Source organism: Callithrix jacchus, chromosome X (assembly GCF_049354715.1).
Source record: "Callithrix jacchus isolate 240 chromosome X, calJac240_pri, whole genome shotgun sequence".
Lineage (NCBI taxonomy): Eukaryota > Metazoa > Chordata > Mammalia > Primates > Cebidae > Callithrix > Callithrix jacchus.
This window is the reverse complement of record NC_133524.1, coordinates 27,634,949-27,707,037: the sequence shown is the minus strand read 5'-3', so window position 1 is coordinate 27,707,037 and position 72,089 is coordinate 27,634,949. Positions and strand designations below refer to the sequence as shown.

At 35.0% G+C, this 72,089-nt stretch overlaps 2 pseudogenes; one reads left to right on the top strand and one right to left on the bottom strand.

Moving 5' to 3' along the window:
• Window positions 1–34,344: 34,344 nt before the first annotated feature.
• On the top strand, window positions 34,345–36,355 carry LOC100393515 (translation factor GUF1, mitochondrial pseudogene; annotated as a pseudogene).
• Window positions 36,356–39,549: 3,194 nt separating this feature from the next.
• LOC100393155 (uncharacterized) lies at window positions 39,550–69,211 on the bottom strand (annotated as a pseudogene).
• Between the last annotated feature and the right edge of the window lie 2,878 nt (window positions 69,212–72,089).

Here is a 72,089-nt window from a genome sequence, read left to right as displayed (position 1 = left end):
TCGAGAACAAACATGACATATTTAGTAATGCCGTTTCCTAAGTCCAAAAGGATGGAGAATATGTGTAAGGAGCCGATGAATAATTATCAATGGTGATTATGATGATTAAGAATAAATAATAGGTCCTGGATATTTTGGGGTTCTCACCCCCTCCCATTTGTGTAACAGATGACAAATACAACATACAGCTGCACTGCAATTAAATGCCTTTTTCCTTTGTAGAATCGCAACCCTTTTTGGTACTGTTTAATATGCTAGGTCTATAAGGCAACTACTCAGACAACTGATTTGTCTGTGACGTTAATAATTTGACCAAAATTATAGAAAAGTATACCAAAATTATAGAAAAATATCCATGAAATGTAGGTATTCTAATAATAACCAAAATATGATCAAAATTCCTTTATGTATATTTTACAAAGGAGAAAAATATTTGCCGTTAGCATTGAACAGGAAGAAAATTCTCTTTTCATGTAAGGTATTTATAAAAAGGCAGAAATGCCAATTTTTAGCACCCATGCCCTCTTGGAATTAGTTCTGTCAACACCCCTGCAGGTGGCACAAGAGAAACAGATAGAAAAGTATATTGATAAAAGGGAATCATCTCAAAATCCCATTTTGGCTGTCCTTTTCAGCATCGTTTTAAGTCTCTGGATCATATTCATAATCATCTTTTTTTATTTGGAAAATAATTTTTCTGCATCCTGCCATATAAATTAAAGTGTTATTTTGCAACAATAGTATCTATCAAATGTCAAAATCTTGTAATGCATTTAGCAAAGTTGAAAGGCTCCTGTTAGTTCAACATGTCAACTGTAGATTAGCTGATTCACAAGGGAGGTAATGATAACTGTACATTTATTGTTTTTATTTTCACCCTAGACTGACTATTGGCATGTATACCAACAAACAGTTCAATACTACTCCTGCTTGCTTCCTGGAGACTTTTGAAACAATTTTTTCCACCAAATTCATTTATTTCTTATCTATTGTTTTCCTGACATACCTGTCTCTTAATCTTACTACAGATTGAGTTGATGAATTTATGAATTTTGTCTTGCTTATCTTTAAATTCTCAGTACTTATCACATGGCAAATGGTGGACTCTATATATTTCTGTTGAGTAATGATAATAAATGAGTGAATCATTCTCTTAACACTGCTAACTCATTTATATCATTATGAATAATAATAACAATAGCAACACTTTTAGTACATTTTCCAATATTGTTATTAGCAATTAATAAAAGCATCATGCTTAGTATCTGCCAGGTTTAAATATTGGAATATAAATAGCACAATAAAGTCAATTAGTTTGAAAATCCTCACCACCCACCAAATTTAATTTTTCTCTGACTCAATATTATTTGTGAAACAAAACTTACATAAGACATGACAGACAATTCAGGCACCATAATTAAAACTGACCTTCTCTGTCTGCTGTCTATTATGTGATTCTTTTTTATATAAAAAGTCACCAAAGCTTTTGTTTATTATATTGACTGAAATGTCAAGGTCTCTGATGATTATGACTTGCAGAGAATAGCTTTATGAGAGAAATGCGTACTTACATATTTATACTGGAAAGACTTTGGCTACAAGTAACACCACTAAACACAAATCTTTTAAATAAATAGGGACTATTTTGGTAATGGGAAGTCCAGGGGCAGGGAAGACTTTGTGGTTGATTTAGTTTAGGAACTCCTTCTCCTTTTTCTGTAGTTTATTTTACAAATAAAAATAATTACTATATAAAATATGTCTTTATTGTGAACTATGCAGTAATCTAACTTTATTGCAATTTATTTTGCTCTCTGCCTTTCATAGATTAAATACACATAGCTGTAACAGTAAGTCAGGATTTTCAATGGGAAACAAAACAGTAACAAAAGTAGCAACACAATTGTAGTAATAGGACAAATGACAATGGCATTTAGATTAATGATTTAGTGCTTATCAATGCAGATTCTATGATCAACCAGTTGTTTGTAAGACTATCTGGTGTGGGTGAAGATGGATAGGGAAGAGGGATAATTAATACTGTAAAATATAAGGTGTATTTAGGAGATGAGAGCAGAAAAGAGAATGTAGAGGGACCAAGACTTTGAGAGTCCCTGAAAGATTAATTTGAAGGTCTACCCTGATAGGGAACCATTTTAGTTTCCCAAGTTATTATGCACATTAAATTACTGTACATAAAAAGTGTAATATGTCATAATTGTATCTGTGCAGGAATAGGAAAGACAAAACCTTTTAATACAATATATTAGGCTTTTCATGTCTTGATCCCTGTCTGTATATCCAGTTTCATTTCTCAGCAACCATCTGACCATATGTCTCTGTTTTAAGGAACCCTTTCAGGTGATTGAACTCCCTTGCTGTCTTAGTTTGGGGCCTCTACAGACTGTGCTCTTTATGTCAGAAATACTATTCCTCTCTCCTATCTTCACCTCCTAGGTTGATTCCTACCCACCCTCCATTACCAAACTTATAAATCAAGTTAGAAAGGCTTGGCTGACTCAACTAAACCTGTCACATGGCCTTTCCATGGTCTCATATATCAACCCAAAGTTCATATTAGGTTGTAATTGAAGATGTACTGTCTACCATAAGCCTCTTAAGTTCTGAGGAGGCAGGAGATATATCCAGTAATAGTATATCTCCTGTTCATCATTACTTGTCTAATTCCTGGCAGAGTGCTTCTTTCATACAGTAAATACTTCTACTGATTTAAACCGAAATTGAATGTTGATGAAAAATGGTTATTCATTAATCATTCACAAACTACTTTTTATAGAGTGCAAGTAACTTAGAGGAATCAAAAGCTAAAAGTAGGCAAGTTGATGGAAACCATGACAAGAAGTGCAGCTGTGATGAGTTCTGGAATTCAGACCAGCAATTTAGGCAGGTGGATAGTTATATCATGTAACGGCCTGGGCAGCAGGATTGGAGAAATGAGTCATTTTATGGAAAAGGGGGATTTGGGAACATAGTAATGGAGAAAATTGAGGCAAACCTCAGCTTCAGACAGAAATTATTTTATTATCTTATTTTCAGGACAAAAACTGATCTCTGATCAAAGATGAAGACAGAAAACAGTGACATTTAACATTTGCCTTATGCTTAAAAATGTATTCTTTTATTTGATCATGTTTATTAAGATACATTTATGTTTAGAAAAGTTTATTCTTTTCAGAGAACAGTTCTTTTAGTTTTGACAAAAGTATACAGTTGTGTAGCCACTACCACAGTCATGATATAGATCAGTTTCCAGCACCCATCACTCCATGCCCCTTTAGTTAATCCCTTACCTTTACCTCTGGTCTTTGGTAATCACTGATCTGTTTTTTGTCCAGATTGTCAGATAAATGGAATCATACATTCTATGGCCCTTTGAGTCTAGCTTCCTATACTTAACATAATGTGTTGTGATTAATTCATGTTGTTATGTTCATTGGTTTATTTTTGTTGTTGCTGTTTTTATCTTACCCACTAGCAAAAATTATGCCTTTGAGTTTCTTGGTAAGAATCTCAGGTTCAGCACATCACCAGTGTAATAGACAAGCCTCGCCCTAGCAAAACCCCTTTTGTGATCATAGTATCTCTTCTACCAGGTAAGAATGTATTAGTTTACTTTTATTGCTAAGTATCACAGGTGCTAAGTATTACAGGTTATGTAAATATCTGTGATACTTCTATCACATATTGTTTACCCATTTTCCCACTGAAGGCCATTTGGTTTGCTTCCAGTTTTAAGCAATTATGAATAAATCTACCATAAACGCTCCTGTACAGATTCTTGTGTGAAGATAAGGTTTTTACCTTTGGGTAAATTATATATTTGACATTGAAAGAAAGGTCCAGTTTGCGTGGTAAGAAGCAATGTATAAAAATTCCAGATGCTCAACATCCTTCCTAGTCTGTGAAATTGTCAGGTTATTTGTTCATTTGGATGTTCTATTGAATTTTTGCTCTTATTTTTGTTTTAGCATTCTAATCAGTGTGTAGTGGTATCTCATGGTAGTGTGATGATGTTGGGCATTTCCTTTTCTTGTCCTTAATGTCAGACCTATCTCTTCCTCACTGAAGTATTCGTTTAATCTTTTGCCCATCTTGGTTAGAAATTGTTTTCATATAATTATTTTATTATTGAGTTTTGAGATTTCTGTATGTATCCTAGATGCAATTCATTTTTTTACCAGATATATGCTTTAAAAATATTTACTCCAATCTCTGGTTTTCTCTTTATTCCGTTAATAATGTTATTAGAAGAGCAGAAGATTTACACATATGTATGTATAGATATACACACACGCGCAATATATCCTGTGTGTATATATATGTAAATCTATCGTATGTATGATATATGTATGGATATATATCTATATATGTGTATATATGTAATATATATGTGTGTATATATGTATCATACACCTTTTTTTGATGAATGAGCTCTTTTAGTGTTGTATTTAAAAAGTTTTTGCTGACCTTAAGTTCAAAAAGATGTGTTCGTATGATTGTTCTAGGAGTTTTATGGTCTCAGGTTTACATTTAGGCCTCTGATTCAAGTTGACTTAGTTTTTGTGTAGTTTATGAGTTGTGAGTGAGATTCATAGTTTCTTTATGGATATCTAATTGTTACAGGAACGTTTATTGAAAATACCATTCCTTGTCCATTGATTTACTTTTCATTTTCTTAAAAATCAATTGATGGAGATAAAAAGTATTGACAAGGATGTGGAGAAAAGGGAGTTCTTGTGCTTGTTAGGAATGTGAATTGGTACAGTCATTATGGAAAACAGTATGGAAGTTCCTCAAAAACCTAAAAGTAGAATTACCATATCATCCAGCAATCTCTCTTCTGGGTATATACCCAAAGAAGATGAAATCACTACTGCAAAGAGACAGCTGCACTTCCAAGTTTATGGCAGCATTATTCACAGTAGCCAAGATATGGAAACAATGTGTCAGTCAGTGGTTTAATAGATCAATAAATTGTGGTATATATACAATGAAATACAACTCAGCTTTAAAAACAAAGGAAATCCTGCCATTTGTGACAACATGAATGAACCTGGAGAAAGTTATGTAAAGTGAAATAGACCAGACACAGAAACAAAAATACCACATAATATTATTCATATGTGGAATCTAAAAAATGTTGGATACATAAAAACAGTTGAATGTGGTTACCAAGGCAGGGAAGATAAGGAAGTGGGGAGCTGTTAGTCAAAGAATACAAGATTGCAGGTATGTAGGATGAATAAATCTACAGATTGAATGTACAATATGATGACTACACTTCATAATATTATATCCCATACTAGAAATTTTCCAAGAGAGTAGAATTCAGGTGCTCTTACCACAAAAAAAGTAAGTATACGAAGGGATGGATGTTTATTTGCTTGACTGTGGTAATCATTTTTCTATGTTATGTATATCAAAACAATGTTGATTACCTTAAACATATACAATAAAAAACCACAATTGACCAAATACGTGTGGGTCTACATTACCAATGTCTCTTCTGTTCCTGCCTGCCCTTTCACTAATACCACATTGCCTTGATTATTGTTACTTCATAATAATTATTGGAATCTGGTAAAATGTATCCTTCAACTTTGTTCCTTTAAATAAAAATGCCCTTTTGCTCTTCTAACTCCTTTGCATTTTGACCTAAGTTTAGAGTCGATTCCTTCATTTCTAGGACAATTCTTGCTGGGATTTTGATTGAACTTGAGCTGAATGTATACATCAGTTTTGTTAAAATTGCTGTTTTAACAAGAGTCTTCCAATCCCTAAACATAATATATCCCTCCATCAACAAGTTATTTGATTACTATCTGTTTCATGTTTTTGGTGCAAATTTAAATGTTATATTTCATAAGCTTTACAGAAAAATTTCAAATAAAATACAGTTACTGTATATCATTCACCATTTCCCCAATTGTTAAAAACTAAGGAACCAACATTGTTGTGCTAATATAGATAAAATGTCACATTGTATTAGTATTTTGTTAATGTCATCTTTTTTGTTCCAGGATCCTATCCAGAGTACCATATTACATTTATATGTCATGTCTCCTTAGGCTAATCTGGTCTGTGACAGTTCCTCAGACTTTTCTTGTTTTTGTGACCTTGGCAGTTTTGAAGAGTGCTGGTCAGGCAATTTATACATTTTTTCCTCAATTGGAATTTTGTCTAATTTTTTTCATGATTAGAATGGAGTTAAAGTTTGGAAGGAAGACCACAAAGATAAAATGCATTTTCATCACATTATATGAAAAATATACTTTATCAATATGATTTATAATATTAAGGTTAACCTTGATCATTTGGCAGTAGTAATATTTGCCAGGTTTCTCCACTATAGAGCAACTTTTTAAATAATATTTTTTTAATTAAATTTCCAGTTATTCATCATGAGTATGTAGAAATACAGTTGATTTTTTAAATTGACCTATCAATTGTATTTCTACATACTCATGATGAACAATTTAGATTCCATTGGGTTTCCAATGTAGAAAATCATGGCATTTGCAAGTAGATATAATTTTATTTCTTCATATCCACTTTGTATGCCATTTATGTATGCATGTGCATATGAATATAAGTATATATTCATGCATCTATGTAGGTATTTGTCTTATTGCATTGTCTGGGACCTGAAATACAATGTTCAATAGGACTGATAAGAATGTTTTGCTTTTTTCCTGAAATTGTGAAGAAAGTATTCAGGTTTGCGTCATTACATATTTTACTATTTGTAGGGTTTTTAAAAGATATCCTTTATCAAATACAGGAAGTTCCTTTCTCTACTTTTCTGAGAGTTTTTAATGTAAATGGATGTTGAAATCTGTCAAATCTTTTTCTGCATTTATTGAGATAATCACATTGTTTTGCTTCTTTACTCTGTTGATGTGATGAATGACATTATTTTAAACTGAGGGATATTTTCTCTGATAATCAGCCTACCTCACAATCTTTCTCTTCAGCACCAGTAAAGTCCCTGGAGAAGAACCTTCACGTGTATGCAGTCTTCTTTTGTTGTTTGCACTCTTGGAAAATCTGTAGTCTCATGCTAGCCCACATTGACATTTAGCAAATTGTTAAATATTTTAGATGAAATCTTTTTAGCCATTTATATAACAACCTGTCTTCCTCCTGTGCTCTGCCACAGGTGAGACAATGGCTGTGCTACATTTTACCTTAGAAGTGCCTATCTTTCCAAGATCTTAGCCTCAGTTATTCTGTAACCTCAGATCTCTGATGGGTTCAATAAAATTAATGATTTTATATTCGGTGCTGCTTTTTTCTTCTTGTTAGTGTGGAAATGACAGCTTTCTCAGCTTTCTAAATTCTAAGCAGAAGGAGGTAGTCCTTGTGATTAGAAGAAATTGACTTACCTCTAACAATGAAATGATTCAGGAATGTTCTTTCCTCAGAAAATTTTACATGTAACTTCTTTGTGAAGAGTAAAATGTGGCATTGAGGTTGGTTTCAGCTCATATGCACATATGCAAGGCTAATTTAAAAATTGTCTTCTGTATAGCATCTAGTCCTTTGCTGGAAGTCAAGACTTGGATAATAACTGTATTTGCATTTAAGGAAACTCTCCTCTGGGCTTTAACATGAAGAAGATAAGAGATAATTATATCACTTTTGGCACCGTAAATTAAAAGCAGAATAAGATATGAAGCTATCTAAAATTGCATAAATCAAACCTGCTGGCTGTTTTCCCTAAGGAAAAAAACAAGTGAGTGCCATCCAGAAGTGAATTCCATGTTGTTTTTTTAGGAAACATGTGAATGGTATCAATCAATAAAATTTAACTTTGTTCAAATTATGAAATTTTATGTGAGAGTACATGACATTAATATATTCTTTAATTCCATAAATATTCATTGACCATCTAAAATGTAACAGAGCTACTCTCTCAACTATAGAAGAAACATTCAGACAGGCAATTTGGAGACCTGAGTTTTCGCCCTGATGTTATTACTAACCCTCTGCATGATCTTAGATAATTCGCTTCTCTGAAAAAAATTAGTAAGAGCGAATTATGTCAAGGATTACAGACATGCAGCCATCTCAGTACCTCTTACCCAATCTATTTCACCCACTAATTAGGGAAGACCAGATTATTTATATGTAATTATTCCACCTAAGGTAAATGGGAAAAGAGTGAGAAATAATGAAGAATTACAAGACTAAGATTTGGGAGAGGAAGACCTTGAAAGGTGCAACCAGCATTAAGGATTCTTGTTGAGCCAGGATAATATGCCAATCCACAAAGAATGACTAAAGGCCTGAAATATTATATTTGGTAGCCTTGCAAGGCTAAACAGATAAAACGGGGTGTCCATAGTCCACTAGGAATAGGAATCCTGCTAATTCCCCACCATACCATCCACTTTGGGCTGAGATCCTGAAGAGTCAACTCCTAGCTTAAGAATGAATTGGAAGTAAACCAACCTTCAGAGGAATTTTCAGTTCAGATTTAGTCATGTGAAAGTTCCAAAAATCCACAGTCCTTGAACTTGGGTTAAGATGGTCCCTGACCACAAGCATTTCTGGAATGCCTCATAGGGAAAAAAAAAATCATATGTGCAGAAAGATAGTGATATGGGAGTTAAAAGGAAATTATTTAGGCAGATAGGGTAAGAAAGTCCTTGATAAGGTTTCCCTTTTAATAAAAAGCAGCCCCCAAATATTTCTTTTCTAACAAAAAGCAGTCTGTAAAATAGAGCTGCAGACATAGATAAGCAACCTAGAGTGAATGCTAGCAGCTGTGACAGTAGGAGAAGGCTACCTGCCGGCTAGGTATGTTCAACATGGCGGCTTCATTTTCCCTTTTCTTTGTCAACCCTGCGTGCAGCTAGGAGCAGACAACATGGCACTGGCCAGGAAGAAAACCCGTTTGCATAATAAGAGATTAGGGTGGGTGGCCAGCTTCTTTGTTTGGTATGTAAACATCATACCAGGTACAACCAATCTTTGGGCCCTGACTAAATAAGACACCACCTCCTCAAGCCATTCTATAAAAGCTCGTGCACTTCACCATGGGACTGGAAGACCCACTAGGGAGGCCCTCTCTCTCTGCAGGACAGAGAGCTATTCTCTTTTCTATTCCTTGTACCTATTCAACGTCTGCTCTTAACATCACTCCACATCTGTTCATATCCTTGATTTCCTTGGCATGAGGCAATGAACCTTGGGTATTACCCCAGATGAATAATGCAACTTCATTGTGGGGGGCTAGAATGCCAGGTATATTTATTGAAACCGTGAGTATATATATATTACTGAAACAGGTGTGGACCTCAACTCTGTCTTTTCACTTAGAGGTTCTCGGCCTTCATTTTAAAATCAAATCAAACCAAAATACTGGGCCCACAGTAGCCATTTAAAAAATGATTAGCATGGCTGCCAGCCTTACAAGACTTGGAGTATAGGCTTGCTGGGGAGAACACAGAGAATCCCCCACTATCCATGTATTGCTGGGCATGTTGGCCATGTTTTGAACCAGTTTTCTTTCACAGAGGACCTCGCCATCATGTGGGGCTGGAAGAGGTCCTGAAATAACAGGATTTCTGGCCTACAACTGCCCAATTAGGCATTGGCAACAGGATTTCCAGCTTTTCCAATGGTAATTTCCTTCTTTCTGGTCCACAATTGCCATGTCTTCTATCCTGTCTCTGTATACAACGCTGTTGGAATTTTTACAGTTCAGGTCAGGGAAATAATTACGTTAGGCAAGATCAGGAAATGTCATAGTAACTGGGGATATAACTCAAGGAAATGCCGTTTTTGTCATTTTCGAGGAACAGAGGGTCTCCCCCTGCACACCCACAGTGAGTGTCTCTGCTCTTGGTCTGTAGAACATATGGCATTTCAAGGTCACTCTCTGCCCTTGGCTGGAGAGCACAAGGCATTTCAAGGTCAACATCGCCACCTACTGGAGTAGAAATCCTCTCCATGGGGCACATTTTTGTCCCTTTACGGACTCTACCTTCCCAATTCTCCTCCCTTTTTGTGCCCCTTTACTAGAGACCAGGATTTATGCTGCTTCTGTAAACGGATAAATTCTGCCTTCAACAATGAGGAGGAAAACGTCCTCCGAAAACCAAATTTTAGTCTCAATACTGTCCCATCAGCAGGAAAACTGCCATTCAGTCCCTACATTGTTTTGACATATCTATTCTACCTCCAATTAAAATGGTACCTAAAATAGCAAGGGGATTTTAAGTCCAGAAGTTAACTGGAGATAATCTCTAAGGGTAAACACTTTAGCAGGGCTATAATAGTTTCTTCGTGTGTCCCCAGGCAAGAGGGAATTTTATTTTCCCCTTCCCAAGGGGCTGCTATGTTCTTTATTTTGGGCTAGAAACTGTAAACCAAGCTATTCCCAGAGTTAGTTCAGCCTATGCTCAGGGATAGGTAAAGACAGCTTGGGGGCTGGAAGCAAGTGGAGTTGGTTGGGTCAGATCTCTTTCACGGTCTCAATCGCAATTTTGTGACTTACCACCCCTTTGAAAATACCTCATACACTTGCAGCTAAGTCATAACCTAATTGAGGCTTGTTGGTTACTATGAGGTTACTTTTGGTAAAGTTAAAACACTGAAAATCCTAACTGCTTGGCATGGCTAAAGTCGAGTAACAAGGGTTTTAAAAGGATTTTCTTTTCCTTTTTGAAATGGAGTCTAGCTCTGTCACCCAAGGTAGAGTTCAGTGATGTGATCGTGGCTCACTGAAACCTCCACCTCCCAGGTTCAGACAACTCTTCTGCCTCAGTAGTAGGATTAGTAGCTAGGCTTACAGGTGCACACCACCACACCCAGCTAATTTTTGTATTTTTAGTAGAGATGGGGTTTTACCATGTTGGCCAAGCTGGCCTCAAACTCCTGACCTCAGGTGATCCACCTGCCTCAGCCTCCCAAAGTGCTGGGATTACAGGTGTGGGCCACCACACCAAGCCAAAAGGATTTTCTTAAAGAATGCTCAGCTTAATTAAAAGTTGCTATCCAAGCTATAGGTATATTTAAAGGCCTTTATGTTTTTTTCGCTTCTTGGGTCTTGTTTTTCTGGGGAAAAAAAAAGTTGTTTTTTTTTCTTCTCAGTAAATGGAATTAGATTTATCCATTTCTTATCTTGCCCCTCTTAATGCACACACGAGAGGTCCTAAGATAACTTCTGGTAGCCTGGGACTACTTGGGAAAAGCAGAGGAGGCACCACACACCCCGTTTTGGAGAAAACCTCTGTTTTCCTCATGAAACCCCAGAAATTAAAAATGGATAGATCCGTCTCAAAACCAAAGGCTCTGTTCTGTCTTGCATTGTATTATCTGACAGTTTTGAGTTTTGGGGGTATCAGCAATTACTTCTCATTATGAGAGAGTTTTGTTGTGTAATAACTAGGTAGGAAATAGACTTTAAGGGATGGCTAATAGTAATTATGGAGGGATACTTGACTCTGCACAGCTGAGTAAAAGAAGCATGCTCTAGGCCACCCGGAAGATATGGAAACAGATCTATCCCCTGCCCACCGAGAGATGAGACTCCTATGGGGGATGGGTTAATTACAAAATGGGCTAGTTGCCGTTGGGTTGCCTTGCAATGAAACGCACAGATGAAGCACTTTGCCATCTTCTCCCATAGTATTTCCTTCCTGTGAGGGATCCAGGATACACTATAAAATGACACCCTTAATTTTTGGAATCTGTCTTTGCCTTCAGCTGTGACTAGGCTCTAGAAATGCATGCTTCTAGAGCCTTTCCTGGCCCTGTTCCTCCAAGGGCTCCACCCTGAAGCCAGTAGTTCAATTAAGAAAACTGGCAAATGAAAAATCGTACAAGTGCTGAATCTTCTGTCTGTCTGCGTAGCTACATATGTGTGGTGTGTAATGTCTATTTAAAAAGCTCTAGTTGATTGGCCTAAAGAAAAATAAGCACTTAAATAAAATATTTTTAAAGAAAAGATAAAAGTTATAATGCCTTATAGTTCATGTGTCTTTAATTGTTAAGAAATAAAAACAGTCTTAAGAATTATTGGTAAAACACAAGTGTCATAAAAATACAAATTGGTGGTATAAATCATGCAAGTCAGATACTAGGTTTGCTAAACGTTTCAATGTTGTAAACTGCCTGCTTTATAACTTGGTAAGGTCTGGGGATATATGAAATTAACCATGCCTGTAAGTATGCTGGCAAAAGTCAGACTTTATTTGTATCTAGTGCATAATCAAAACAACTTACTAGGTTTCACATTAAAGTTAAAAATTGCTAAAAGTTACCATTATAACATGTAATTTAAACTACTAAAAATGGATTTATGTGCAAGGTATGTAGGAACAGTAAAATGTGTTTTTAGTAAAAGAGTATAAGAAGGCATGGAAGTGTAAGTTTTGCTTAGGGATAAAGGATTGTCTTAAATTAGATAAGATAAATCTGAAGGTTTAAGCAAGTTGTGGAACAATTGTAAAAATTATTCTTGTAAAAATCCCATGTGTAAATATTAAATAAATTTGAAAGCATATTATATGGTCTTTTCATAAATTGAGCACTGAAATAAAAGCACAGCAAAGTTGTCATAAGATACTAGTCTGCCCCTGAGCAAAAGTTATAAAAGCACAGTAAAAAATTCACCTCATGGTCAAACTGGTTAAAATTAGATGGAATTGTCAATGAGGTTTCACTAAATAATTTGGGTTAACATTAATAAAATAATGCAAGGGTAAAATTTGGCTTTGAATAAGATTTTCATATATAATAGTAAAGGCTAAAGAAAGGTTTTTGCCTTTTTAAAATTTTGAGTCATTATTTTGGCAAAATAAGTAATTTATGGTAATCTGGAAATCAAACCTCAGTTTTAAAATGGTCTTTCCAGACAATTGGCTTTTCAGAGGCTCCAGAAGGGACCCTGGAATATCCAGAAAAGAGAGGTAAACAGGATTATTTAACATGTTTAGTTACATGAAATTGCCAAAATGATGTTTAATATTCTTCAGGTTTTATTTTAGTGAAAAATATTAATATATGTTCCAAAATTGTGTGGGATGTCTCCAATTCTAATGTCTAAGTATATGCTATTAATTGTAACTAAGCTTGAAGTTATTATAAACCACAGAAATAATGAAATCTCTTTGTAACGTTTTTAACTCTAACTACCATGGAAATTTTGTCATTTGCAGACAATTGTTGTCTTGCTTTGTTGCTTCTCAAAAGATAGTTTAGAGTCATGCTATAAGACTTTAACAGTTGTTCTCAAATATAGGTCTCTAATAGCTTTGAAGATTGTAACATTGGAATAGTGAAAAAGCATACAGTACTCATGAAGAGCTGCAATGTTCATGAATGTCAAATAGGAGTTAACTGCATGAACTACACTAATAGAAATCTGAAGTAATCTTTTTATTTTAACTTCTTTCTTGAAATGTTGCTAATCCTTGCTTTGTTCTTCAAAGTCAAGGGAATCTTCCTTTTAAGCTATCTATAGCTTTTAACAATTAAGTATACATCTGTAAACAAAATTTGAAACATATTTGTTTCTTACTGCCTGGTTCACTAAACTTTGGAAACTATTTGTGAATATTCTTTACTTATGGCAATATAGTTATTTGCATCAGTGCAATAAGAATCCATTTTCTCTTGCAACAGGACACAATTGGAAGAACTGGTGTTTTACCAAGGCTTTGGCTGGAAGGGTGTGTTTCCCTTTAAGGAATCAAGCTTGACTTGCTGGGCCCATAAAAGCCCCTTGGAGAGACTGGTCTTATACCCTTGCCTATTCAGTCCCTGTACAGGGTTCCTGACCTGTGGTCAGTAAAGAATGTCACCTTCTAACAGGTCCCGGAACTCCAAATTTATTTTGGAACCTTAAAGAGGTATTTTATTCTTTAGGGTGTTTGAGGATACAAAATCATGGCTAGGCTCGGCTTTAAACACTCTTATTTGAAATTCTTTGTAGAGCAGAGTTCCATCAAAACCAATTCAAAAGGCCTATGTAGAAATAATTGTTCTTGTTGCCCTTTATGCAAATAATCAGGCCAAGTATAAGACTAAAGTTTATTCTACAAACAACACGGTCCTATCATAATTTGTTTTTACTGCAAATGAGGTCTGGAGAGAGAAAAATTATGCTCCCAAACTTATCATAAATTTGTCATTATGTTCTAGTCTCACTGGTTGTTTTTAAATTGTTTTTGGCTATATTTTAGACTAACCCTGCTATTCCTGTCTATCAAGTAGTGATCTCCTGTAGCTCTGAAGAAACAAAAAGGCTGGAGTAATGTAAAAATCTGGATCAATATCCTGGTTGTGGGCAATTATCCTGCAAATCCTGCCAGGTAATGAAAGTAAAGAGGGTGCCAATAACCTGGAGATTCCTTTGATTGGAAAAATAAAACCAAGGAACTTCAAAGACCCCAAAAGGAAATTCTATATCTTGGCAAGTAAAATTTTAGCTGGAAATAGTCTACACCAGTCTTGTGGGAATTGCTATACTCTACTATTTGCAGTAGGGTTATACATGATAACACCTTCTAACTGGAATATTGGACAGTTTCCATTGCTGTAGTATTTTGCTTAATTATTATCCTTATAGCAAGAATAATAGTTATGACAAGAAGTAACCATGAAGGTTTTCCTATCAGTAAGTCTGCTAGGACTTTTTATTGGGTTTGGTAATATGTCACACCCTAGCTATGCAAAAAAGTTATAAAGAGAAGAGATTTTATTTAATAAAGGATCTTGTATGGTAAATTATTGTCCTAAAGAGAATAACTGGTTGTTTAAAAAGAGGGATGTTTAGGAGAAGCCAGAAAGTTTAAGAATTTCATAGGTGGTCTGTGGAAGTCATGAAATGATTGATAATTGCAGGAATAATTTAGCCAAGGTTAACACTAAAGTTACTCTAGCCATCCAATAATGTATTTCTTGCAATTACATAGCAAGTTATAAAAGATGGCCTACATCTAAGATTATTCCCTAATAACAAATCAAGTGAGAAATGTAGGTTTTTCTCAAAGAAAAATGTTGCTTTTATATCAATGCTTAAGGTAAAGTACAGGAACCTCTGGTGTAGGCAAACCAGTATTACAATCTATCAGAATAACCAAGAGGTATCAAATTCTACTGTCACACTTGTGGCCTACAGTACTCCCACTAATTGTTGTAATCTTAATGCTCATATTCAAACTAAAATTTGTCTCTTCTTGCCTAGAATCAATCAATTTCAAATAGTGCTGCAGACAGAACCACACATGGCTACACCTTTCTTCCAAGGAACCTTAGCTCAACCTCAGGAGGAGTCCCAGATGCTACACAATGTTCAATGTCAGCAGGAAGTAGCCAGAAAGAGTATTAATCCAACATACTCTAACAGCAGTTAAGGTTACCACTCCTGAGAGGGAAGTTAGAAGTTAAAAAGAAATTATTTAGGCAGACAGTGAGAGTAGGAAGTTCTTGCTAAGGTTTCCCTTTTTAACAAAAAACAGCTCAAAATCATTTCTTTTTTAACAAAAAGCAGCCTGTAAAATCAAGCTGCAGACATAGATAAACAAGATGGAAGTTTGCATGGGTGAATGCTGGTAGCTGTGACAATTGGAAACGGCTACCTAGGGGTTAGGGATGTTCAACATGGTGGCTCTATCTTCCCTTTTCTTTATCAACCATTTGTACAATTAGGAGCAGACAACATGGCACGGGCCAGTTAGAAAACCCATTTGCATAATAAAAGATTAGGGTGGAGTGGCCAGCTTCTTTGCATGCTATGTGAATGTCACACCTCGTCCAATTAATCTTTGGACTGTATGTAAATCAGACATGACTTCCTTAAGCCAGTCTATAAAGCCCCGTGCACTTCACCAGGGGACTGGAAGACCCACTTGGGAGCCCCTCTCTCTCTGCAGGAGAGAGAGCTATTCTCTTTTCTCTTTCTTTTACCTATTAAACCTCCACTCTTTTACTCCACATGTGTCCATTTCCTTGATTTCCTTGGCATGAGTCAACAAACCTTGGTTATTACCCCAGGTGAATGATACTGCTTCAATATTATATTGAGTCAAAGTTATTTCTACAAATAATTTTTCAAACACAATAAGCTAGCTAAATGTAACTATTTAACAAGGGAACAAGACTATGTGAAAAAGAATAAGCAGAAAATTAGACAAACATATGCATGGACTTTATTGTTTAGAAATATTAGTACATGTATGTTATTAGAAATTAACAGTGGAAAAATCCACTGTTATTATTATGTTCAAGGCTAGAAAATAATACATTAAAATTATCTGTAATATATATATGAAATTTTCAGTAGCAGATATATGAAAACTGAAAAACAACATTCTAAGAAGAATGAGATCAATACCAGACTATACACTGTGAAAGACAGAAGTAGTCAACAGTGGGTTAGGTAAGTATAAATTTTTTAAATGCAATAATGAGAGTAAAAAACAATCAAAACTATAGAAAAAAATAATAGATTTTGAGGACAAAATGAGAAATTGCCTATCATAATTTTAATTGGAATGCCAAGAGGAGAAGATAGAAGAGAATCGTTTAGAGCAAAATTTGAAAGAATAAAGTTTTTCAGAACTGATGGAAACTTCTATCCTTGAATTCAAGAATATGAAGGAATCCCACATTAGAGAAATAAAAATATATTTATACCTAGTCATACCATGTTGAAAATGAAAAATAAAAGGAATAAAAAAAATCTTAAAAGCAACCAGAGGTAAAAAAAAAATTATTTTAAAGAAGTTATAGACTACAGAGGCATAGCTGACTTCACAACTATCCTTTCCTATATAACTTTCTTTTTGCCTCCTTATTTTATTTACTATTTTAAATAAAAATTTTAATTGAGAATTTTAGAGAAATAAAAATATATTTATACCTAGTCATACCATGTTGAAAATGAAAAATAAAAGGAATAAAAAAATCTTAAAAGCAACCAGAGGTAAAAAAAAATTATTTTAAAGAAGTTATAGACTACAGAGGCATAGCTGACTTCACAACTCTCCTTTCCTATATAACTTTCTTTTTGCCTCCTTATTTTATTTATTATTTTAAATAAAAATTTTAATTGAGAATTTGAAATACAGCAATGTGACTAAAAGTTATCTTTAAAGTACTGAAAGAAAATAATGGTCAGCTTAGTATTATAATAAACAAAAAATTATTATATAAAATGACAATAATTCTTGAATTAAAGCAAAATTGACACAATATCCAGACAATTTAACATTGAACACTTGCCAGTCAGGAGGTTCTCCATAAAAGTTCTGCCCATGCAACAGACTTCTGCCTCAATGTTCAGGCATTTCCATACATCCCCTGAAATCTAGGTAGAAGTTTCCAAACCTTAGTTCTTTACATCTTTGCACCCACAGGCCCAATACCATGTGTAAGCTGCCAAGGCTTGGGACTTGCACCCTCTGAAGCAAAGGCCCAAGCTATAACTCAGCACCTCTTAGCCACCGCTGGCATGCAAGGCACCAAGTCTGGAGGCTGCACAGAGCAGTGGAGCCCTGGACCACACCCTTGAAACCATTTTTCTCTTCTAGGCCTCCAGGCCTGCGATGATGGGAAAGGCTGCCAAGTTGTCTGAAATGCCCTAGAAACATTTTCACAATTGTTTTGGAGATTAACATTTGGTTCCCTGTTGTCTATGCAATTTTCTGTAGGTGGCTTGAATTTCTTCCCAGAAAATGGGTTTTTATTTCCTATCACATTATCCGGTTGCAAATTTTCCAAACTCTTATGCTCTTCTTCCCTTTTAAATATTCCAATTTCAGATCATCTCTCTCAAGTTCAAAGTTCCACAGATCTCTGTGGCAGGGGCAAAATGCTGCCAGTCTCTTTGCTAAAGCAGAGCAAGAGCGACATTTGTTCCAGTTCTCAGTAAGTTCTTCATCTCATTTGAGACTACCTCAGCCTGGACTTTGTTGTCCATATCACTATCAGCATTTTGGTAAAAACCATCCAGTAAGTCTCTTTAAAGTTCCAAACTTTCCTACATCTTTCTGTTTTCTTCTCAGCCCTCCAAATCATTCCAACCACTGCCTGTTACCCATTTCCAAAGTTGCTTCCACATTTTCAAGTATCTTTATAGCAGTGTCCCACTATCTCTGGTACCAATTTACTATATCAGTTGGTTTTCACACTGCTATAACGAAATACCTGAGACTAGGTAATTTATAAAGGAAAGAAGTTTCATTGACTCACAGTCCTGCATGGCTGGGGAGGTGTCAGGAAACTTATAGTCATGGCAGAAGGGGAAGAGGAAGCAAGGACTTTCTTCACATGGCTTCAGGAGAGAGAAGAGTGAAGAGAAGAGGCAAGAGCCCCTTATAAAACCATCAAATCTTTGAGAACTCACTATCATGAGAACAGCATGGGGGTAACCACCCCATAATCCAATCATCTCCCTCCCTAAACATGTAGGGATTACAGGTCCCTCCTTTGACACGTGGGGATTATAATTTGATATGAGATTTGGGTGGGGATGCAGAGCCAAACCATACCAGTAGGTCTGGGGTAAGACTTTGTATTTGACCTGCTTTATTTTATTTTATTTTTGTTTTTTTTTAATAAGCTTTTATTGACTAGCTTGTATAAGATTTAGGTTTGTTTTCCGAGTGATTGAGTTTTATCAATATTACTTTATTTTACTTTTTATTTATTTAAATTTCAATAGTTTGGTGGTACAAGTGGTTTTTAGTTACATAGATTCATAGTCAAGTGGTGAAGTCTGAGATTTTAGTGAACGTGTCACCTGAATGGTGTACCAAATGTGTAGTTTCTTACTGCTTGTTCCTCCCACCCTGCTTTTCTAAGTCTCCATAATCTATTATATCCCTCTGTATGCCATTGTGTACTCATAGCTTAACTTCAACATATAAATGAAAACATATGGTATTTGGTTTTTCATTCCTGGGTGACCTCACTTAGAATAATGGCCTCCAGTTCCATCCACATTTCTGCAAGTCACATTATTTCATTTTTTATGGCTGAGTAGTATTCCATGGTTTATATATAAACCAAATTTTCTTTATACCCTCATTAGTCAATGGGCAGTTAGGTTGGTTCCATATCTATGCAATTGTGAATTGTGCTGCAATAAACACACATATACAGGTGTCTTTTTAACATAAGGGCTTGTTTTCCTTTAGGTAGATACCCAGTAGTGGGACTGCTGCATCAAATCATAGATCTCCTTTTAGTTATTCAAGGAATCTCCCTACTGTTTTCCATATAGGTTTTATTAATTTACACTCCCAGCAGCAGTGTATAAGCGTTCCCCTTTCACCACATTTATGCCAACCTCTATTGTTTTGGACTTTTTATTAATGGCCATTCTTGTACCACAGTCAAGCTAATTTACATATCCATCCCCAGACATAGTTATCATTTTTATGTATGCAGTGAAAACACTTGAGATCTACTCTCTCAGCAGATTTCAAGTAAACAATACATTGTTAGTGACTGTAATCACCATGCTGTACATGTCTTCAGTGTGTTTCAACTTATAACTGAATGTTTACACCCTTTGACCAAAATTCTTTTATTTCTCCTAGTCTCCTTTCCTTTGGCAACCATCATTCTACTCTCTGCTTTTTGGTTCAAAGTTTTAAAATTCCATGTATAAATGAGATAATGCTCTATTTATCTTTCTGTGACTGGCTTATTTCATTTAGCAAAATGTCTTCTAGCTTCATCAGTGTTGTCACAAATAATAAAATTTTCTTCTTTTGCAAAGCTGAAAGATATTGTTTTATATTTATTTTAAAAATATGTTTTAATTTTCGAGTCAAAAGTACATTTTTGGCTAGGTGCAATGGCTCATGCCTGTAATCCCAGCACTTTGGGAGGCCGAGGTGGGTGGATCACCTGAAGTCAGAAGTTTGAGACCAGCCTGGTGAACACAGTGAAACCCTGTCTCTACTAAAAACACAAAAATGAGACAGGCTTAGCAGTGCATGCAGGTAGTCCCAACTACTCAGGAGGCTGAGGCAGGAGAAATGCTTGAACCCAGGAGGCGGAGGTTACAGTGAGCCGTGATCATGCCACTGAACTCCAGCCTGTGTGACTCTGTCACACACACAGAAAAAATTACATTTTCTTATTTGTCATGTGGGTATTACATGTGTAACAGTGAGAGTTGGGCCTCCAGTGTGCCCATTACCAGAATATTGGTGATTGTAGCCAGTAGGCAATTTTTCAACCAAATCCCAGAGTCTATTCTCTCAATCTTTATGTCCATGTGTACTCTTTGATTACCTCCCACTTATAAATGAGAACATGCTATATTGATTTTCTGCTTCTGTGTTAGTTCACTTAAGACAATGGCCTCTAGCTTCATCCCTTTTGCTGCAAAGGGGACATGATTTTGTTCTTTCTTGTGGCTGTGGAATATTTCATGTATTTACAGCATTTTTTCTTTATCCATTCAACTTCTGGTGGACACTTAGGTTGGTTCCACGACTTTCTTATTGTATGTAGCACTGCAATAAACATACAATTGCAGGTGTCTTTTTGATATAATGATGTTTTTTCTTTGGGTAAATACCAAGTAGTGGGATTGATGGGTGAAATGGTAGATCTAGTTTTAGTTCTTTGAGGTATCTCCAAACTGTTTCTCATAGAGGTTGAGCTAATTTACATTCACACCAACAGTGTATGAGTGTTCCTTTTCTCCAAATCCCCACCAACATCTGTTAATCTTTGACTTTTTAAGAATAGCCATTCTAAATGGTGTGAGATGGTATCTCAGTGTTTGTTTACAAATTGAAGCACAGGTTTTAACTAGCATTTCTCTGATGATTAGTGATACTGAGCATTTTTTGATGTGTTTATTGGCTGCCTGCATTTCTTCTTTCAAGAAACGTTTGTTCATGTCCTTTGCCCAGTTATTAATGTAGTTGTTTGTTTCTCTTGTTCATTGTTTGAGTTCCTTATAAATTCTAGCAAGTTACTGGTGCTAATTCTGCTAATCTTGCAAGCCCACTTAGAGAAACTGTTCGACATTAGTCTGAGAAGAAAACCATGTTGCCAGATATTGAGGTCCAAAAGAGTGATTTCACACAAGTTAATTGTGACCGCTTGAATTCATTTCTTCTAAGAAAAAATAAGTGAGCATGTTAAATATAGACTTTAGTCTAACAAATAGTCTTTCATCTTTTTGTCAAATACTATTTTCTTCCAAGATGTGATATAAGATGATCCATGTCCAAATTGAAGCACAGTCTGCTGATTGATCAATACCTGTAGTTCATTTTGAAACAGTCAAGTTAGTCATTTGGGTACTGAAAGCAAGTTCCACCTTTAGAATGAAAATCTATTTTGTTTATAAATTGCATATCACTATTTCACTCATTAGTAATAATCTCTTCCATACCCCAGAAGAAAAAAGTTGTATGAGAGCTCAGAGAAGAATTTTCCACCGAATTTTAATGTACATTTTATTGATAAATGCTTTATTATTGCATTGTTATTCTTTAGTGATGTCCAGGAATATGTTCAATCAAATTCCTTTGGTATTCAATGATTAGAAGTTTAATAAGCCAAATAGAGTTTTGTCACTTGCTTTTTCCTGGCTCTCCCCCATACTAATCTTAGAAACCTCCCAAAGTCTAGCTGTTGGTGAGATGTCCATTGCCTCAGGTCATTCAAATTTTTTACAGACCTATCTTTAAAATAGTTCATAATTAACTTAATCTAATTTATTGGAAGGCAGGAGTTGGGGTGGGGAGGAGGGTGGCTAAAACACTCCTGAGTTACACATGAGCAACTCTCATTACTACATTACGTGCTTCTTATGGGATCAAGATCACTTGGGAGCTTTGAAGATTTTCATGACTCCTAATGGGCCACTTGAGCCAGTTCAACAATATTTACTCAGGTAACTCTACGGTGATATTTTGATTTGCTAACATGAATATGTGTACAATAAATGGACATATAAATGTGTCATGTTTATGCCACATTTATAATAGTGTATGGGGTAGGGAAATATAGTTACCCTTATAGTTTCTCATTGTAATACTGAGCATAGAGTCATCTAATGATATTTTTTTAATACACAAGACTTAGGAAATTATTTTGAGCAGTGATGTGAAGAGTCTTTTTGAACTTCCTTTGGTTATTATGGAAATGGCAATTGATAAAGTTGGGTGCAATATTTTTATATTTTAATATAGAGACTATTCAAATAGCTAGATATAACTACATTTTAAACTCTTCAAAGTAAATGCCTATATTCACACATAAGATATGATGGACATAATTATGAGTTAAAATGTAAATGTATGCAAATGAAATATCCTTTTGACACCAAACAAACTGAAGAAAGTGAATATGTGTTTCAATATAAAAATATTCAACAGTTAAATTATAAATTGTTGTAAAAGACTGAATTACTTTTAAATGATTTTTATATTCTTATGACTTACATACATATATAAATTTGCACGTCAATGCCCATAAAGAAATACTGTTTACATGTTGAAAATCAAGTAATTATATTATGAATAATTATGTCCAAGTGAGTACAAATAGATTTTAACTTCGTTTAATGAATGTATTATTTCACCATTCATTCTTCATCTCGATGGCATTTGTTAATATTATATGTCAATAAGATAGCTACATCATAACTGGTGTTTTGCTACACAAGTTATAGATATAACTAAGATTCTTAGTTCTTAATACAACTCTAGCATTAATAGCCCAGAAGTCAATTGTTTTACAACTTCCCTTTGCCAGCTCCTCCCAACCTCACCTACTGACAGTATCATGAGTTACAGAAGTTTCTCTGCTTCTAATATTCACAACCTTATGTATTTAGGTATGCTTCATATATTTAAGTGCCTTAGTAGTGTGTATCCACTAAGATTTGGTGATGGAAGAGCCTTTGAGCTTAAAGAAAATAACACCTTGACAAGTTACATCTAAAATATGAATCTGGGTAGAGTGACTTGCTTCCTTGAGTGGCCACTGATGAGGCCAGGTTGCCATGGTCTGCATATGGTAATATTCAAGATTGAGAACCAAAAGGGGATCCAGGCACACTGGCCAAAAAATTTTGATTCAGGCTAGTGTTGACCATTAACTCTGGAAAGACAGGGCTGAGTATTCCCACAGTGCAAGTCATGAGGCCATCAGGGATAGGCCTATAGAAAAATCTCTCTAGTTGAAGATTTGTATCAAAGAGCTGTAAGATGCTGCTTGTTCTAACTTAGTCGTAGCAGATTGTTGGCTCCTGAACAAATTAGCAGAGACTGAGTCCCAAATTCAGTGGCAAAAAATATTTCTTGATAGGAGCCATTTTCTGTTCTTTTTTTAGTATTTCTTCAGAGAAAGTGTCATACTTCATCATGAAGCTTTCTTAAGTGTTCCAACTCCAGGCTCATTTGCTTTGAATATAAATCTATCTTCCAGCCAGTATAAGAAGCACTGGTTCAGAACTGCCTACAACATCCTTCTTGTCATAAATCCAGACAGACACCTTCAATTTTTGATTCCCATTTGTACTGGGCACAACTCATCCATTTCCCTAAACTCACCTGGCATTGGTTTTCTGCTTGGTGCTCTGGTGACCCTCCAGGAAGATTCACTGTCACCAATCATGCTTGTAAGCCACAGAGAAGAGGTTTCAATCTACCCTGAAGGAAGACTTATTGAGCTATGTCACCACCTTGCACTGGGGCTTGCCACCGCTGTCTTAGGATCTGGCTTCCCTAACCAAAAGAAATTTGATGATGAAAACAAGTAGTACAAGGAAGTTGATGCTCTATGGGTAAATATTTAATCACAGGAGGCAAAAATGGCATACATATAATTCTTCCTTTCCACTACTAGTAGTTGTAAACCAGGGAGAACCATCCTTTCCAGTAAACCAAGCTACCAGCAGCACATGTTGGGATGCTGTGACCATCTCAGTAATATATCCCCTTACGTTTGTTTCTCCTTCTTCATTTGCCTTATTATCCCCCTCAAAAAAAATCTCACAGCACGCTATTACCTCCTCAATGAAGTATTAGATTTTCCTTCAGTCTCAGATTTTCTAGGAAGCCCCAGCTGAAACAGTGGTCATTATCCTACCAGGTGGAGCTCCTCCACATCTCAGAAGAATCAAGTTTCTTATTCACACATTAGCTTTCCAAAAAAGGTCTTCATCTGGCTAGGCACAGTGGCTCATGCCTGTAATCCCAGCACTTTGGGAGGCTGAGGCAGACAGATTACCTGAGGTCGGAAGTTCAAGACCAGCATGATCAACATGGGAAAACCCTGTCTCTATTAAAAATACAAAATTAGCTGGGCATGGAAGCACATGCCTGTAATCCCAGCTACTCGGGAGGCTGAGGCAAGAGAATCGCTTGCACCCGGGAGGCAGAGTTTCTGGTGAACCGAGATCACACCATTGCACTCCAGCCTGGGCAACAAGAGGAAAACTCTGTCTCAAAAAAAAAAAAAAAAGGTCTTCAACCTAGAGTCTAAAATGATTTTCCATATGTGATCTAACTGGTAATTTCTCTCACTACTTAAAAGAACTCACAGTTCGAACACAGCCTTTTATTTCTCAATCCCTTTAGTCATTCTTTGCAAGTTAGGAATCATTTATGGGAGGAAATGTGTAGTGAAGCGCTTTTAATTAATGGAATTAGGACATTTTCAAATGTCAGCAAAGCCATCAAAGGGCTGTTCAAGAGGCAGCTTCCCAGAACACTAACTTCATCACATAGGACAATATTTTACCTTACACATAAGTGTTTCCTCAGGCATTTGGTAATCTTGAATATGGGAGAGATTTCATGACCCCACTTGGGAATCATCAGTCCCTTCATGCCCTAGAAATTGTTTTTCCCCCAGATTATCAGTCTTTCTTAGTTAATCACCAGATTCAAAGAGTGATACTGCGTTTAAGAGTGGGATGCAGGCTGGCTAACCCTCAGCCCTATTTTCTGTTGTCCCAACTTCTTATTGTTCCACTGCTAAATTCCTTATTATTTCGTTTACCTACACAACATTAGAAAAACAATCTAAAGGATTTTTCCCCCTAGTGAAATTGTTTCTGGTTTTTCCTAGTTTTTACAAACCAATTTTTGAGGTGGCTAGGCAAGAATTTCCCACCATTTTTTCGGTAGATGGTAAAATATTTAGAAACATCACTCTGATATACCTAGTTCTAGTATGTTTAATTTTTATATAAGATAGAATAATATTAAAATTACTATTGGCTTTAATATTCTTGCTATTATTCTACTAGTATCAGTAGCGCTAGTAGTAATGACAATGATAGCACCAGAAATTTTTATCCCTTAATATAAACTCAGTGAATATGATCAGAAGACTGACCTTGCCTTTTACATGACCTAAATCATCAAGCATAAAATAAAATGAATATATATATATAACTTCCTTTTACATTCTTTTTTCTTTTTTTTTTGAGACAGAGGCTTGTCCTGTTGCTCAGGCTGGACTGCAATGGCATCTCAGCTCACTGCAACCTCTGCCTCCGGGTTCAAGTAATTCTCCTGCCTCAGCCTCCTGCGTAGCTGGGATTATAGGCATGTGCCACCATTCCTGGATAATTTTTGTATCTTTAGTAGAGACAGGGTTTCACCATGTTGGCCAGGCTGGTCTCGAACTTCTGACCTTGTGATCCACCCGCCCAAATCCCAGCCTCCCAAAATGCTGGGATTACAGGTGTGAGCCACTGCACCTGGCCTCCCCCTTTTACATTCTTTAAGTTCTCAGGTTCATTTGACAGATATTTCCTTGGGCAAGCTGGGAAAGATGAGAAATAATTAGAGGGCAATCCTGCTCCTAGTCAGTCTTTCCCACATTCTATTTACCAAAATGATGCTGCTGCATGCAATTATTGGTATTTATAGGCTTTTCTTTAAGTTCAATTATTTTTTTGTTTGTTTAGCCACTAAACTACCAGGAGAGACCATCTTGGTCAATGGTGTGTGTCAATACTACTATTTTCCTTCCTAGATTCCTTCTACGAGGTATGTTAGTATTTCTTGTTAGAAGAAATATTTTTAGCAGCTCTCTCAAACAAGATAAAATTTACCCAGAGTCATATAATAAAACATATTAAAATATGAGATATAAATGTTTTGTTTGTTTGTTTCTTCCTTGGAAAAGAAACTTCTTGGCATAGGCCAATTTTTTCAAATCGATTATTTTAAATTAAAGTTCTAAATTATTAAATCTATGAAGTAAGAGAGTTAGGGAATAAGATAATAACTAGTATACTGACTAATTATTACTTATTGGGTATTTTGGGTATCCAGCAGTTAATATTTTACAGACTAAACAAAATATGAGTACTTGTAGACGATAGCCAGGTTATAATAAATGAGCATGATTTCAGCATAGAGAATTTTTTTTACTTTGAGAATCTTTTGTCAGCTGGAGATGGTGGGAATGTAAAATAGCAAGTTTTGAGTTGCATTCTACACAGTTCCTTCCTCAGCTCATCTCTCTCTTGCAGTGCCTATCATATGAACTATAAGCTCCCAATTGATACTTTGGTTTCTTTGTAATTTGTATAAATTTAAGAGATACAAACTCAATTTTGTTATTTGAATATATTGTGTATTGGTGAAATGTGAGTTTGCAGTATATCTATAACCATAACAATGTACATTGTTGCCCGTTAAGTAATTTCTACTCATCCAACTCTCCATGCCCCAATGTTTCTGTATCCCCAGTATCTGTCATTCCATACCCCCATGTATATACACTATTTAGCTGCCAGTTATAAGTGAGAACATGCAGTATTTGGCTTTCTGTTTCTGAGTTGTTTCATTTAAGATAATGGCCTCCAGTTCCATCCATGCTGCTGCAGAGTACATATGCCACTCTTTTTTGTGGCTGAATAGTATTCCATGGTGTACATATATACCACATTGTCTTCATCCAATCATCCATTGATAGACAGTTATGTTGGTTACATACATTTGCTGTTGTGAATAGTGCTTTGATAAACATACAAGTGCGGGTATCTTTTTTATATAATGATTTCTTTTCCTTTGGGTAGATCCCCCATAGTGGAATTGCTGAATTGAATGGTAATTTTGTTTTTAGTTCTTAAGAAATTTTAATACTGTTTCCACAGTGATTGTATTAATTTACATTCCCGCCAACAGTGTCAAAACAGTCCCTTTTTTCCACAGCCTCACTAAAACCTGTTATTTTTTGTCTTTTTAGTAAGAGCCATTCTGAGTGGTTTAACATGGTATCTTGTTGTCGTTTTGATTTGCATTTTTCTGATTATTAGTGATAAGCATGTTTTTCATATGCTTGTAGGCTAGCTGTATGTCTTCTTTTTAAACAATCTAGAAAAAAACCTGGGCAAAATTCTTCTGGATATTGGTCTAAGCAAAGAATTCAAGACCTCAAAAGCACAAACAACAAAACCAAAATAGACAAATGGGACTTAATTAAACTAAAAAGCTTCTACACAGCAAAATAAATAATTAACAGAGTGAACAGACAACCTACAGAATGGGGAAAAATATTTGCAAACTATGCATCCTACAAGGGACTAGTATCTAGAATTTACAAGGAATCCAACTGATAGTTTTAACATTCTACCTCAGGATTTCATGAAACAAAGTGCTCTTCCAGCTTCCCCGTACCACTTAGTCTCGAAAACAGTGTTACCTTTCACGTTTCATTAGGGCAATACTCCATTTCTAGGAACCAATTTCTGTATTAATGGCCTATTGCTGCAAAGCAAATTATCTCAAAATTTGGTGGCTCATAATACCAACCATTTTTTTCCCCACTATTCTTGACAATAAGGACTGGCTTCACTTGCATAATTCTGCTAGTCTTTTCCACTGTCATTGAAATAGCTATAGTCATTTGGTGGTTCAATCGGACCTTAATGGTCTAAACTCACATTTCTTTTTTATTTTGTTTATTTATTTATTTTTAACTCACATTTCTAACAGTTTGGTGGTGGCTGTCAGCTGAGTCACATATCTCTATAAGAAAAAACTTCAACAAATGAAATTCCAAGAAATTCTCAAGACCTTTTGAGAACTAGACTTAGAAGTCCAATATCAATTCTGTAGGTAAAAGCAAATCACAAAGCATTTGTGGCCAAATAAGAATAAATTACAGTATTAGATGGTAGTATGATTTAAGTTTTAATTTCAACTGAATGAAAGAAAGTATCTAAACTCTTCTTTCTCTCATACATAATCTATTTAACCACTACTCTTTGGTGGAAGATCAAGTTATCTCCTAGGAATCATTACTCAAGATAAAGACATAATATAATTGCAATATTAAAAATAATCTGAATCTGAAACCTCAATTTTTAAATTAATTTAAAAATTTTTTTAATGGACCCAAATTAGTTTTTTTAAAAACCTACTTGCAAATCCAGTCAAAGTAAAATTGTGCTAAATATTCTACTTTTAGTATATTTTGTGTCTCATGTAAGACTAAATACAAAATAATAAAGATATATGATTTTAAAATAAAGACAAATTAAAAATCACACATTTATGATAATTATAAAATCTAGTACAAAGAACCAAAAAAATAAAAAGGGCAGAATCTCAACTCCATAAAGAAGCTAATACACACACTTGTTCTCTCTTTCTCTCACACACAAATTTAAACCACATTTTAAATAAATAGTTGTATTTGGCTACCCCAAATTTGGAATGTCTTTAATTAATAGAACAAAAAAAGTTAAAAATCAATGAGCATATCTATTTGTCTGCATTTTTACAACACTGAGTTAATATAAATATAATTTTAATTAATTAGAAAAATATGAGCATGCAAAAAAATAGAAAGTTAAAGACATAAACTGGCACTTTACAAAGGAAGAGATTATACATATGTATGCATATTACTTTATATGTTAGATACAATATAGAGAGGAGATAGGACTAGAACAGACATGCACAAAAAGAAACTGTTTACAAAGTACTAGGAAGCAGAAACAAAATGGTGACAGAACCTAGAGATATTTGTGAGGTTATGAAACATTTGTTCATATATATGATCTAAGATTAATGAGTGAAAAAATATATCAAAGATGACTGCCAGATTTCTAGCTTGAGTAACTGAATGGATTACAGCTATATTTAACAATACTGTATGATTAAATCTGGAAGAAAAATACGCTGGGAATTCTTTCTGAACATGGTGAATTAAGCTATTTTCTCCTTTCCAGCCTCATTGTTTTCTCCTTCTAAACTCCCTTTTAAATAGAGTTGGAAATTTTAAATCAATCTTTCTCTGTCAAGTTCTCTTTCTATTTTTTCTTTTGCTTTATGTCTCCATTTACGGGAAACGCATTACTTGAGTATAATTTCTACTTCTCCACTCTGCTTTTCCACTTTGCCCAATCTGCCACTTTTCTTATGTATTATTGCTAATTGTTTTTTTACATAATAATGCAATGATTTATGATAACTGTTTTTCTTCTGTGCATGTAATATTGTTATTAACTAAACTTGTAAGTTTCTACACTTGTAGTTGCACTGACTATTTTTACTGAGTAATTTCTTCTCTATTTCAAGTCACTATTCTCTCATTCATAGTACTGGCTTTAATTAAATGTTTAATCATCTTTGAACATGGCAGTTTTATGTAGCGTGTATTACCAAAAGGAAGTTTGGGATGGATTAACGTTTGAATGAGAGGTAAGGGAATGGAGACAAAATGATTACCCAATGTTTATAGAAGATTGTCTTCAACAGCTAGAAAAAATGGGGGCACAGTGTAGTTGGAGAGGATAAGGAGTCAAGAGTGAAGTTTGAATATTTTTGTATTTTAATTTTTGTATTGGATTTCATTGTTTAGAAGGTAAGATATCAAATCACATTTATAAAACTTTCATAGCTATATTCAAATAAGACCATTTGACCCAGCAATCCCATTACTGGGTATATATCCAAAAGACTATAAATCGTTCTACTATAAGGACACATGTACACGAATGTTCATTGCAGCACTGTTTACAATAGCAAAGACCTGGAATCAACCCAAATGCCCATTGATAATAGACTGGATTGGAAAAATGTGGCACATATACACCATGGAATATTATGCAGCAATCAGAAATGATGAGTTTGTGTCGTTTGTAGGGACATGGATGAATCTGGAGAACGTCATCCTCAGCAAACTGACACAAGAACAGAAAATGAAACACCACATATTCTCACTCATAGGCGGGTGATGAAAAATGAGAACACATGGACACAGAAAGGGGAGTACTAAACACTGGGGTCTATTGGGGGGAAAAGGGGAGGGCCAGTGGGAGGGGGAGGTGGGGAGGGATAGCCTGGGGAGAAATGCCAAATGTGGGTGAAGGGGAGAAGGAAAGCAAAGCACACTGCCATGTGTGTTCCTACGCAACTGTCTTGCATGCTCTGCTCATGTACCCCAAAACCTAAAATCCAATAAAAAATTAAAAAAAAATGTTTAATAACCAATGTTAACCTACTGTTAATTTTATTATGAGGTAAGATTTTACTTTCTACATTAGATAATTTGTCTTTTAAACATTGTATGTATGATCATTGTAGACAAACTGATGACTGCTGAGAAGTAAAATGTTGAAAGAAATCACCAATAATCCAACATCCCAGAACAACAACTTTTAATATTGATATGATAGATTGGGTTTCTAATGTTAGCTGCAACAACAGCTCCAATTTCACATTCTTTTTGCAATGTGGAACTTGCCCTGCCCCCATCCAGAGGTGGAGTCTATTTCCTTTCCTCTTGAATGTACACTTTCCAATAAAATGTGGCAGAAGACACTCTGTGTAACATGAAATTGGATATTAAGAAACTTCTAGCTTTAAACTGTGGTGCTTCCTCCTGAAAATATTAATGTATAAAGCATATGACTACCCTAACACAACCATGCTGTAAGGAAGCTCAAATATGGCATATGAGAAGAAAAGTCATATAGAGGGGCACAAAGGTGCCAGGTGCAACTAAAATGATTGTTTAAATGTCTAAGTTTTGGGGTAGTTTGATATGCAGCGATGGATAACCGAAGCATTTAGAGCGTGTTTATTAACAGCCACCCTTTTCTTCCTAAACGCAAATATTTTTAGTAGGTTAGCATTCTATGAAGAGATTTTTTTTTAACATTTATTAACTTTCAAACATACAGAATATTTATAAATATTAAAATAGCGAACACACATATACCACCCAGTTTAAGAAATAAGACATTACAAAATACACTGAAAGCTCCCTGTACACTCTTCTACAAAAATATTTTCCTGCCTCCCCTTATTAGGAAAATATTTTCCTGCCTCCCCTGTAATGCTCTTTATTAATCTTAAAATGTCTTATATGGTTACTATATAAATATTTTTTCTTAAGCACTATAGACTATTCTTATGCAAATGTAGTTTGTCATAAAACTGGCATTGACTACAATGATCCATTGATAGGTTGTCATTTTCGTGCAACATTGGTTTTTAGAGATTCATCTATATTTGATACAAGTTACTCTACCTAAATTATATCACTGATTCTAACTGCATTGCTTTCTGTTGTTTGTATTACAATGTTGCTATAAATATTTTTTTTTTTTTTTTTTTAAGACGGAGTTTTGCTCTTGTTACCCAGGCTGGAGTGCAATGGCGTGATCTCGGCTCACTGCAACCTCCGCCTCCTGGGTTCAGGCAATTATCCTGCCTCAGCCTCCCGAGTAGTTGGGATTACAGGCACGCACCACCATGCCCAGCTAATTTTTTGTATTTTTAGTAGAGACGGGGTTTCACCATGTTGACCAGGATTGTCTTGATCTCTTGACCTTGTGATCCACCCACCTAGGCCTCCCAAAGTACTGGGATTACAGGCTTGAGCCACCGCACCCGGCCCTAAATATTCTTATACATTATGCATCTAGGAGTGAAAAATGCTGGATTGTAGGGTGTTCACACTGTCATTTTTCTTAGATATTTTCAAATTGATTTGCAAGTCACCAGGATGATTTTTTACACAATACTCCCTAGTTTACCTAGATTCATTCACTCTAAAGGTAATAATGAAGATATTTTGTCTTACATGGTTTCACTTTGGCAAGTTCAGCATGTAGGTTATCCCATGTTAGTATTTGATGTAAAATAATACATCATTTATTTAATCATTTGTATAATTAGGAAAGTAATGTTTCATAGTGTGGGAACAAAATCAGGAGTGGTTATAATTCATTCTCTTATGGATTTATAATTTGGCTTTCTGAGAGCCAAGTATCATTCCTCCTCTCTCTCTTCATTCTACTTTTTTGAAACTCATAATCAATAGGAAAAATAAAAATTCCAAACCTACTTTTTTTATTTTTCCTGCCAGCATATTTACCTCTGGGTTGTTGTTTATATCAAGACTATTTTTTCTCTGCTTGCTTCTTTGTCCTTAGATGCAATTCTGATATTTTGTATAACACTGACTTCTACTGTTGTTCTGTAATTCAGTTTCTTTCAACAGGACATAACTCTAAAGAACACAATTAAACAGAACAGAAGAAGGCTTTAAAGCAGAGAATTAAATGTTACATTTAATTCAGCTAAGATTTTTTTTAACAGATGGTGTCAGATGTGGGATAGAAGGTAGAGCTTCTAGCAACCCCCAAGTTTACTGAGTGACCAAGAAAGGTACCCACTGGGCCCATTGTGTCCACTGCTCTTTCACAGCAACTGGGGATCATAGTTAAATTCTCCCTTGGATTCCAAAACTCCATGGATTTGTGTTTCGAGCTCTCCAAATTTCTTTGAGCAAATTTCAGATTTCAACTGGGTTTGGAAGTTGCAATAGAAACTGGACTGGGTCTAGGATCAGATTGGAACTGATAATTAAGTATCTTGATTCCAGTGACAGGCCTCTTATGTCTGACTGAGTCAGAAAGAATCTTGTAGTCAGTGGCAATATTACAGGGGGTGTAAACTTTAGCTTTTGGAAATTCACGGGGATTTTTGTGTTCTACCCACTTTGTTTCTTCTTTCTTGCAGGTTCATACTTAGGCAGGGAAAAAAATAACTGGCTAAGTTGATCAAGGGGACCTGAGAGTCAAAGCCAATGTTTGAGATAAAAATAAAATCCTTAGTTTCTGAAGAACTGAGTACTTTCTGGCTTATACATGGATAAGTTTTAGGCCCTGGAAGCTGCAAAGGAAGACAAGGCTGTTATACCTGGCAGATCCAATCCCTCCCAAAATAACCTATAGACAAGCAGGAAAAGTGGGGAAGAAGGAGACCATATCGGGCTGGATTCTGGCTTCTAGCTGCTGATGCAGGAACTAAGAACATGTTTCTAGACCTAATCATGATCACCTACCCAAACTCCTAAATCCAGAGGCTCTAACCAAAAACAGCTCACGGTCAAATAAAGTAAGTATCTAATTATATCTGTTAATTTTGAAGCCATTCCTGTTTTACTTACAATTAAAACTAGCTTTATTTGCCAAATATTATCACAGACACATAACACATGTAGACATACAAACACACAGAAGCAGATCTTACAGTTTTCATAACGGATTTTCATTTGCCAGCTTTTAAAAAGTTTTTTTCTCCATTTACCTATTTCATTGCTCTAAGCAATTGTTAACTAGGCAACAAATTGCATTTCTAAAGGGACAACTCTTAGTTGTGACAAATATATATATATATATATATATATATATATATATATATATGTATATTTCATAAACACAAAGCTAAGATTTTAGGCCTAAATATTGTATCATCATTTGCTCAAACCAAGAAAAGTAAAAATGTGCTCAAGTAAAAGATAACTCAAGACAAGATGATCAGAAAAGCATCTTGAACAGAGGTATGATTATGTAAATTTAAAAGAATAGTAAGAATTTCTAATGTACAGAGGTAGATATCCTTAAAAATGGAGATTTCCTTTAAAGACATAAATTTCTTTTTAAAAAGAATTTTTAGAGTATCAATTAAATTCCAGAAAGGTGTATCACTTTCCTTTTTCTGTCCATAAATCTTTTCCTACCATGTGGCTACACTGGAATCTCAGAGCCTACTCTGGCTCAGGAGGCTGCCCAATTCGTGAATGGTTCTTTGCTCAATTAAACCCTGTTAAATTTAATTTGGTTAAGGTTTTCCTTTTAACAATTTTATTTGTCCATAAGTAAGAATTGCTCTTAAACCGGAGCCGGCAGTTGGGCGGAACTGCCAAGGGTTCATTGTCTCCTCCACTTCAGAGGATCTGTTTGAGTCCTGTCCACCCGACCCTACCGGGGTACCTTCGAATAAAAGCGGGCTATGGTGCCGTTGCGTGTCGGTACCCTGTCCTGATGCCTCCTCCGCCCAGGTCATGTTGACCCTTGTGGGTCGGGGCTGGGGGTGCGCACGCGCGCTTGTGTGGCGGGCCACTGGGGCCTCGCTTCTGGTGGTCTCGGGGCCCTGGCCCGCGTTAACCTTCGGGGCTGCTGTGGAGTCCTGGGCAACTGACAGGCTCTACAGCTCCGCTGACCTCAAGGAAAAACTTGACATGTCTAGATTTCCTGTTGAAAATATTAGAAACTTCAGTATCATTGCACATGTGGATCATGGCAAAAGTACTTTAGCTGACAGGCTCCTAGAACTTACAGGGACAATTGATAAAGAATAATAAGCAAGTTCTCGATAAATTGTAAGTGGAACGAGAAAGAGGAATCACTGCTAAAGCACAGACAGCATCTCTTTTTCACAATTGTGAAGGAAAGCAGTACCTTTTAAATCTCACTGATACACCGGGCCATGTTGATTTTAGTTATGAAGTATCCAGGTCACTTACTGCTTGCCAGGGTGTTTTACTTGTGGTTGATGCAAATGAGGGTATTCAAGCCCAAACTGTAGCAAACTTCTTTCTTGCCTTTGAAGCACACCTATCGGTAATTCCAGTTATAAATAAGATAGAGCTGAAGAATGCTGATCCTGAAAGGGTTGAAAACCAAATTGAGAAAGTGTTTGATATTCCAAGTGATGAATGTATTAAGATTTCTGCTAAACTTGGAACAAACGTTGAGAGTGTTCTTCAGGCAATTATTGAAAGAATCCCCCCTTCTAAAGTGCATCGCAAAAATCCCCTGAGAGCTTTGGTATTTGACTCCACCTTTGATCACTATAGAGGTGTGAAAGCCAATGTAGCATTACTTGATGGAGTGGTTTCCAAAGGAGATAAAATTGTATCTGCACATACTCAAAAGATATACGAAGTTAATGAAGTAGGAGTTTTGAATCCTAATGAGCAGCCAACTCATAAATTATATGCAGAACAGGTGGGCTATCTGATTGCTGGGATGAAAGATGTCACTGAAGCACAAATAGGAGATACATTACATTTACATAAGCAACCAGTGGAGCCCTTGACCGGGTTTAAATCAGCAAAACCAATGGTATTTGCAGGAATATATCCTGTAGACCGATCTGAATATAACAATCTAAAGAGTGCCATAGAGAAACTGACTTTAAATGATTCCAGTGTGACAGTTCATCAAGATAGTAGCCTTGCTCTGGGTGCTGGCTGGAGGCTAGGTTTTCTTGGACTTTTGCACATGGAAGTATTCAACCAGCGAATAGAGCAAGAATATAATGCTTCTGTTATTTTGACAACCCCTACTGTTCCATATAAAGCTGTACTTCCATCATCAAAACTGATAAAGGAATATAGAGAAAAAGAAATTACAATTATAAATCCTGCACAATTCCCTGATAAATCAAAAGTAACAGAATATTTGGAGCCAGTTGTTTTGGGTACTATTATCACACCAGATGAATACACTGGAAAAATAATGATGCTATGCCAGGCTCGAAGGGCAGTTCAGAAGAATATGATGTTTATTGATCAAAATAGAGTTATACTTAATTATCTCTTTCCTTTGAATGAAATTGTGGTAGATTTTTATGACGCTTTGAAATCTCTATCTTCTGGATATGCCAGTTTTGATTACGAAGATGCAGGCTACCAGACTGCAGAACTTGTGAAAATGGATATTCTACTGAATGGAAATACCGTAGAGGAGCTGGTAACTGTTGTACACAAAGACAAAGCACACTCGATTGGCAAAGCCATGTGTGAATGGCTCAAGGATTGTCTTCCTAGGCAACTGTTTGAGATAGCAATTCAAGCTTCTATTGGAAGTAAAATCATTGCAAGAGAAACTGTGAAAGCCTATAGGAAAAATGTTTTGGCAAAATGTTATGGTGGTGATATTACCTGAAAAATGAAACTTTTGAAGAGACAAGCAGAAGGGGGAAAAAAGCTGAGGAAAATTGGCAACATTGAAGTTCCAAAAGATACTTTTATAAAAGTTCTGAAAACACAATCTTCTAAATAATTGGTGGAGAAATATAAAGAATTTTAATAAATTAAAAACTATCTTTTTCTCATTGCAAAAAAAAGAATTACCCTTATAGAGGAGAAAGACAATAATAAACTATAAAATGTATGTATATGAGCTCTCTACTATTAAGACAGTAAGGACCTCAGGTAAAAGGATCATGTCTTATTTTTGTTTCTTATTCAAGATAGAATACATGCTGTAACAAACAACCCCTAGATCACTATGGCTTAATAAAAGGGAGGTGTATTTCTTCTTATGTCACAGTTAAATTGGTATTTGGTGGTAAGCTTTTTAAAGACAAATTCAGAATAAGAGGCTCCTTTTTTAGTGGGTCAACCACTTCCAGGGTCTTGGAGATGAGACTTCTACTGCAAGCTTGAAGACAAAAAAAGAATAACAGACATTGAATTATCCCTATCTATTCTAAAATGTTTTCTTCTTCCCAAAGAGATGAAACTGTTCCTTTCTCTCTTCTCATTCTGGTATTTTCATTACATGTAAGTTACATCTTTTGTAATTGTCCAACAGTTCTTAGTTTTCATATTTTACACATCAATTTTTCATTAATTTTCTCCTTACATTTCCGTTATGAAAGTTTCCATTGATATACCCTCAGATTCACTGTTTCTTTTTTGGGTGCTCTGATAATAAGCCCATTAAAGACATTCTTCATTTGTGCTTCAGTGGTTTTGATTACCAGCATTTCTTTTGGTTGTTTCTTAAGAGTTTTCATCTATCTGCTTATATTACATATCTGTTCTTGCATGTTGTCCACTTTTTGTTAGTTACCTGAGTTACTGGCAGTGAATCTGCACGCATCTGCAGCAACTTCAATTCTTTTCCCCTCAGAATAAACAATTTGACTTAGGGTAGTAAAGCAGAAAAAGAGATCAAGGCAAGTTTCAGAGCAGGAGTTGAAGTTTATTTAAAAAGCTTTAGAATAGGAAAGAAAGGAAAGAACCCCTGGAAGAGACTCAAGTAGGCATCTGAAGATCAAAGAGGAAAAAAAGGTGGGGGACCTTTAACCTTGATCTTGGGACTTTATAGGCTTGCCTCTTTCCCATGTTTCTTTCCTTAGGGTGGGCTTTCCACATGCATGGTGCCCTGCTTACCTTTTGGAATTGAGCATGTACAGTGTGTTTAGGGAATTATACACATGCCCATCTGAAGCTTTCTTCCTTTTTCCGGTGGGATGTACCTGATAGAGCATACTTTGCCATTTTTGTCTCTTAATGTGCATAGTTGCTTCTACCTGGGGCCTGCTTTTAATTAATACTTTAATGTTAACAGGTGTGGACCATGAGGAAGTGGTCTCGCCTTGGCGCTGGTTGCCAGTTTATCACTTTAAGAGAGGCAATACGATAATTGTCAAATCATTACCAGACATTTCTATCGGGTGGTGAGGGGAGACCCCTCTCCTGCCCCACTCATGCCTAACTACATGTAACAAAAGGAACTGAGGTAAATAGGTCTTTTGTGTGAGGTGTTAGATTTATCTATGTGTTAGGTTGTGTTAACTGTTTGCTTCAGCTGTAGATGCCAGAGGCTAAAATTTTCTCTGGTGTCTTTGTTTTCTTCTCCTCTGTGGCATTTGGGTTTTCATAGAGATTTCTTAAATAGAATATAAGCCTTAGAAGCAAGAACCCTGTTGATGTGGTAGTATGAAGGCACAGGAGAAGCATGCTATTAATATATTCTTACTATTAGGTCTCAATGTTTTAGTGGGTCTGTGGGTCCCTAGGCTATGACCTTAAGTGTTTCTGAACTTCTTTATATGATACAGGAACTTTAGAGCGCACTGGATTTGTGTATTTTCCTTCCCTTACACAGCTGGCTAGAAGGAGTTAGAGTTGAGTATCTCTCTTCCCCCACATCAATTAGACTGTTAAAACCCATATTGGATAGGCTCTAGTAAAAATAGTTTTTCTTTAGGGCAGTCCTTTGTTAATGAGAACAGACACTCCGGGTGTATTGCAAAACGGTTACTTTTCCCTTCCCCTGGAGGTATGCATAAAAATATTTTTCTCTGATCTTCACCCATAAAATCTTGTCATAAAATTCAGTATGGAGGACCCCAAAGGCTGACTTCCTAGGAGTTTTTAATCTCTCAAATGTCCCCACTGAATCTACAGCAATTAGTCAATTACTCTACCAGTCTTCAGCTGTGTCTTTTGCCCCTGGTAAACTAGAATTAATGTGTATCTTTCACTCTAATTTTAAGAACTACAGTTTGCCCTGTGACCTCAATTTGCTAATAGATCTAAGGTGAGTTGATTTTCAGTCTGTTTAGCTTTAAAAATTTGTTTCCTTTAAAAATTTCCTGCTGAATAGCAAGTAATTTAAATATTTAATTAAAAACTGGGTTTGGGGAATTTTTTTAAGTTTATTCAAAATTAGTAAATTTTATAAAAAGTAAACAAATTATATGGTAGTTTCTTGAGACAAAGTAGTTCAAAATTCTTGTTTCAATTCGTGTAACCTAGTATTCTTCAAAGATAGGGTTAGTGCAGTTTTTGTCTGCACAATTCATTGTGAACAAGAGACTAGATGTTCCATAATTATTCATCTGTTATTTATTAGTGCACTTTTTTCCCAGAAAAGGGTTTTTTTATTTAAGTAACTGCAAATAGAAAACTAGAAGGGGGTAGGCCCAGGCTGGAACAAATTGTGGCTACGCCTCTCCAACAGAACAGGTGAAGGAAGTGGCCCTTAATGATGGATTCAGGCCCCCTTGCTCCTCTGCTGCAGCATCCTAAGGGCAGGGCCCCCCCTTCCCTGGGACTGGGGTAGTCAGTCACCCAGCCTGCCATGCCCAGCCCCTCTTCCCCACAAAGAGTATCTTGGGGGAGGGGATCGTGGGCAGAACTGGAGGCAATGAGGATGAACATTTGGCGCTGGTAGCAGCAGCAACGATGGATGTCAAAGAATGGAACACTGAACAAAAACAACACAACTATCCAGAGGTAGTTTGTGATCAGAGGAAAAATGAAAGTAGAACCTTGGTGGGGCAGGGAGGAGCAGAAGGGTTTGGAGTGGGCAGCGTGAGCTCCTTGTTATTGGTGCCCCATCTGAGGAGGGGGAAATTACCCAGTGGCAGAAGCAAAGTAGGGTTGGAGGGAGCAGCCCCAGCCTGCCTCAGGTGGAGGCCATAGGGCTCATGGGCCTCACCTGGACAATAGGTTACTGCATCTCCATCACCGCAATATAAACTCAGATCCCAGGTGGAGGGTAAGGGGGTTGGGGCCACATTGAAGAGGGTGTAGGGAACTCACACCCCTCCTGCCTTCCTGTAGCCAAAGGGGGCTGTCCAACTTAGTGCAGGGACTAAGGAAGGCAGGGAAGGATGAAAGGTGTGAGCCCCACATGCTGACAAAGACAGTTTGGCTGGCGGAATCCTAGGGACCAGCACCTGCCTCTATTGGCCACACCTGCTGCTGCTAGGGCAATGGAGTTGGGCATGCCAGGATGAGATGGGGCTGGGCCCCTTTTGTGGCCAGGGGAACCCTCCCAGGTCCCACTGTGGGAAGCCAGAGTGAACAGTGGAGGAGCAGAGAGGGTGCCCACAAACCAAAAGCTCAGAGAGCGATGTCCCCACCCACCACCAAGCGAGTGGGAATGCAGCAAGTGCAGGGTACGGCTAAGTGAGACGTTAGCCTTGTACGGGAGGGCACGTATATATGCGTGGGTGGGTGGGAGGAGCTGGGAACTGAGGGCATGGGAAAACTTCCCCACTCAGCTCATGGGGGCCCTGCAGCAGCTGTTGTGCTGTGTAGTGTGGTGGCGAGGGCGCAGGTGGAAGATGGGGGTGGCGACTGGAGGCGGCAGTGATGGTGAGCTTGGGGAAAGGGCAGGGGTGGTGGGAGCGGAGCAAATCTGTCCAGTTCCAGAAGGAAGCTGCTCCTTCAGTGAGGAGCGGGTAGCACGCACCGTCACTGCTCCTCCACCAAAGACTGCTGTGATATGTCCTCCTCTTCCTCCTTCTCCAGTTTTTTGGGTGTGCCCCTTGCTTTCCTTCCAGGAACTGTGGTGGTTTACCGAGTCTTGGCAGTGCCCTTGTTTTTGCTTCCCTTTGGTCGGCCCCAAGGTCTCTTAGGTGTTGGCACTTCGCTGGGCTCCTTCTCATTGCTTACCAGCGTTGTCCGGGTCTCACCGAAGGCAGCTTGCTTAGCTACACCCCTCCCCGACCCCGCTCCTCAGTGCCATCCTTTTTCTACTTGGAGGCCAAGGACGGGCTGAACTTCGAGCTCCAGTGCTCATCTTCCCGTCTCTAAGGAGCAGGTGGAAGAGTGATGGCTGGGATGGCCTTGGAGCCGCGCCAGCGCCAGAAATAGCCCCAGGTTGGAATCCCAATTAGAGGAGACTAGTGCACTATTTTTTTTTTAATCCACTTGACTACATGATTGTAGTACCCTAATCATATTAATCTGGCAATTTTTCAGGTAAGGCAACATCAACTAAAGATTTTGCTCAAGTCATTCCTAGAAATGTTCTGCCTTGTTGGGTGCAGACAACTACTATGAAATTTAAAAATACCTGTACAATTATTGACAGGTTTTCACCTGTAATGTGATGACTTAAAAAAAATTATTTTGCTTGTTTAACAATCATGGAAGCAGATTCTGAGACAAAGTTTAGTTTGCAGGACCAAAACCCGTGGAAGGGAAGAAAACAAAGCAGGCCTGGGGAGAGAAAAATGTCGGGTTCTGAGGCAGGTCTATCAAAAGTCTCAACTCACCTCATGGGGGAAATTCTGGAATTAGACTGGTTCTTCAGAATTGTCCCTTATGGGCCTGAAGGTTGGATCTTAATGCCTGCATTTTGAGCAGCCATTGGATCTGGGATGCCAGAAATGGGCATGACATTGAGGTGGGCAGCTGGAACAGGACCTAAAAAGTTGGAGAGCAACTAGGGCAACAAGTTCTTCCTTGAAAGGGAACTATCACCCTGTTCATTACAACATGCTAGTTGGATAAAAATCACATTGCAATATCTACATAATTAAAGTAAGTTTTGAGATTAAACAATAGAGAAATGAGAGAACTTTATTTTATATTGTAAAAGAAATGTTCAGTATAGGTGAGCTTAACTGACTTATGAAAAGCAGATATTCCTCTTACAGAAAATTTTTGCAAAGGAATGCATTAAAGACAAAAAATGTTCTAAATCAAAACCAAAATATGAGCTCAGTAGTGTAGTAGACCTGGAAAAGTTGCTTTTGTATAGTGGTGCTCTTTAACATTTTAGTGTATTTTAAAACAAAGACTTTTTATTCATTTGATGGCATCTTGCTAAAAATGTGTTGTATGTGCTATTTTATAGTCAAAGTGAGATGGATAGTATTCATATTTTTTAATGACCTTTGGACAACATTTTGACCACATTTTATATTTTACTAAATTATCACTATGTATACAAGACCTCCTTAAGAGAATGGATCAAACTGATTTGGGAAGTAAATGTAGAAACATATATGCTAAAAGGTTAATTTGGAGAGATTCTACACTTAGCTAAAGAGAAACAAAAGTACAGTTGAGAAAGACCAAGATGTCTATTGAGATGAGGGTTGAGCCAAGGATATGGAAACGAAAGGAGAGTGAACAGTGTTAAGAATATTAGAAAGGCAGATGAGAAACCTTCTTAAGGATAGTCATCCAGCATAAAAATATATGATGATGCACTGAGTTTATAGTATACTCAATTGAATATGCTATATGCATTTAGTTATACAATTAAAATTCTTTAAATCTAGTTTCTTTATGTTCATTACATCATGTAACGTTTGTTTGTTGTCTACTAGATTGTAATCTCTTAAACCAGGGAGGCAGAAGTTGCAGTGAGCCGAGATCGAGCCATTGCACTCCAGCCCTGGCCACAGTGTGAGATTCTGTCTCAAAAAAAAAGGGGGGGGGAGGGGAATTTTAAATCTTAATTTTTTATTCTGCAATTAAATGGTGGATATAGAAGTCAGTAGAAAAGCCCAGTATATTAATAATTTCCCATTTCTCGAGTGTAACCTTAAACTTAATTGAGCTCAAGTTTACTGTATTTTTTCCTCCTCTAGTTGCTTTCACACTTTGAAAGATAGTAACAAAATTGTTCTTCTCAGACATTTCTGGTAAGATGTATATCTTTAATATTGGATTGTTTTACAAACAGTTAAGCCTAGTAGTTATTTGAGGAAATGAAGATATAAGAATAATACAATGGATTCTGGGGAGTGGGAGGAATGGTGGAAGGGAGATGAGGGATAAAAACTACACATTGAGTACATTGTACACTGCTTGGGTGATGTGTCCACCAAAATCTCACAATTCACTTCTAAAGAGCTTATCCAGGTAATGAAATACCACCTGTTCCCCAAAAACTATTGAAATTAAAAAAATTTCTGAAAGGCAACTTCTGTCCTGATTTGTATAGTAAACATATCCTGTCACACAGTAGTGACATAACATTTTCTTAAAAATATTTTGATCAAAGACTACTTTTAACTGCTTTGAGATGCTGCTAAAGACTGCTTAACAGAAGGCTTCTTCTACTAAAAAGAATGGCAAATAACTGAAATAATCTGATTTCCCTCATTTTACAGAGGAAAAAAAAATGAAGTCCAAGAAGGGACAGAACTTTCTTGTTTTAAAATTGACAAGTAAAAATTGTATATATTTGTAAACCAAAAATAAAATTCTAAGGCTCCCCAACCATCTGAATGGACTTCCTACTCAACCAGGGCTCTTAATATTTAACCTGTGAGATTGGTTCAGGCCATGAAGCGAAGTGGGGGTTGAACGTGGCTCATTATACCTCTCTGGCATTAACATCAACACAGACTTAAAATCTGATAAGAAACATTTTGCAACGTATTCCCTCTGAAGCCTGCTAGCTAAAAGCTTCATGTGCGTGATACAATTTTGGTCTGTATACCTATTTTCTTAACCGAGACATTCATTTCTGTTTGATCCCAGGTATTTAGACAAACTCAATCAATTGTCAACCAGAAAATGTTTAAATTTACCTATACCCTGGAACCCCCTATCACTTGGAACTGTCCTGCCTTTCTGGACCAAACCAATGTATTTCTTAAATAAATTTGATTGATGTCTCATGCCTCCCTAAAATATACAAAACCAAGCTGTACCCCGACAGCCTTGGGCACATGTTCTCAGGACCTCCTGAGGGATGTGTCACAGGCCATGGTCACTTATATTTGGCTCAGAATAAATCTCTAAAAATATTTTACAGAATTTGACTCTTTTCATTGACATATTTATGGTGTAAAAAAACAGCAAACAAAAAAGAGTAGAAGTTACTTAGAATTCCCAGATAGCCTTTCTTTTTTAGAGAAATTGTGATTTTATTTTTATTTTTTAAAACCAATATACTTTCCTAATTTTATTTTGTCAGGAGTATAGATTTATAAAGATCTGAATACCAAACACTAAAAGTTTAGTGAGGGAACAGATAAACTGTATTTTTTCTTTTCTCATTCTTAATATTTTATAGTGCTCTTGAAGTAATATAAGTTCACCTGTGGTAATTAAATCAAGTTTTTCATAGCTGGCAATAAGACAAATGAATATTGTTTTCAAATGTTTTGTGGCAGTAAAGATAAAGATATGTAGGCATTTAATAGATAAAAGCCTACATAATCACCTCATTCCCTGAATTGTAAGTGAAGATTAATTATAAGTATGATATTAGATGACAGGAAAAGAATTTGACTTTTATTTGGGAAAATGTTTATGAAGCTCGAAACTGTTACTTCTGAAATATTGCTGTTTCTTGCTTTTTTCTAAGTGAACTGGGTATACAAGCTAATAGCTACTTTTAGGATTCAGATAAATGAAATAATGTATTTTTTTCTACACGTTTTGAACTGCCAGCCCCCCAGCAAAAATTGATTGAGGTACTTTGATTAATTATAAACATTAACATTTTAGAGGATATCTTTTTAAATTAGCATGCAATAATTTAAAAGATTTTCTTAAGGAGTCATAAGTTGCATTTTAAAATAAGATATGTCATGTTTAATTCCTATACTTGGTTGTATAAAGTAGCACAGTAATACCATTAAAGAAAATAAGCTTAATATATATATTTTTGCTGATTGAATGGGCTTGGATACATGCATAATGTATGTTTTCACCGGAAAGTGAAACTGTCTTTTATTGAAATGTTTATAAGAGATAAAATAGTATGTAGAATGTTACATGGTACATTAATATGCTAGATATTTTTAGTTTAGTATAGTTCTCAAAATATTTATTACAAAATTGATACAACTGACTCCCCTGACCATTTAGTTGAATTGTGTTAATATAAAGAAGAACCCTTGCAATAAATTAAGCATCTTATAATTTTGGTGAAAATCCAACTACTTTCTTGTTAAAAACAAATGGAAATGTCCATTTAGACAAAGATGTACAGTTCAGTTAAACAGTGACAGTGATTTCACTTGGATATAATCTCCCTGAGGAATTGTAGAAAATTCTATAATTGCTTTAGGATTCAGATATCTTAACCTGTGAAACATGAATATAATATATACCTTTCCTATATATGCTTTCCAACCATTTTGAAAACATGGAACTTAAAGTATTGCTTTTTGCTGTAAACCTGCCTGCTTTGAAATCTTAGTTCATATTTTGAATTTCAGTCAATCCCAATATACTGGCATGGTGGCTTTATTTTACTTGTTAATCCTGAAGAGAACAGAGAAGAAATTTAATGCACATTTTGGAACCGTACACATTATTTTAAAATTATTAAAGTTAAGAATATGCCAATTCCCCTAAATAAACTGCTGCATACAGCTTGTTTTTCTGCCTCTCTTTAAGCTTGATTACATCTCTGCACAATTAAAGGAATGAGCTTTTAATTGGACTTCCTTAATTGTTAATTTGTTGGTTGGAGAACACAACTGCTCATTTGTTCCTTAAGAGTCAGTTAGATCTGATCTATGTTAATACAGTATGAAAGAATGAAGAAGATTTGAGTGGTCTCTACAAAAATAATGTAATCCCTATTGCAAGTTTCTAAATTACAAATGATTTGTTGATTAGTCATGTCTAAACCTGTTATTTTATAGGTATATTCTCGGTGTCTGGTGGTATTAGGAAAACATCTATGAATATAATTAATTTGAACTACCTTTATAAAGATAATGGTAATATGGTTTATTAAAATTAGACATATACTCATTTATAAAAATTCAAATATTCAAAAAATAAAGTAAAAGTGTCATTAATTTTCAAAATAAATTCATAGTACCTGTGCTCTTGAAACTACAAAGTAATACAATTACATTTATGTTTATGTAACCAATAAAATAAATTGAAAGGGAACATGGAATAGCAGAGCTTAAGGTAAATGTTTAGTTTTAAAATCATAATGAAATAACTAATTAAAAAATAGATTTTCAAAATTATTAATAATTTGGAGCCATTTTGTTTCAATACATGTTTATGTTTCAAATCTAGATTATACATTTTGTCAGGTTTCTGTGAAATTGAGAAAATTAGCATTCAACCCCTAACTTATTCCAACTTTCCCTTTACTATCTCTAGCTTTTATTCACTTAGAATATTTTTTGCTATGGTCGACTTCTATATCATTTACTTACTCTTCTCTAACTTTACTCTTAAAATAGCATCAATTGTCTATTAATTTATTTCTCATCACCATGTTTGCAGGAGTTTGGTCAGGGTGGTGGGAAAAATTATAGAGAAAGATGGAGACCTTTTTGAAAGGCCGGAAGGTTTTGCCAAAGCTTTGGTAAAGGGGTTACAGCTGAAGGCAGCCTAATACTCTTACCCTGAGCTAATAGCAAAGAGAAGGTAAAAAAAAACGAATGTATGGGAGTTTATCTAAATAGCTTGTTGTCCTAAGACTTACCTTTGATCATCTGAGGGCAGAACTGCTCTCTACTTGGGGGGTCGGCAATGTTAATTACACACTAATGGTGTTTACTCGAGACCTTTGTCATTAAATGTGTACTAAATAAATGCAGAGCCTCTCTGGCTGATCAGGGTGGCACAGTGGGACCCCCTCTTTGCTCAAGCCCCCTGGCTGCACTCTCTCAGGCCAAAAAGCTGTGTCAGTTTATTTTTTCATCCATCGCTTGGCCAGAGTCTGCTGGTCAGACATGACACATGTTTGTTCTGTTTACATCATTCCTAATTATTTTAAATTATACAGCCAATTAGTTGAATCTCGTGATTAAGTATCTTTTGTATTTATGAGTTTTACATATAATAGGAAAGCTGTATTATCTGGTAATTATATGCCTTAAAATATTTGATATTGTTTTATCACTTGAAGAAAAACTGCTGGATGTAACATTTTTGAAACATAATCTTTTTCTCAGACTGGAGTAACTAGCTCCATACTGAGTTCAATGCTGGTCTGTAGAAGGCTGAGGTCAACATACTTCTTACCACCATTGCATGAATTGTATTTCCACAACTGATGTCTATTTGAATAGTTTTAACATGCTAGATGTTCAGTAGTTTGCCACTATATGATTTGGCATTTAACATTTCATTTTTTTCTGGAGATGGTGTTTCCTTTTGGCATACACATTAAAACCTTTACTGAAGATTTATTACCTTTTACATTTAAATAATTTTTATGTTTGATTTGTCTGTCATATTTATTATTCCTAGATTCCCTGATTATTCTTCAGGTTTGATCTTTTCTAGTTATTTTGGTAATAACCTTCATATTGTTTGGCTGTGTTGCCACCCAAATCACATCTTGAATTGTAGTTCCCATAATCTTCGTGTGTCATGGGAGGAACCCAGTGGTAGGTAATTGAATAATGGGGATGGTTTCCCCCATTCTATTCTCATGATAGTAAGTTCTCATGAGATCTGATGGTTTTATAAGGAGCTTCTCCCTTTGCTGACTTCTTTTTCTTCTCTTTTTTGCTGACATGTGAAGAAAGACATGTTTGCTTCCTTTCCACCATGAGTGTAAGTTTTCTGAGACCTCCCCAGCCCTGCTGAACTGTGAGTTAATTAAATTTCTATCCTTTTAAATTACCCAGTATTCAGTATGTCTTTATTAGCAGCACAAGGATGGAATGATATAAACCTCAATTCTGCTAATTATTTTCTTTATGTTTTCAGTCATGCCTGTTCCATTTGTATTGCTTCTAACATGTCTTATTTCTAAAGAATGTCTTTTTATCTCCTTGGTTTCTTAGAGCTCTAATAGCTCAAAATTTATTTTCTTCACCCTACTGATGTCTTTATTTTATACTTTAAAGCATTTAAACATAACATTAAATACTTTTGTGTGTTTTTTTTAGGAATTAAAAATCTTGTCATGAATTTATTTAAGATAATGAAAAGTTATTTGTTGAGCTGTCTTATTTGTTATGTCATATTTCCTCTTTTGGTGTACATTCTTTGTGTGTGTGTGTGTGTGTGTGCATGTTTTATGTATAATTCCTGCAGCATTCATTCTTCCAATTTGAAGAGCCATGGCTACTAACTACATTTTTTTTGTGCATGTTGTCCTTGAATAATTTTTTATATAGTTTGGCCTTTGGAAAGTATTATGGGCCTTACACAAATGTCACAGGGAGTGTTAATAACAGAAAAACATTTGTGTATGGAGAAGAGTATTGAGTACCACATTTCCAATACTCGATAAAGTTACAAATCCATGAATTGATTTTTAAAACTATTTAAGTATTCTTACACAAATATCATGAAAACAAAAGAGTAAGTAGTGTTAGACATTTAAATGCAGATTATAAAGTTAGTCAACTTTTTTATCTGTGCAATCACAATCAACCTTAATATGTTAAAGATTCTCAATTATTTCCAGTATCTTAATCATATACAAATTGTTCCCATGATAATAAAGTTATTACTACAAATATAATTAAAATAACATTAAAATGGGAATGTTTAAAATTGGCATTTTAGGAAGATTTTTAAAGCTTTGATTTATCTAAAGTTATGGGCCTCATACCTTTTTGAAATATAAAAACACATCTCTAGAGTTAAAGTAGGATCCTATCTCAAGATATAACCATTTTTCTTACAGGGAGACTCAAGGTGTAGTCATTTGGTTTTTGAGGAGATATAGAGTTTTATTATTCTTTTAGAAGAGGTCAATTAACTAAACAAACAGCTTTCTCACTTCTCCAGTGAACTTTGTACTGCTTTGCTGTATAAATTATGTAGGATTTTATACATAACACACATATACACATATAAATTTTAAAGATTGCTTTATTTCTTTAAGAGCTCTATATATTTCTCTACCTACCTACAGTTACAGAAATATTCGCAGACCATAAAGAAAAAGAGCACTGTATCAAACCAACCACAGATGCTAATTCTGGCCAAAGACACAGGATCTAATTTTATCTTTGAAAAATATTCAAACCTGAACCAGCATTCACTGGCTGAGCCCCTTCTTGAGTCAAAACTCATTACTACATCAATTGGACTTTACAAATCCATGCATGATTTTAGATTTTGGTGTTCCCCCCATTCACATGGCCATCAACTTTTTATCTGGGAATAGCTTTCTTCTTTTAAAAGTTATCTCTTTGTACCATATTGGCAATTTATTTTAAGATGTTAGTTATCTAGATCTTTCTGCTTTAAGAAAATGATATACGGTATTTATGTATTCAGTTCTTGTCTCTGGAGTTTTGCAACTCATTGCTGTATTTTCATGTGTCAAGTCATTGCATGTGAACATGAAAACCAGTGCTGATTATCCCTCCTGATTTTTTATGGTGTCATAATATTCCAGAATTAAGTGGCTTTCCTACAGTTCCTTATAGCAACTATCCTTACTTAAAGGAGACAAAAATATATATAGCAATGCTTAATTTAAAAAAGAAGAAATTCCAAGTAGGTTGCCATTGTATTGTAGTGTATTCTGTTATGGTGTTCTTCTGTATTTATAATTCACTTTTGTACATTTGGAATTAACATTTTCATTTGCAATTATCAATATGTACTCAAGGCTTTTCACAGATGAAACATGTTCCAAATAATTGTAATTATTATCCTCTTTTTGTTGTTTCAGTTTTTCACATTTTGGCCAGTGGGAGCTCTTTTATATGGCACACCTTTGATCTTTTAAAACTACTATAGGTCTATTTTAAAGGCATCTGTATTTTCTGGCAACAAGGTCTTCCAATCCATTATACATGTATTTTACCTCAAGACCTTTAATCAGTGACTCCTCAATGTACAAATTTTGAATTGAAAGTCTTTCAGAAATGTGGTAATTGAGACTATATTCAGGTGCTGGTGACAAGTCCTGGGAATAACATTTATTTAAATAAGATATGGGTTTATTACATTATGCTCAGGAAGCATTTCAGAAGCCAGCAGTCCAATATTATGTGTAATGTTAAGTGGTTCTGTCTTCTTGTAACTTTCAGGAAAGTATCCATGAATCAAATATGCCCAAGTATCATTTAAAATACATCTAGTAATTATAACAGCCATTTTATATTCTATAAAATTTTATATAGTTATTTTCATTCTAAAATATTCTGTAGACAGTCTGAATACAAGTATACTAGCAGAGCAGCTTTTAATTCTGATTAGATGATAATTTAGCATTTATATTATTGTAAGAAATTTTTCTCATACTATAAGAGTGGGCATACCCTTATCTACATTTCTTCATTACTCATCCCATTTCTATTAAATTATTTATCTCCTCTGTTCCTTCCTATAGTTATTATGTTGCATTCATTTAAATTGTTGCTGCCATTTTCACTTATTTCTATAGTTAACAATAAAATTCTATGAAAATCAGTTAATGTAATTCATCACATCAGCAACAGGCCAAAACAGAAAAATGGTACTTGATTATATAAATAAATACAGAATATGGGTTGGCTTTGTCCCCACCCAAATCTCATCTCGAATTCCCATGTGCTCTGGGAGAGACCTGGTGGGAAGTAATTGAATCATGGGGGCAGGTCTTTCCCATGCTGTTCTCGTGATAGTGAGTAAGTCTCATGAGATCTGCTGGTTTTATAAAGGAATTCTCTTTCATTGCTGGTGGGAATTAAAAATAAACAGTCACTTTAGAAGATGTTTGGCAGTTCCTTACAAAACTAAACATGTTATTACCCATATGGTGTTTATCCAAATGAACTGAAAATTTATGTCCATACAAAAACCTGCACATGGATATTCATAGCAGCTTTACTCATAGAGCTTTTCTTTAAATCAAAAGATAAAGCCAAATTTTGCCCAAAATTGGAAACAACCAAGATATCTTTCATTAAGTGAATTTATAAATAAACTGTAGTACATCCAGACAATTGATTATTCAGTGTTAAAAAGAAATGAGCTATCAAGCCATGGAAAAACATGAGGAAATTTAAATGTACATCTACATGAAAGTCGCCAAATTGAAAGGATACATACCGTATGATTCCAGCTATATGACTTTGTAGAAAAGCAAAACTATGGAAACAGTAAAAATATCAGTGGTTGCCAGGAGGTAACAGAGAGGGAGAGATGAATAGGTGGAGCACAGGAAATTTTTAGGGCAGTGAAACTACTCTGTATAATACTATAATGGAAAATATATGTCATTGTACATTGGTCAAAACCCAAACAATATACAGCATTACACTGGGAGAAAATATATATTTTTTGTTATTTTTTTATTACATTTTAGGTTTTGGGGTACATGTGCAGAGCATGCAATACAGTTGCATAGGTACACACATGGCAGTGTGTTCTGGTTGCTTTCACCCCTTCACCCACATTTGGAGTTTCTCCCCAGGCTATCCCTCCCCACCTCCCCCTCCCACTGGCCCTCCCCTTTTCCCCCCAATAGACCCCAGTGTTTAGTACTCCCCTCTCTGTGTCCATGTGTTCTCATTTTTCATCACCCACCTAGAAAATATTAATGTAAACTATGGTCTTTGGGTGACAATAATGTGTCAATGTAGGTTCATCAATTGTAACAAATATACCATTTTTGTGGAGATGCTGGTTGTGGGGAAAGACGCACATATGAAGGGTCAAAGACATATGGGAAATCTCTATACTTTCTGCTCAGTTCTGTTCTAATTTACAAGAAACAATCCCATCGAAAAGTGGGTGAAGGATATAAACAGACGCTTCTCAAAAGAAGACATTTATGTGTCCAACAAATGTATGAAAAAATGCTCATCATCACTGGTATTAGAGAAATGCAAATCAAAACCACATTGAGATACCATCTCATGCCAGTTAGAATGGCAATCATTAAAATATTTGGAGACAACAGATGCTGGAGAGGATGTGAAGAAATCGGAATGCTTTTACACTTTTGGTGGGAGTACAAATTAGTTCAACCATTGTGGAGGACAATGTAGCAATTCTTCAAGGGTCTGTAAATAGAAATACCATTTGACCCAGAAATCCCATTACTGGCTATATACCCAAAGGATTATAAATCATTCTATTATAAAGACATATGCACATGAATGTTCATTGTGGCACTGTTTACAATAGCAAAGACTTGGAACCAACCCAAATGCCCATCACTGATAGACTGGTTAAAGAATATGTGGCACAGATACACCATGGAATACTATGCAACCATCAAAAAGGATGAGCTCATGTGCTTTGCAGGGACATGGATGAATCTGGAAACCATCATTCTCAGCAAACCGACACAAGAACAGAAAAATCAAACACTGCATGTTCTCACTCATAGGCAGGTGTTGAACAATGAGAACACATGGACACAGGGAGGGGAGCATCACACACTGGGGTCTGTTGAGGGATGGGAGACTAGGGGAGGAATAGCAGTGGATGGGGAGACTGGGGAGGGATAGCATTAGGAGAAATACCTAATGTAGGTGATGCAGGGGATGGAGGCAGCAAACCACCATGGCATGTGTATACCTATGTAACAATCCTGCCGAATCTGCATATATACCCCAGAACTTAAAGTATAACAACAAAAGATACAAAAAAAAAAAGAAAAAACAATGCACCTTCAAATAGGCCATATTTTCTCAAATGTAATTGTTTTTAATTTTTTACAACCTAATAGTGTAAGGATTCTATACTTAATGGATGAAAACAAATACTCAATTTATATATCTTTACTAAATATTTATACATTTAGTGTTCCTTCATTTATTGAATAAATGTTCCAAGAAGCCTTTCTATGTTGTTAGGCTCCAAACGAGCTATGGATTATTTAATTTATTAATTTATTATTATCTTTATAACTATTTACTGAGTACCTACTAGGTACTGAAAACAAAATAGACAGTATCACTCCTCTCCTAGAGATGGTTAGATTATAATCTGTATTAAATATGATAGACATGAGTCTTGCCATCAAGGTCATATTCATGAAACAAATCCCATTTATTTAATAGAAAACCCTATGTACACTATTCTGTGTTCCTAAGAATATTTTAAAAGTTTTCTATTTCAGGTTTTTCTTGTTCCTCATTCAACTTTTCTATAATCTGTTCCTGTTATGAGTTTAAGTGACAAAGAAGGCCAGATATGATCAAGATTGAGATGTTTGATGCCTGCAGTTTATGTGAAATAAATTTTATCAGGTGTTGTTAGTTAAATCATTCATAAAATACTTATTAAGTGGCCAACATATTTCAGGTTCTGTTCTAGTAATTGATATAGGTCCATACACACAACAGAGCAAGATGTTTGCTTCTGAGAAACTTACATTTTAGCAGGAATTTATTGAGTCCTTGTACTTGCCTGATATTGTGTTGTATAATATATTAATTATATTAATTATATTTTTGTTGATTATTAATTATCTAACAGCTGGCATGTAAGCTCCATTAAGTCAAGCCCATTTATCACTTCCTTCCAAGTGGCTTGACAAGTTTCTTGTCTAGAATATATATAGTGTAATTGTTAGTGATCATAAAAACAATAATTATAGTAAATGTTTATTCATAAAGGAATTTTGTTTTTCTGATAATACTGAAAAAGTGACATCAACATAATAAGTGTAAAATGCAGTTTTGATGATGAACTGATTATGTAAAGCAGTAATTACAACCCAGTAGAAGAAAACCTGCTTATTTAGAGAGATGCCTTGTCTCTGAATGATACTGAAAGAAAGAAATGGAGATTAAATATTCCAAAGATAGCTTTGGTTTACAATTGAATTTTCAGTTATTTTTACTGAGAAAGTTCTTTCCAGGAAGCCTATTTTAAAGTGTCAGCCTGAACTCAGGTTTGCAAACCAAAATTTTGTTTCCTTACTGGTCTATAGAAGTATCTAAACTGTTAGTTAGAGGTTGTTAGAGTGTATGCAGCATTTTGTTTGTTTGTATATAGTATCTGATACCTTTGAAATGTGAGATTTTACTAGACCTATCTGAAATGCTTAATAAAAAGTACACCTGACATATGCCCCACCCTACCCTCACCACCTGCACACAGGTACACATGTCACTGGTATACACATATAGACACATATAAACACATTCTAGAGCTTGGTATTTGTACTTATAGTTTCTAATCAGTATAAATTCTATGATATAGTCAGTGGATTCTCAAGAAACAAAATCAGTCAGTGTTTGTGCATTCTCTCAGGAAGTTGATGACTATTGAGAAGAGTGAATTCCATTCTGTCATCAACCAGGAAAGTGACCTGCATGAAGGTTATATATACTCTAATCCACTCATTTTGCACTCATAGTTTATTTTAAAGATAGTAAGTTTCAATAAAATTACAATTCTCTACGTATCATAAATATATGTGTCAGTTGGGGAAATTTCCTGTTGAAAAGAATGAGTATAAATTTATTGATTATTAGTATTTTAACACTGGAGTTAATCTATTTCATTTGACATTATACAGAAAAGTGAAACAAAATAAATATTGATAATCATCCTTAGTAATCCAAAATAGACCATCACTATTCACTTGAGTTTTACAAAAATAGATCTGAAATATGTTTTGTGATTGTAAAGATTTTGCAGTGAATGACTTCTATTAAACTATGGCAATTCTACTTTCTAAATGATACTTTCTCCTTATTGTGAGGTAATATAATTTTTTACAGTTTTTACTCTCCCACCCAACCTTACTTGGTTCCTATGAATTTCTAGAACTACCTTAGGCTATTCCCTTCTGTTATAGATTTCTCCTGTTGCATAACGAATTACCACAAATGTAATGGTTTAAAACAACACACATTTATTATCCCACAGTTTCTGCAGGCCAAGAGTCTGGGCACAACTTTACAGGGTCCTCTGCTCAGTCTGCAATTAAGATATTGGCAAGTTGCATTCTTATCAGATGCTTAACTAGGGAAGAGTATGGTTTCAAGTTTATTCAGACTGTTGACAAAAGTAATTTGCTTGTGGCTGAATAACTGAGGTCCCCAGCTGATTACTGGCTATTGGCTGGAGGACAGCCACAGTTCCCTGCCACATGGCCCCTTCATAGGCAGTCAACAACATGGCTCTTTGCTTCTTCAAGGACGCCAGGAAAATAAAATCTGTCTCTCTCTCTCTCTTTCTCTCTCTCTCTCACACACACAAACACAGACACATATGCACACACACATACATACACAAAGACACATGCATCATTATTATTATCAATGGAGTGGCATCCTCTCATCTGTATCATAGTCTATTGATTAGAATCAAGTCACAGATTCTGCCTGTAATTGAGGAGAGAGAATTATACAAGGGTGTGACTCATTGGAGTGTGTGCCTGCCACACATCTAATCCTCAGAATCAACTGGCAACACTATAGAGATGAAAAGGTAGCACTGATCTGAGCAAAAATCGTAACAAAAAATTGGGAAACTACTGACAGTCTTTGGCTCCCTTCACTGGTGTTTGTTTATCAGGTGTGCTGCAGCATGGAGAAGGGAGTAATAAAAAAGAAAATGATAGATGATGTTAAGTTCTGTTTTTCTCTCCTTGTTACCTTGAAACATCAGTCATCAGCCCCTCAACAAAGATACCTGTAGCAACAGCACAGACCACCAGTGTAGAAAATAATAGTAAAGAACAAACTTCTGCAAGGCAGAAAAATTTAAAATAACAGATTCAGGATGATCAGGCAATTTTGGATGTCCTCTATGCCTTCACACTGCAAGTCTAAAAGCCAGTGGATTTAACCAAGTGTTTAAAATAAAATCCTGACTAGAGGAATTACTTTCTTGAGTAGCATCAATTGAGAATGACCTATAGTATTTCTGAGTTCCAGATATTCTGTGTATCTCTTTAAATTCACCCCAAGAAAATGCTTATACACTGCTGGTGGGAATGTAAATTAGTACAACCTATATGGAAAATAATATGAAGATTCCTGAAAGAATTAAAAGTCGATCTACCATTTTATTCAGCAATCCCACTACTGGGTATCTATCCAGAGGAAAGGAGTCATTATATTAAAAAGACACCTGCACATATGCTTATCACAGCAAAATTCACAATTGCAGAGATAGGGAATCAACGTAAGTGCTAACAACCAATGGGTGTATAAATATAATGTTGTATATATAGAACATACAGTCCTACTCAGCTGTAAAAAAGAACAAAATAATGTCTTTCGCAGCAACCTGTAAGGAACTGGAGGCCATTATCCTAAGTGAAGCAGCTCAGGAATGGAAAACCAAATACCTAATGTTCTCACTTATAAGTGGGAGCTAAGCCATGGGTACACAAAGGCATACAGAGTGATATAATGGACATTGGAGACTCAGATGTGGGGAGGGTGTGAGAGGGGTAAGGGATAAAAACTGCCTACCGGGTACAATGTACACTATTTCCAGTGACAGGTACACTAAAATCTTATATTTCATCACTGTAAAATTCATCCAAGTATCCACAAACCACTTATACCCATAAATTTATTTTTTTAAGTAAAAATAAATAAATTCACCCTATGAGATTGTCCAAGACATTGACTTTTGACTGTTCCAATACCAAAAAGCACAGCTGACACTACCAGGAAACATGACCTCTTTGATCAAATATATTAGATATTTAAAGTACAGTTACTTCAAAAGAAAGGCAGCCAAACCACAGAAAGCATATGAAACAGAAGAGAAGCACCACACATTTAAATATAATTAAATAATTATTATAAGGTGAAATAAACAATAAACACTCTGATAAAAGATCAAAAAGAAGTAGAAATATTTAGTATAAAATTTATAATTTTTGAAATAAGAATACATAGTTTGAGTAAATAATAAGATAGATACATCCTACTGTTACCTACTGGATTTGAAAGATCAGGTTAATAAAATATCCTAGATGGTAGCAGAAAATATAAAGCTAAAACTGATAGCAAAGGAGGATAAAATTATGAGTTGCAGAAAGAAAGAAGAAAAAGAGAAGTGACAATGTTTTAAAAAATGTTAAAACTTTCTCAGGATTGAAAAACAAAAACTTTAGATTTATAGTTTTTCAATACAGTAAATGGTAAAAAATCTACACTAAACAAATTATAGTGAAATTTAATGACACCAATGACAAACTTAAATTTTAAATGATCCCAGAGTAAAAAGGAAATAACCTATGGAGAAGGATGAACAATTACATCAGAATGATCAACAGCAAAACTGAGCATAAAAAATAAAACAATCTCCTATTTAAAGACTATTAATGTTCTTTATATATCTATATGTTCTATATAATATATATCCTATATATCTTTAATTATTGAGATACAGATATATATAAAAGACATATATATAAGACAAATATATATATCAATAATTAAAGATATATCTATATATAGATAGATGTAATACAATATCTATATCTATATATAGATAGACATAGACATAGATATAGATAGTAGTATTGGGCTTCATGGTCATTCAAATGTGAGGGCATAATAAAAATAACTTTCAGAAGTGATGTCAAAATGTTTGCCAAAAAGAAATATATTTTATAGACATCTGCAAAACCTTATAAGAAGTGAAACAAACCCAGAAACACACTTTAATATGTAAAAGATGTAGGAATAGTATAATCCTTTAGTTGACTTTTTGTGGTGTAAAAAAATCCTAATTCCCACAAAGAGATAAAAACAATGTATATAATATCAACATAGACATAAAAATTTAGACAATATTATCATAATGGAATATTTCAAAGGCATGTATAGGGACATCTTTAGATACTTGCATCTTAAATATCTAATTTTATAAGGTATAAATATTTGTAAGATTAAAACATCAAGATAGGAAGACCCTAATTTTGGTTTGGTTTTAAAAAGTCACAACCAAAGGGAGTCTTGCCCTCACCTTCAAAACCATAGAACTGAATACATGATGAAAACCAACGAACTAAGTTCCAGGGAGTGGCAAGCACTTCTCTGCAGAAAAAGAGACCCACAGTTGTTGTCATGCTTGGTGGAAAGGAAAGAGGAGGAAGATGTATCTGCCATAGTTGTAGGGTGCTGGTAAGGAGAAACCAGCTGAACTTCCAATGAACTTTTAATGTTGGATGATATGAGAGATTTGAATCTAGACGTTCCCCCACAACAGAGCAACCATACAACCATCTGTAAACTCCCTTTCAGAGGTATTCATTGAAGTCTCAGTGGTCCTATACTGTGTGCTATTGGAATTAAATTAATCAATTTCTAGAAAAATAGTTTCTATTTTAAAATATGCTTTTCTAGAAACTGATATGTTTTCCAAATTATATATATATATATATCCAACATAGAGCTTTAAAAATTGAATGTGACCAATATTTCTGAAGTTCCACTGTGTATTCTTTCTATTCTCTAAAGGCAAGCAGTATCCAAAACTGTCCATGGATTATTTATTTTATAGTTTTACAAAGTGACAATAATTTTTCAAATTTTAACCTATATCTAAATGGAGTCATGTGAGTTTTTTCTGTAACTGCCTTTTAAATTTAATAATATATTCAGCATTTTTATTTGCTATTATTGCTCATTCATTTTTACAAACATATACTATTCAATGCTGTTAATGTACCACTGCACATTTATTCATTCTCCTGGTGATGGTCATGTGGATTTTTGTGAGTTGCTTCCTATTTCAAATTATGCTTCTATAAAAAGTTTTACTTCATTGTTTTTGAAAATGTGCAAACATTTATCTACATTATATACTGATCCCAGGGTAGTACTCTGGTGGGGGCTGTGCTCTCAAATGGCATCTTGCTGCAGCTGCTTGGTTCTTGGAGGATGACTGGGACCCAGTGTGAATTCTTCCCTGGAAGAATTCAATTGCATAGACTCTAGGCATCTTCCTGCACTAGGTTCAGGGCCTATGATGGCTGAGGGGTTCTCTTGTGCTAAAATGGCAGGCATCAGTAGTGGTAATGCAAACCTCTGGAGATGTCTTGCATATTTATCCCCACAAGTGAGAAGTTTCTCTTATCTCTGAGACAATACCACCATTATTTCTTTTTTATGTCACATACAAAAACACAATTTAAAACAGATTATATGTCTAACTTTTCAAGTTCGATTTACTCATCTTCTGGAAGAAAATTTAGGATAAAGTCTTTGTAATCTTGGCTTAGGCAAATTTTTTTCAACAAGACACCTAAACATAAACCATGAAAGAAAAAATGATCTAGACTTAAAACTTTATGCTTTTACAAAACTTGTTTTCATTTAAGAAAATGAAATCAAGACACAGACTGGAAGAAAATATTTATTGTTTATCCAAAAAGAACTTGTATCCATAGTATATAAATTCCTTGCAATTCATTATTAAGTAACATTATTAAGTAACAATTCATTATTATGTACAATTAAAAATTGGTAAAATGTGTGAACAGATACTTAACAAAAATATGTGATGTCTAGTCAAAAGAGAAAAGTACATTAAAATATAATTTGATATCATTACACACATTAAAATGGTTTTTATAAAAAAATTGATAATAGCAAGTTTTAGCTAAGATGCACAGCAATTAGGCATTTTTAAACTTTTTCTGATGGGAGTGCAAAGTGATAAAACAACTTCGGAAAACAGTTTCAAAGCACTATTCTCATGAATAAGTGCTTAGAAATGGGATTGCTGAGTCATATGCTATATTTAATTTTATATGAAATTGTCATATAAAAAACTGTCATACAAAGTTATGTATACTTTAACATATGACTCAGCAATCCCATTTCTAAGTACTTATTCTTGAGAACTGAAAATGTAGGTCTACCCATAGATTTGTACTTGAATGCTTATGGCAGCTATATTCATAATAGTAAAAAAATGTATTTTAAAATTTGGTACATCAATATCCTTTCAGAAATAAAAAGTGATGAACTAGTATATACAACAATATGGATGAAATGTACGTGCTTACTGTTTGATTCCTTCTAAATGAAATTCTAGAAAAAACAAAATTATAGTTACAGTAATTATATTAATGGATATCAGAAGCCAGTAGTTACGAAAGGAGATTGACTTCAAATAGTCACAACAGAATATATTGAGCTGATGGAAATATTCTGTATCATGATTTTGGTGGTCATTACATGCTAAATACATGTCAAAACCTAATTGAACACATAAAATTGGTGAATCTTGTTGTATGTAACCTATATTTCCAAAACTTTGGTTATTAATTAAATATATGACAAAAGACAAAATACTCAAGAAATGTTATTAAAATTTTAAAAAGGAAAAAAGAAATACTTGTATTTATGAATATCTGGCATATCCCAAATCAATTGACAATATTCATAGCTCTTGTTAGGAATGATTAATGGAAAATAGCTTAATTGCATTTCATATACTTTAGAAACTTTGAAAGTTAATGAAGAGTTAATTTATTTCTAAAATAATTGGTTTAACAGCTTAGATTGAACTTCTATCTTTTTGGTATATACTACATTAGTAACAATTAGAAACTTTTCAATTCAGTACAAAAAATCAAATTGATCCTATAGGCAGTCATACTAATGAAATTATCTAATGATCAATTTAAAGTTAATATGTGTCAAATGCAACTCTTTAACATCTTATGCAACTCTACCAATAGGTATCTTCATAGTTACACAGAGCAAATCTTTAATTTAGAAGTTATCTCTAACTTCTCTCTTTTTCTACTCACTACATAAAATCCATCAACATGTTTGCCTAGGACTCCTTCAAAATATGCTCTGAATCTGATCATTTCTCATGAGCTTTATTACAATAATCATAGTTTCAGTCCTAATCAACTTTCTTGAACAATCACAATAGCTTTTAACTCATCTCCCTGTATTCATTCTTGCCCCTCTACAGTATATTCTCTGCAAAAATTTCCTGATTGACATTTTAAAAGCCTAAATTAGATCACTTCTATCCTCGGCTTATAACCCAATAATAGTTTTCCACCACATTTAGGCTAATATCAAGGAATTTTCTCAAGATTATAATGCCCCTTATATCATACTGTAAAGTGAATACATTTTTATGGTTAAAAATAGCAAAATTTAATAATTTTGCTTTATTAAAGGATTTATACTTTTGAAATATGAACTTGGTCTTAAATTTACATGGAGAAAGACTGCGATGTGTGTGTATGTATATTATTTTTAAATTCACTTAGCTTATGTATGGGACCTGTAGCATTACCTGGCTTTGTTATGTGTCCAATAAAAAATGAATTAAATAAATATATGAATGAGTAGGAATGTAATTATGTATAAATCTGAATTTTGGTAATTTCAACTTTTATTTCCTGACCATCAGTTTACTTAATACATCTTAATTTAACTTACGCTAGTATTTATGCCTTAGAATGACACACAATTATTTTATATGTATTAAATGTTAGCTTGTGAACAAAACATCATAATAATCATGACAGAATGTACCTTTCCATAAAAAGAACTTTGTAAACACAATGATATAAGAATAATGGCACAGGCCAAGATACAGATACTTGAATTGTGTATACATGTTATACATAAATCACAAATGTAATTGTCTCCATACTACCTAATCATCATTAACAAACTTTTTATATCACTCCCAATTCCAGAGTGTAATAAATCTTCATAAAATTATAGAGCTACCTTTAGTACAAAAAATTTATAATTCAGAAACCAAAGCATAAATCTGAGAATGATTCATTGTCTAATCTATTAAAATAACAGTTCTCTGTGTGTAGTATGGAAACATCTTCAGGGCACTGAGATCCTTTCAGGAAGGCTGTAAGTTGAAGACTATTTCATATTAACTCTAAAATGTTTGCCATTTTACCCTCATTTTCTCATGAGTGTACTGTGGAGTTTTCGAAAAGCTACATGAAATAAAATATTGTAACAAATTGGAAACAGACACAGATATGAGAGACCAGCTATTCTCTATTTAGCCAATAATTCAAAAGATTTGCAAAAGTATAAAAAATGCCATTTTTCACTACATTTTTAGAGAAAGTATATTTTTATAAAGTATGCCTTTTGTAAATATGTGAAGGGTTTATTAGCATCATTTTAAATGAAATAAATATTTTAAAATGTATTTTAATTTCTAATATGGCAAATAATGATAGATATAACCCATACAAACAGAAGCTCTTTGGTGTCCTCAGTGATTTTTACGTGTATAAAGAACTCCTGAGACAACATATATTGAAAAGTGCCATATTAAAGAACCTCTGAAAATCTTTTTTTTTTTTGAACCAGAGTCTTGCTCTGTCCCTCAGGCTGGAGTGCAGTGGCACAATCTGGGCTCACTGCAACCTCTGGCTCCTGGGTTCAAGTGATTCTCCTGCCTCAGCCTCCCAAGCAGCTGGGACTATAGGCACACAACACCACACCCAGCTAATTTTTGTATTTTTAGTAGAGACGGGTTTCATCATATTGGCCAGGCTGGTCTCGAACTCTGACTTCATGATCCACCTACCTCAGCCTCCCAAGGTGCTGGCATTACAGGCATGAGTCATTATGCTGGGCCTGAAAATCTTTTAAACAGATTTTATCACCTGTCCTCATCCCAGGCCTACTCTCATCAACTTAGAGAAATAATACCACATTATGTTATTAGGTATAAATAAGAGAAAGACTGCAAAAACTCTTTGTGCAATGCTCAAGTAAAGTGAATTATTATTATTACTGTTATTCGCAGAATAATGATTTAGAACAAGAAAGAAATATTTTAACATCATATGTAAGATATGTACCTAAATCATGTAATAACAACAGGCTAAAGGAGATATTTAAGTAAATCTACTCTGTCTACATATTTTTTACTGTTTTTACAATTCAGACAATTTTGGTTAAGTAGATGTAGCATTAAAAAAGGAATGCAAGAAAAAATATCTCGTATGAATCTCAAATGCTGGTTTTACTTATAAGAAAAACAGAAACACAAATTTGAGAGAAAAGAGTCTCAAAATGCCTTCTTTGTGTTTTGAGGTATTCTTTAAGATAAGTATGCATTTTCACTTTATGACAAGTGGTGGAGGAAGAGAATGAGATTTCATATACACATATAAATTTGTATGAGAAAAATTGAGAAGACTTCTGATGAAATGATTAAAAAATCATCATTTGGTAGTGTATTTATCAAATTACTTCTAAAAACCAAGTTGCCTGGCAGGGGTTATTTGAAGTCATCTGTAAATATTTGACTTGATTTTATAATATTGTATACCTACAGAGAAGCTGGAGGAAAGTGAAACATTCCATAAAACATTGCCCCATGGAACACTGAAAAAAAGAGTAAGGGATGGGAATGAAGATTTCTTTCTTCTCCAAGCTTTACAACCCATTCCTACCCTAGAACCAAAATTAGACTTTCTTAAAGCATAGAAATTCTTAAAATTACTATATCATGATTCTGAATGACTTCGGGGTAAACATCTCAATCGGTTCAGCTTTACACAATTCTGACTGAAAAAATTAAACTTCAGGTCTTTAAAAATTCCATGGAAAATACATATTATTAAAAATGATGCATGGATTTCAAATATTTTTGCATAAAAATAAACTCATACTAACTTATTATGTCTAAACAGGATCTAGTTCAAGGTACAAAGAAGGATAAGACATTGGTTTGAAAAGAATCCTAATTACAGCAACAGGAATTCTATTATAATTGAAGCAAGAACAAATATCAAATTATGGTGAGGAATGGAAATTACTGTGGAAGAATGATAAAATTAGTGAGGCTTTATGGAAATTTTATGGGGAAAATGCCCTCCCTCCAAATCAGCAGTTTACAAATTGGTAACCTGCTTTAAGAAGTGATGAAATAATATTAAAGATGAAGCCTGCAGCAGCAGAGCATCCACATCTGTTGTGAGGAAAAAAATTCATCTTTTTCATGCTCTAATTGAAGAGGACCAATGATTAACAGCAGAAACAACAGCCAACACCCAACTAACTGGATCTAATAGACATTTACAGAGTGCTCCATGAGACAATCACAAAATATACGTTCTTCTCATCCACACATAGAACATACTCTAAGATCAACCATATGCTCTGCCATAAAGCAAATCTCAATAAATTTTAAAAAAGGAAATCATATTAAGCACACTCTCAAACCATAGCACAATGAAAATAAAAATCAAAACCAAGAAGGTCTCTCAAAACCAAAAAGCTACATGGAAATTAAGGTGCTTCTGAATGACTTTGGGGTAAACATCTCAATTGGTTCAGCCTACACAATTCTGACTGAAAAAATGAAACTTCAGCAAACTTGCCACTTGATGGATGCCAAAACTGTTGTGTGCAGATCAGCTGCAAAGATCAGAGCTTTCATTAGAAATTGTAAACAAGTGGGATCGAGCTTGAAGCATTTATTCAAAGAAAAGTAACAGGAGATGAAACATGGCTTTACCAGTACAGTCCTGAAGACAAAGCACAATCAAAACACTGGCACCAAAGAGGTGGAATCGGTCAAGTCAAGAGCAAAAGCAGACTGGAGACGAGCAGAGGTCGTGGCACCGGTTTTCTAGGATGCTTAAGGCATTTTGCTTGTAGACTTTCTGGAGAGCCAAAGAACGAAAACATCTGCTTATTATGAGAGGGTTTTGAGAAAGTTAGCCAAAGCTTCAGCAGAAAAATGCCCAGGAAAGCTTCAGCACAGAGTCCTTCTCTACCATAACAAGCTCCTCGTCATTCCGCACATCAAACAAAAGCAATTTTGCAAGAGTTCCAATGGAAAATCATTAGGCATCTACCTTACAGTCCTAATGTGGCTTCTTCTGACTTCTTTTTGTTTCCTTGGCTTAAAAAAAAATCTATAAAGATGACCCAGTTTTCTTCAGTTAATAGTGTAAAAGAGACTTCATTAACATGGTTAAATTCCCATGACCCTCAGTTCCTTAGGATGGACTTAATGGCTGGTAACATTGCTTTAAAAAGTGTCTTGATTTTGATGGAGCTTATATTGATAAATAAAGTTTATATTTATTTGTATGTTTTAATTCCATTTTTCATGAAAATTTAATGTTTATATATGTACATATATGTGTGTATATGTATGTTTTATTCATTATAGAGAATTAAAGGACTACCAGCTAGCACACACCACTGAGCTTCAGTTTACCCTAGATTATTTGACAAACTCTGACTTCATATGAAATTATAAAGGTTAATAAAGTCACACTGTGCTATATGGAAAAGTGAACTTAAATTAGTAGAGGGACTAGGGCAACAAATACTAATTAGCTTGAAATCACCTGGAAAGCAAAGTGGTTTTAACATCATTTAAGAGAGGATTGCTAGTCAAGATAAGTCTAAAATCCCCTTGATAAGAAAGTGAAGAAAAGTACGTTCATGTATATTAATAATTATAGTAATAGAATATCACTGTAATAATGATAGAAAATATGTAGTACTTAAAATTGAAGAAATATCCAAACTTGAACAGAAGTTTTTTGCAGTATTGCAGGTAAATGGCCTCTGCTTATTAACATTTATTACACATCTAAACAAAGAATGTCTTGATGAAGGAGTTTTACAATAGATGTGCAAGAAAGCTGAAATAACACCAAAAAATATTGGTAGAACTCATGAAAGCACTATACAAGGAAGAAGTCTTTACTAGCCCATATTGACTGGTAGAATGTAAAGCTTTTCCTCCTACTTTTATCAGTATTTAATATAATGAAATTAAGCATGGGAAATTTATATTTTTATTTTTTTAATATAACAAAACGTATTTTCATTAGATACTAATTATGAACCAATAATGCATGTCAACTAAATGCAATACTTCAAATCATTCTGCACAAAGAAATTATAGATCACATTTATTTAATAACAAAATGTCTAGTTGTTTAATAAAATGTTTAGGAACTTACAATATAATTTTTAAAACCAAAGAAGAAGAATATTAACTATATCACTTTATGGCATAGGACAACATACAATTATTTCTGCAACACAGCAGGCAAACTTTCGTGCTGGAAACAGAGTGGAGAAAAATCTAAATTAAAGCAAAAAGTCAGGAAATGGGTGTTAATGAATTTCTGGATAACTGAGGCCCAATATTTATTGTAAAAAACAGGGGCCTTAGAACATCAGATTTTGTTTATAAAAATAAAAACTTCCTCAAATATCAGATTGTTTTCACCTCAGCAAATATTTTTTCCTTTGATAATTCATAATCCTGCTGTTCATTTGTCATATTTATGAATATCTGGTAATTTCATAAACAACTTCCAATGGCAGACTTCAAATGCTGATTCTGTTGAATTTTCTTATATATTTTTCCCAATGAACCTAGGACCTATGATAGAAAAGATACTGAAACATGCTAAGATAATAATTGGTCTCAGACTTTACAGCAAGTATTTAATGAACACCACTACATTTTCAGCTCTTGAAAGAGCCAGATAGACACAATTTCTGCTTCCAGATTTCGCTATTCAGAATACAACAGGTCAAGCACTGGTTCTGAATCATTATGAGCTTTAATTTCATCTTTCTCTCAAGATTTGCATAAATACTGATTTCTTCTGGAAGGCAAATAAAATCTTTCCTTACACATATCATTCTTTGGATTCTCACAAGAGGTATTTTGAAATCTGAATGTTGACAAGGCTATGTCAAGTATTTTGTTTTCCCTTTCAGTTGGGAAATTTATTTTGAAATCACTTTTTCTTCCATTTCTGCAGACTGAAAATAGATGGTATTAGCATAACTTTGTCTGTATAGAAACACATTGCTGGTCATGGGAATGCAGTTAGGCCATGGCAGTTCTGCTTTATCCCTGATCATCTTGCTAGTGGTAATCATTGTTAATTTTTTGTGTATATTTCCAGACATTTTCTGTATATGCATATGTCAGAGATTATTTAAAAATGAATGACTAGTATAATATGTCTCTAACATAATTTATTAAATCTGCTCCTAATTGTTGGGTATCAGGTTATTTTAGGTTTTGTTATGGACAGTGTTTTTAATTTTAAAATAATCAACTATATTTCATGTTTCAGCATCCTAGCTGAAAAAATTGTTAATGTGGAACATCCCCTATAAGATGGATTTATTTTAGTGTGATTATTAAATGCTTATGGTTTTTCAAAGTTGAAGGAAAATAAATTCTGAATTAGGATAAATTTAGGAAGTCAAAGCCACTCTGGAAATTCAGAATGAATTCTAGACACTAGAGTGGAACTGAGCCTGCAGGTCAGCAAAATATATGAAATCTCTAGATTTTGTTAGGATTAACTGAATTAATGTTAAAAATGGTATTTAGTCATTGGACTAGATTACAAATGTTGATTTCATTTGTGATATAGCTGAATTATTGAAGCTAATGTCTGTGTGACATGACACCAAAGGAAAATGGCAGATCTCCTATTTAAGATTCATAAATATATTGCCTCATCTATTGACACCTATAACTAGGCTCACAGGGACTATCCTAAGGTGTCAGGATACAGGATCCCAGTGGAGTGAGGGCTAACCTAGTAGAGAAACTCCAAAATTTTGTTTAAATAAATCTAAATTAATAATTGGTTACTAAATCAATGACACTCTGCTGACTTTCTTTTATAGTTTTTTATCTACATGTATTAAAACGATGCACTACATAATATAATCCTGTTGTTGGATAATGTTCCAAACTAGGTAAATCTCTGTTTATGTGGTCTTGAAATTATAACAAACATTTCCAACAAATGCTCATATCTACTGGTAAAATGAACTGTCGGGTTTTGGTTGATTTCAAAATCTCTGCAATTGCCTAGTGAAATTTCCAGCTTGTGCTAAACTCCATGCTTGGAAGGATAATACTGACCCTGCACCTGTCAGTGAGGCTGCAGATGGTGCACGTAACACACACGATTGCCTTCAAAACAGGAAGGAGGAGGAGATGAAGGAACAGATTGCTGTGTGAAATGAACACACACGTCCAAAAGGCTAATTATTTGTTCCCTAAAACTATTTCCAGTGTGTTGCATCCTTAAACACTGAGGCTCATTTCTGTGCATAATTAAAAAGCCAAGGAAAATTTACTATAGCAAATGCAATACGTAAATACATTGTGGTGACATTCACCAAAATGCATACTTTATAATCTTTTGAAATTATTTTTGTTTGTGGTAGGGAAATACAGATTACGGATTAAACTTTCTCATATAAATTATGAATAGATGAAACATTTTTCTACTCTTAGGAAACAGAAAAATTGGTATTAGTTTCAGTATAATTCTTTCACATGACCAAATTATTCCAGAGTATTGACTTAATCAAATGACATTTAAAAAGGAAACAGCTACCAAAAACAGCTTGGCATTGACCTTAAAATATAAAGTTGAACAGCATTATCACACACAATCAAAGTAGAATTCATTTTATCTTGGGAAATAAAAAGTGAATAAGACATATATTAACAAAAACACGTCTGAGCAATTATACAGGAGTGAGAAAAGTATTTTTCATCACAAATGAAATATATAGGCCAACAATTCAAAATTCAAATTATTTGGTGTGAAAAAATAAAATATATAAAATACATGATTCAGTAATGGTAAGACATCTATATTTAAAATCATTACATCTAATTAAGCTTAAACTATTTTATACTAAAGTATATTCATAATTCTTAGTAAAACAATTTCCTTATACTATGATGTATGTTTGTACATTTGTATTTGTGTGTGTGCTTGGGTGTCAGCAGGTAAATTTATTTACATTTTAAATGTTTTAGCATGATAAAATAATTTGTTCCCTAATTGTATTTTCCTGTCATTGTTCATTTACCCAAATCTTCTGAGAACAGTGGAAGTCTGGATTTCCAAGCAGTTTATGAAATGGTTTTTGAAGTCTTGCATACAAGTTCAAATTCCCTATAGGCTGATACTATCATTGCTTCATTATTTACTTTCCAGATGACCTGAGATCTGTCTGGTAGATTCCCTCTCCAAAATAACTCTCTGGCAAGATTTAAGGAAAGTTAAGTGCCTGTGGAGACAATACATCTAATATCTTAGTTCTTGTGCTAGGGACCTGCCATCATTGTCATAATCTAAGGGCCACAACAGTGCTCATCCAGAACTCTTTCCCACCTGAAAACATATACAATAACTCATTATTGTCCCTTTTTCCTTTCAAACTCTGGACCAAACACAATTTCCCGTTTCCTTCACTTCCTGCTAGTGGCTAAGTGGCTTTAATAAAAATCACATATATATGTCGTTTAAGACCATGACAAATTCAGATCTTCCAACTTCATCTTCGCCCTCAGAACTTCCCCAGGAAGTTTGTCTTCATTCACCTCCTGACCCTGTCACCTGTCTATTCAATGACTATCACCCATCTCTTAGTCTCTGGTAGCCACCTGTTGAGCATCTAATTCTCAGGAGATAACCTAGTTTACACTTATCCCATTGAGAAAACTGGTTACACTTAACATTTTGATCCGAAACATGAAAACTTACCTGCATCCACCTTTTCTTTACCATATTTGATCAAATCTCAGAGGATGGGGTATATCTTACTCTGATCAAGGGCATTGATTTCATCTGTAGCTTTGATACCCTCCTTCTTTGAAATCTCATTTTGTCAATGGTCACCATTCTCTGGTCTTTTCATTCCCTTTACTTGTTCTTCATTGTACTCACCAAACATGCTGAGATTTCTACCAACCTAAACAAATACATTTCTTGAACTTTGATTGCATCTTGCTGCCATAGAATGTCTTCCTTTCTCTTCTCATACAGACTTCCTGAAAGACTTGTCTACCTTTACTAGTTCAACTTATTATCACTTTAATTCTGTAACTCATCAGAATATGACTTCTGTCCCCTTGTTGTTACTCTGAAACTGTCACAACATCCTCATTTCCAAATCCTGTGACATTTAAAAATATTTATGCTTATGAAACTGTCTGTTGCATTTGATTCTATTGTGCACACCCTACCTCATATTTTATGCAATTTGTATTTTACATATTTATTAGAAAACAGCAAAGAAACCAACAGACAATAAATATTTCAGTATATATATTTCAGTCTTTATAAATTCTCATTAATATCTACATATATTTAAATATATTTTTAAATGAGTAAATGGTCTAGTAATTTGCAGCATAAACGTTTTTGCTTAAGATTTTATTGTGAATGTAGGTAAATGACACTAAATACTATTTTAGAACATAAAAATAATGCAGCCATCATGGATTTCCTTATTTGTGAATCAAGTCTTAGGTTGATTGGTGGTATCCACTTCTATTACTTTTAGAAATAATGCAACAAAACAATACTCTACTTGGATCTTCACACATGTTAGCTAATAATCCCTTAGGATAAACAACTGAGTTAAATAAAAGTATATTTTTAAGGGTTTTCTTAAACATTTTAAGCAATCTTGCAAATAGTTACAATTTACAGAAATGGTAGATTTTAGAAGCCTTTGTTTCCAGAAATAATGAATGTATATATCATAATCAATTTGATTGGCAGAATGTGACATTTAAATTGGTTTATATTTGAATAATAGTGAGATACATTTTTTAAAATTAATTTATTTTTTTAATTGCATTTTAGGTTTTGGGGTACATGTGCAGAACATGCAAGATAGTTGCATAGGTACACACATGGCAGTGTGTTCTGCTGCCTTCCTCCCCTTCACCCACATTTGGCATTTCTCCCCAGGCTATCCCTCCCCAGCTCCCTCCTGCCACTGTCCCTCCCCTCTTCCCACCAATAGACCCCAGTGTGTAATGCTCCCCTCCCTGTGTCCATGTGTTCTCATTTTTCATCATCCACCTATGAGTGAGAATATGTGGTATTTCATTTTCTGTTCTTGTGTGAGTTTGCTGAGAATAATGTTCTCCAGATTCATCCATGTCCCTACAAAGTACACGAATTCTTCATTTTTCATTGCTGCATAATATTCCATGGTGTATATGTGCCACATTTTCCCAGTCCAGTCTATCATCAATGGGCATTTGGGTTGGTTCCAGGTCTTTGCTATTGTAAACAGTGCTGCAATGAACATTCATGTGCATGTGTCCTTATAGTAGAATGATTTATAGTCCTTTGGATATATACCCAGTAATGGGATTGCTGGGCCAAATGGAATTTCTATTTCTAAGGCCTTGAGGAATCACCACACTGTCTTCCACAATGGTTGAACTAATTTCCACTCCCAACAGCAGTGTAAAAGTGTTCCTATTTCTCCACATCCTCTCCAGCATCTGTTGTCTCCAGATTTTTTAATGATTGCCATTCTAACTGGCGTGAGATGGTATCTCAATGTGGTTTTGATTTGCATCTCTCTAATGACCAGTGATGATGAGCATTTTTTCATATGTTTGTTGGCCTCATGTATATCTTCTTTTGTAAAGTGTCTGTTCATATCCTTTGCCCATATTTGAATGGGCTTGTTTGTTTTTTTCCTGTAAATCTGTTTGAGTTCTTTGTAAATTCTGGATATCAGCCCTTTGTCAGATGGGTAAACTGCAAAACTTTTTTCCCGTTCTGTTGGTTGCCAATTCACTCTAGTGATGGTTTCTTTTCCCGTGCTGAAGCTGTGGAGTTTGATTAGGTCCCATTTGTCTATTTTAGCTTTTGTTGCCAATGCTTTTGGTGTTTTGGTCATGAAGTCCTTGCCTACTCATATGTCCTGAATGGTCCTGCCTAGATTTTCTTCTAGGGTTTTTATGGTGTCAGGTCTTATGTTTAACTCTTTAATCCATCGGGAGTTAATTTTAGTGTAAGGTAGCAGGAAGGGGTCCAGTTTCTGCTTTCTGCACATGGCTAGCCAGTTTTCCCAACACCATTTATTAAACAGGGAATTCTTTCCCCATTGCTTCTTTTTGTCAGGGTTGTCAAAGACTGTATGGTTGTAGATATGTTGTGTTGCCTCCGATGCCTCTGTTTTGCTCCATTGGTCTATATCTCTGTTTTGGTACCAATACCATGCTGTTGTGATTACTGTAGCCTTGTAGTATAGTTTGAAGTCCGGTAGTGTGATGCCTCCCGCTGTGTTCTTTTTGCTTAGAATTCACTTGGCTATGCGGGCTCTCTTTTGGTTCCATATAAAGTTCATGGTGGCTTTTTCCAGTTCTGTGAAGAAGGTCATTGGTAGCTTGATGGGGATAGCGTTGACTCTGTAAATTACTTTGGGCAGTATAGCCATTTTCATGATATTGATTCTTCCTAACCATGAACATGGAATGTTTCTCCATCTGTTTGTGTCCTCTCTTATTTCGTTGAGCAGTGGTTTGTAGTTCTCCTTGAAGAGGTCCTTTACGTTCCTTGTAAGTTGTATTCCTAGGTATTTTATTCTTTTTGTAGCAATTGTGAATGGCAGTTTGTCCTTGATTTGGCTCTCTTT